The following is a 72,089-nucleotide window of genomic DNA, read 5'->3' as shown; positions in this document are numbered from 1 at the left end:
CTGGTCCAGATGGCATTCAGGCAATCCTGCTACAACGAGCGCTAAATCAGCTCGAAGTGCCGATCGGGAAAATACTGATCATCAGCCTAGCTTTAGGACACATACCTACTGCCTGGAGTATAGCAAAAGTGGTCTTCATTCCAAAAGCAGGAAAGAAAGACATCACTGATCCCAAGTCGTTCAGACCCATCAGCTTGACATCGTTTTTGCTAAAAACGTTGGAAAAGCTAGTGGATGTCAGCATTAGAAGCACTCTGCTTGTAGAGCATCCGCTCCAACGGATGCAGCATGCCTATAGGGTGGGCAGATCAACTGATACTGCCCTATATCACCTGAAAAGCCTTATTGAGGATTCACTTATTCATAAGTAAGTGGCGTTATGTGCTTTCTTAGACATACAGGGTGCATTCGACAATACCTCTCATGAGGCGGTCAACGCATCCCTGGCAAGAAGAGGACTAGATGCAACAACCAGCAGATGGATCAATTCACTACTGGCATCTAGGCGAGCCATGGCCACTATAGGAGGACAGTCGTCCACAGTATCTACCACAAGGGAGGGTTGCTCCCAAGGGGGTGTCCTCTCGCCTCTCTTGTGGAGTTTGCTGGTAGACGAGTTGCTGGACAGACTGACCCGCAGAGGTATACTTCGCCAAGGCTATGCTGACGATATTGTCATAAGAGCCAGAGGTAAATATGAGGAAACACTCTGCGATATCATTCAACTTGGCCTCAATATGACCAGCGAATGGTGCAAGTTGTAGGCCTGAGCCTAAATCCTAGCAAAACTGTTATTGTTCCATTCACAAATAGGTACAAGCTACAGAGAATAAAGGCAATAACCCCGTCAGAATGTCGCATCGAGGCCAGCAAAGAAGTTAAGTATCTTGGGATAACCCTCGACTCCAAACTTAGCTTCAAAACTCATGTCGACAACACAATTGATAAGTGCACAAGAGCACTTTTCACGTGTAGGAAAATTGCTGGAAAGTCGTGGGGAACCTCACCACGCATAATAAGTGGCTGTACCTCATGGTAGTCAGACCATACTAACCTATGGAGTAATAGCCTGGGTTGATAGAGCACGCCTTAGCACCACTTAGGTGAAACTTCATAAGCTGCTAAGAATGGCCTGCATATGCATGACAGGAGCAATGTGTACCTGTCCCACTGCAGCCCTAGAAGTACTAAAGCCACCCTTATAAGAATTGAGGGAGCAGGAAATGACTGCAACCTTACAAGAAAGGATGCTGAATGCCTAAAAAGGGATATCCCTTTGCTGATGCAACCAAGGGATGAGATGCCAGCTGAGCACAGGTTCGCTCAGAACTTCAGCACTCATCTCAGTAATAAAAACAGTTGGACAACCCTGGGGAAAGTACACCATATGAAACCACAAACAATAAAGTGGTATACAGACGGATCCCTCACCGACGAGGGAAGTGGGCTGGGGGTTGTAGGCCCCAGGTTAAAATTCCACGTATCAATGGGCAGATACATCAGCATTTTTCAAGCTGAAGTCTGTGCTATTGGACGCTGTGCGTAGTTTAATCTGCACAGGAACTATCGTGGCAAGGACAGTGCTATACTTTCTGATAGTCAAGCAGCCATGAAGGCGCTCAGCAAAGCTAAGATAACATCTAAGCTAGTAAATGAAGTGAGGACAGCCCTAGACAAACTAGGACCTGTCAACAAACTCACAATAAGGTGGGTGCCGGGACACAACAACATCCCGGGAAATGAGCTAGCGGACAACCTAGCCAGGAAAGGGGCAGAGAACCCTGTAATTGGGCCCGAACCATTCTGTGGTATTGGTCACCACAGAGTACTGGGCTTACTTAAGTCAACAGAGGAAGAAAAACGTCAGTCCAACCATACAAGTTTCAAGACCTTAATGACACACGGGAAAAACATCGTGCGCACTTTAAGTGGCCTTCTTAAGGGGCACTGCCGACTTCGCAGTCATTTGCATAAGATTGGCATTGCAGAGAGTGAACTCTGTCGCTTCCGCTGCATGGAGGAGGAGAGCTCTGCACATATTATATGTGACTGCATGGCGCTTTCCATCAGGAGGAACAGACTCCTGGGCATGTATGTAGTCCCACCCCAATAAAATTCTGGCATTTATACAGTGCATTGGACTTCAGGGAGATCTTTGAGTCATGAAGGGGTAGTACAACAGAAGGAAATACGTGCGAGCACAACCGCGCCCACAGGGGTACCCAGGATAATGTAAAACAAGTCCTCCAGTATTACTATTTTCCAAATATGTTTAAACTCGCCAACGATGTAATTATAAACTGCAACCCATGCATTAGCGACCCAAAAAAATAATTTTTTTTTTTCGCACGGGTCCCACAGCCACACCTCCCGCCCAACCGAACGAAAGGCGCTGCCGTGTATCGTACGGCTCGATTCGCGAGAAGATTGACGCGTTATAGAAAAGAGAACAGAGACGAGGAAATGAACATAATGTAAAATGACTAATAAATATTAGTGTTAGTAGGATCTAATGATGTACTAAAAAATTGAAAATTGATTGCTTTAAGAGCGGCACAGAGTCAAGATTACAGATAATAGGATAAAGTCTATTATAGTCAGAACATAATACTCTGTAAGGGTCTTGCAACTCATAGTTAGATCTATAATGATTTAAGATAAGTGGTATATAGTTTCTAGTGAATCTACTTGGAACCTAGAAGTTAAGTCGACTAATCAAGTCGGGACGCTCAACGTCACCACGAATAAGCTTACAAATAAAGACTGTTCCAAGCATAGTTCTACGGATAGCTAGGGATGGTAAATTAATTAATTAGTCTACTGGAATAATTAAGTAATATTCGGTTAGCATCCTAATTTAGACGCCGCAAGACAAAAAGTAAAAAGTTTTTTTGGACCGATTAAATGCGGTCCGAGTGGACTTGCAGTCCAGGTGATCCACACTCAAGAATAGGACGGACGAATGAAATAAGTAAGGTTTTAGTCATGTAAGGATCATCAAATTGCTTTGACCACCTTTTTATAAAACCAAGCACACCCTTGGCCTTATTGACAATAGTCGAAATATGGTCAGAAAATTTTAGTTTAGGGTCCAGAAGAACACCAAGATCATCAACCCGTGTTATTCTGTCCAAAGGGCACCCACTTAGAGTGTAAGTCGTGCGTATTGGGTTGAAACGACAAAAGGTCATAACTTTACACTTGGAGCCGTTTAAGTTTAATAAGTCTTAAAACTCCCCACAAATCTCGTGTGGGGGAGTGGCCTAGAAACAACCGCGATGCAAGGCGGCCAGGGCAAAGCGGAGAGACCGTGAATTAACGGTACCCCATTAGGTCTTGGATTCGAGCGGGTCAAGGGCACAGGGTCGAACGGTAACGGTGCGGACGTCGGACAGACACAAAGAAGACGCACCGTGAACTAACGGCAAAACTGTTGGACCTTGTACCCGAGCGGGCCGTGCACAAAAGGGAAAATAACGGGATCACTCAACACGCGAGGAGTACGTACGCGAGGATAGTCGAAGAGAGTACCGGCGCGAGTCACGCGGTCAGCGCGCAGTCGGAACAGGGTCTGAAGGCGGAGAAGTGGGAGACAGTTAGTGAGACAGCACGATCGCGTACGGAAGAAGACCGAGCGTCGGATTGTTAACGGAAGGAGCTCGAAAGTGAGAACGCACGGTCAAGTCAGAAGGAAAGAAACAGTGCAAGCATCGGGCGGCAAGAAGTCCGAAGGACACGGAAGGACGGTCACCACAAGCAAGTAGAGATCCTGGGAGTGGAGGAGAAGGATCTGGCGTATCGTAAGGATCAGTGGAGTCAGTGGCCAGCAAATGTGGTCCCAGGCCGAGCGTTGCCTCGCCCAAGGACGATACACCGTGCCCCATAACATCCTAGTCCCGGTCGGGCCGACTCGTCGTCCACGTCAAGGAGCAATCAATACCACGGAGGCAAGGCGTTGCCTCGTTACATCTTACATCACGGCACCACATTTGAAAGCTGTCTAGATCGCATTGTAAGTCCAAATGGCGCGAAATGACCTTGTGCTGGAGGCATAATTTAACATCGTCTGCGTACATAAGTACACGAGAATGTTTTATTACTAAGGGGAGGTCGTTAATGAATATGGTACATAGAAGCGGACCAAGGTGGCTCCATTGTGGGACACCGGATGCGTGTCGGAGAATACAAGACAGAGAATTTTTAAAGACGACTTTTTGCGTCCTGCCATTCAGATAGCTTGAAATCCAATTTAGAAGATCAACAGGGCCTAATAGATCAAGTTTCCTTACTAGAAGGTAATGATTAACAGAGTCAAATGCTTTAAAAAAGTCAGTGTAGATGACATCTGTTTGAAGATTATTTTTGAAACCCTGCATTACGAAAGAAGTTAGCTCCAAGAGGTTAGTGGTTGTTGATCTGCGTTTCATAAAACCGTGCTAACACGGTGATATGATTATTAATAATATTTATTAAACGTATGCAACATAATAAACATATTTATTAAACATATGCAAAGATGAAATGAATCAATTACTTATAAATTTAATCATCATGTTTGCAAAAGAAAAGTAATAATAATATACACCAGCGGATTTACATAAATTCTAGGATACTTATTAAGTAGTATCGCATATACTATTTTTTTTTTGTTAGTTTTTTTCTCCAAAATATTTTTTTCTTTTTCGCAGAGTAGGCAAACTGAGAGGGTGTGCGGGATAGTCTAATGAGTCTCAAACTGTATGCAGTTAGAGATGGTTGTGATGTTTACTTTTACTTATATTTCCGGTGCTCTTGAAGGTCTTTTAGCTCACAGTAATAGTTCCCGAATCTCCTTCTGGCTCTGGCTTGTATAAAGCTCGGCGCTAGCTTGGCACTGAAACCCTTAAGAAAATTGTTCGTAAGTTGTGGGTCCTTAGCTTTAGTTCTTAAAATGTTAAAAGAATCGTCGTTACGCTGCGATCGTGAATCGCAACAGTCTCTAAGGGCTATGTAGAAACTCGATCGAAGTGCGCAGCTAATTCTACTTAAATTTGCTTCCCCATTACGTTGACTAGGGTCCACTAATGATTTGATGGCTGCAATAACGGACCTTCTGGTGCTGATAAGTCGACTATTAGCGCCAAGGACGAAAGGTCTTCGGTATTAGTCCGCGATAAAGCATCCGGTACAATAAATTGGGTACCTTTTCGGTGCTGTATATATATACTTACGTAGTTATTAATTTATTAGTCGAATAAATGATCCGTCAATACCAAAAACAAGGATCAACGCTGAAACCTTCAAATTAAAACACGAACAATTTCGGTTAACGTCTTTATTCCAAGAATGTCAGCTTAAGACTACTGTACAGAGTTTTTACGGGCTCGAAGTGAATCGCGAGAAACGGGAATATCTAGTCAGTGTATTTGTGGGTGAACGAAAAAGAATATGAAAAAGAACGATATGTAAGCAAAAATGTGAATTGGTTGTTTATGTGTTTGTGCATGTGCAAGATTGTATGTACAATGGTTGTAAGCGTAATATGTGAAGCATATTATGCTACTTCCCTCCCCTTAAAAGGAAGCTTATGCTTGTAATGGGCTTGACGCATATAATCTTGGTAATGCAGTTGGGTTTGATACAAACTATACAAAACGTGAGGCTAATGTGTGATACGATAATAAAGCCTGTAATATTATTATGTGATATTAGTTTTACAATGTCCTTATGTTCTATTGGTTTTATTTTTATTAATTCGATGGGTGTGTACAATGGTGTTAGATTTAATTCGGGATTCAGCTGATTTTCGTTTAACGTTATTTTTCCTATTTTGATTTTACATTGTTTTATTGTTATTATTTTGTTGCCGTTAATTATTACATTTTTATTTATTTCTTGGCAATCTTGTTCTATAATAGTATTTTTTTTTTTTTTTTTTATATTCCAAGTAAGGATATTGTTTGGCTCTACATATTTAACTATTTGGTTAACTGTTGTAGGGATGAAATTGCATATTGGTTTTGTTCTTTTTATAATGTTCTTAATTCCTTCCTTATTTATTTCTTTACGATTTTGGTTATAGACTTTGCCATGTTTTTCAAAATAAGTATCTTTTTCGTTGTGATCGAGTTGATATTCGTTATTATCTGGGTAGGGTATTATGTTAATGGTGTGAACGGTTTTTTGTTTAATAGGGATGTGTGCTATGATAAGTATTTGATTGGTACTAATTAAATATTTAAACGCAGATCCTACTATGTTGATTAGTCCTCGTTTCTGCCTGTTTGTCTGGTGTAAAGTTATTCCGCTAAGTTCTCTTCGCATTTTATTGTATAAAAGGTCAATTTGGGGAATGTTAGTGTAGTTAGTTATTTTATTGTTGAAATAGTGAGTTAGGTTATCTATATCGGAAAGGTTTACGCGAAGACAATGATGTTCATATTCTGACGGGACTTGAATTGTTTTATCAGAAAATAAGAGGTATCCATGGTTAGTATCAATATTGTTTATTTGAAAACGTAAGGAGGAATATTATGATGAACCATGGGCCTGTGGAATGTAAAGTTTATTAATTTTTTTCTGTTTTTTAAATTGGGTCTTGTAGTAATGTGTTTCTCTATTTCTATTGGTGATTTTGTAATGGTCTTCGTCAGTTTGTTCGACGTTCTTTGTTAATTTAAAAGGGTTTTCTAATTTCCCTTTTTGCAACGGTCCCTTCCTATATCTAGTGTCGACGTTGTATTCTGTTCGGTCTTTGTTTATTTCGTTGATTTTAATTTCTTTGTTGTGTTGTGTATCTAAAATCGGTTGTCAAGCATAAATAAATATGTGGGCAGGAGTTTGTCCAGTAGTATCGTGTTTGGTTTTGTGGTTGTAAATGTAAAGGATCGTTTCTATTTTACTGAGGTTGGCTTCATTGTCATCGGAATTTTTTATAATACGGATTTTTTCATTTATCGTTTTGTGAAGCCTTTCTATATCTGCAACACCTGTTTTTGTAGTGTTAAGTTGTAATTCCACATTTTCAGTTTCGAGCCAACGTTTGAGGGCTAAGCTAGAAAATGCGCCATCTCTGTCTGCCTTTAGGATTTTTGGTTTTCCCAACTGATTGAATATGCGCATTAGAGCATTTTTACATTCTATCCAATCTTTTGTTTTTATCTGCTCGAGGGTGGCAAATTTAGAATAGATGTCGATACAGCTCAAATAGTGATTTCCTTCAGAGGAGTAGATATCTATTACAAATTTATCGCGGCAATGTTCGGGTTTCGGGGTGACTTTCATTGGCATTTTTGTATTTTGGTGTTCTGTTTTTGCTAAGTTACAAACTTGACACTCGTTAATTATATTTTGAATGAGGAGTTGGCTATTTGGGAAGTAGTATGTTTCGCTGAAAAGTTTTACAGTTTTCTGTATTCCGGGGTGTAAGAGTTTTTCATGTGTGTTTAGAATTAGTTCTTTAAAATTTGCGTACGTGGGAATGTTTTTTAGTAAGATGAGGCTTCGGAAAATTTTTGTATGTCTTGGATTCATTGTCTCTTTATATGCTTTTTGAATTACTTCAAAATCTGCATCGCTTTCGATGTAAAGAGCGCTAGTTTTTGAACAGAAATAATCGAGTAGATATCGTTTGGCTATTTCGGGAGTCATTTCTTTATAAGAAAGGTGTATAATTTGTTTTTTGAAGTAAGTTTCTATTTCTATACTATTGGAACCTTTAGTAAAGATGATTTGCCTTTTATATTGGTTAATAGCTTTTTCTGATAGTCCGATCAAATTGTTACTGTCCTCTTCGGCACTATGTTGTGTAGATTCACCAAAAAATGTTTGTTCTATCTTTATTCTAGAAAGTGCGTCTGCTACATAATTTTCTTTTCCTTTTATATATTTTATGTCGAAGTCATATTCCGAAAGTGTAATTTTCCATCTTGTTAATTTTGAATTGGGTTCTTTTAGTTTGTATAGCCAGCACAAGGGTTGATGGTCGGAAGCTACTTCGAAATGTCGTCCTAACAGATAGTGTCGGAAGGTTTTAGTGGCCCAGACTATTGCTAATAATTCTTTTTCTATGGCGCTATAATTGACTTCATGTTCATTTAATGTTCTGCTGATGTAGCTAACAGGGTGTCCGTCTTGTGATAGAACAGCTCCTAAAGCTACATTGCTGGCATCTGTTGTTAATGTAAATTTCCTCTCGAAATTCGGTATTTTTAGGATCGGGTCTTCAGAGATTAATAATTTTAACTTTTGGAATGCTTCTAAGTATTCTGAACTGTTTATATCTATTGTTGCTCCTTTCTTTAGGCACTTGGTCAGTGGTTTGGTAATGTCAGAAAAGTTAGGTATAAATTTCCTATAATACCCTGTGAGTCCTAGGAAGGCTTTAATTTCTTTAGTTTTTCTTGGTAATGGATACTTGACTATAGCTTTTATTTTATCCGGGTTTGGTTTAATCCCGTTTTTAGTGATAACATGTCCTAAGAAAGTTGTCTCTTGTTTTAAGAATTCGCATTTGTTTAATTGTACTTTTAAATTTGCCTGTGATAATTTTTCGAAAACAGCCTGTAAGGCTTGAAGATGTTCTTCTAATGATGTGGAGAAAACTATGATCTCGTCTAGGTATACTAGGCAACATTTATTTAAAAGCGGACGGAGTAAATTATTCATACATCGTTGAAATGTAGCGGGGGCATTTTTAAGCCCAAATGGCATTCGCGTGGACTCGTGTCCATATTTTGTAGAGAAGGCAGTTTTGGCTATTGACTGTGAGTCCATTTCTATTTGATGGAAGCCCTTTGCAATATCTATTGTTGTGAAATAATTTGACCTCCCTAGTTTTCCTAATATTTCATCTATGTTTGGTATGGGGTATCTGTCGTTTATTGTTATTTCGTTCAATTTCCTATAGTCTATTACGATACAAAGCTTCTGCTGTCCAGAAGCATCTAGCTTTTTAGGTACGACCCAAATGGGGCTACAGTACGGTGAATTACTTTCTCGGATAATACCCTGTTCTAGCATGTCTTGGATCTGTTTTTCTACCTCCTTTTTATATGTCTGTTGGAAACTATAAACTTTAGAGTAGACGGGGATATTGTGTGTGGTGTTGATAACATGTTTTTCTTGGTTTGTGAACGTGAGCGTGTCACCTTCGTGAAATTGAATGTCTTGGTATTTTATCAGTAGGTTAATTAATTTTTGTTTTTCTTCTACGTTAAGGTGTTCTAGTCGAAACAAGTTTTCCTGAAGTGTGGAGGTTTCTAAATAGGTGGGGTCTTGTGGAAATGAAGGGTCCATTTGGATATGATTCCGTTCTGTAATGTTATTACTGTCTTTTATCTTATATATTTTGTTAAATAGGGTAGCAGTTTTCTTTTTATAATCGATTATTGCTTTGGCTTCGGGCAACAATTTGCGTCCAATCATAATGATCCGAGAACTGGTGGATAAAGAAGTCTTGGGCAACAGGGAAGTAGTTATTAGGTGGTATATTTGTAAGTGTGTTAATAATTAGTGGGCCATTACTAGTGTGGATTAGCTGATTGGTTTCTTGTATTGGCGTTTGGAAAATATTTCGCGTGAGCATATTTATCGTAGATCCTGTATCGATTAGACATTTCAATTCAGTATTATTATGTTTTATCATTATATATTGGTTTGATCCGGGGCTACTAACCGAAAATTTTCTGCTTGTTCAAGGTCAACTGGTTCGTTGTCATTTGTTGTTGGTAATTCCTCTTCTGTTATCTCTGAATTGTCGTAGTTCTGTTCAGGTGGAAACTGAATTGATTCTTGAGTATAATTCAATTGGTAGGGATAAGGCTGAGGGTGAAAATATTCTGGATAGCAGGGATAATAGTAGTTATAATTATAAGGATTTTCGGGTTGATTAGACGTTACTTCCTGGTATCTTAGCTCTCCTGTGCTCATCTTAGACTGTCCACTGTCTGATGGTCTCGGTCTTTTTATTGGGTTATTGGTTTGTACGTTTCTGTTTTGAGGATATGTTGTGGAAATGTTAGTGTGGCTAGGTCCAAATCGGTTTTGGTCAAAAATATTTTGTCTGTTAAAAGCTGGGTTTGGTCTGGGTACTTGTGACATGGGTATGTTAGATTGTGGGTAAATGGGCCTATTTTGATATTGAGGAACCGTGTTTGGGTTAAACCTGGGCATATGAGAATGTGCTTGGTGATAGGGTTGATAGACGTTATTATAGAATGGTTGTAAGGGTACAAAGGGTCTAATTTGGTTATTCATTTGTCTATTTTGGGGGTTGGTTGTTATTTTGTTTGGAATTGAAATTGGCTTTATATTATCTTTACTTGAGGTTGGTGCCTCATAAAGACCTTTTTCTTGTAATATATTTATTAGCGATCTTAGGTTTGGAATATTACAGTTAACTATTCTGAGATAAATGTGGCTTGGAAGTTTTTGAATTAGATTTTCGATGCTGGTTTGTATTAATCTAGTATAGAGAATGGTTTCGTTAGTATTATTTTCCAGTTCTAATTTACTTATAAGTATCTGTCGTTTTCTTTCAGCTTCTGTGGTCTGTGGTCTGATACAGAGCCAAGATGAAGTCGACGCGACTGATGAAAGTGTACAAAGTGTTGGGATCTCCGTTGAAAACCTCGATTGCGTGTATTTGTCTTTCTACTTGAACCATGTTTGAGTCAGACAATTCTATTTGTGCTGGTGCTGCTACGGCCATCGTGGTTTGTTGGTTTGAATTTTTTTTGTTAGTGTCTTTATTTAGGTTTGTGATTTGGATAGAATTTGTGTTCTAACTAATGGTTTGTGTCTTTGCTTATTGCTTTTCGTATTCAGAGTAGGCACATAAAAGCACGGTGCTATCATAAAGAATGAGCCGATAAAACAAGGGGCTCGCTTACAGTTAGTTCTGAAAACAGAAATTGCTCACAAGCAACGGTGGGCGCGAAAGGGTTAATTTCCACTTATTTTCACTGTTATTATTATTGTTCGCTTATTTGTGGTTAAGTTTATTTGGTTTTCACTTAGTTTAACTGTTATTATTGTAGTTCACTTAGTTGTAGTTACGTTTTACTTAGTTTTTACTTAGTTTAACGGTTATTATTGTAGTTCACTTAATTGTAGTTACGTTTATTTAGTTTTCACTTAGTTTAACGGTTATTATTGTAGTTCACTTAGTTGTAGTTACGTTGTAGTTACGTCACTCTGTGGTTTCGGATATGTTGTTGGTTCTGAACTGACTGTACCTATTTACCGACGCGAGCTTTTGAAGTTGTAGTTCTTTAGCGGATGATACACAGAGAATTGAATATGTTTAATATCGCATCAATTAGTATCATTCTACCGACTGCGCCACTTACGTAGTTATTAATTTATTAGTCGAATAAATGATCCGTCAATAACAAAAACAAGGATCAACGCTGAAACCTTCAAATTAAAACACGAACAATTTCGGTTAACGTCTTTATTCCAAGAATGTCAGCTTAAGACTACTGTACAGAGTTTTTACGGGCTCGAAGTGAATCGCGAGAAACGGGAATATCTAGTCAGTGTATTTGTGGGTGAACGAAAAAGAATATGAAAAAGAACGATATGTAAGCAAAAATGTGAATTGGTTGTTTATGTGTTTGTGCATGTGCAAGATTGTATGTACAATGGTTGTAAGCGTAATATGTGAAGCATATTATGCTACTATAAAAGTTAACACAAGCCAACGTTCTAGAACAGTTGGCTCAGTGTGCGAAATATGATATAAAAACGTCAAAAGTGCTGACCCGGCATTGGGCCGGAAACATGTGCGCAGACGGCAATCACAGCATATTTGTGTGGCCGCTGCGATTCTTTTGTTAGCTTTAAGAATCATTTTATATTTTAGTTCGTTTTGAAGCCTCATTGAATAAAGAGCACAAGCTCATATGAGAACAACTCCGGCAATAGCCGTTATTCTTTTATTAAAATAAAACTGACTGAGTCCCTAGGCCAGCAGTTAAGAAGGGTAGTCCCCCTTCCATCATAATCTTCTTAATTAGCGCTCAACTAGTGGTAGAAACCACCACCCACCACCACCATCACCAACACCGCCCACACAGCGAGAAAATTTACGACAGCGGCGCGGGAAAAGTGAAGGGAATTAGTGATCAAACAAACACACATACACCAGAAAAAAATCATGTGAGTGGGAACCGTTGCTAAACGCATTTAAGTCTGTACAGAAACGTACATTTTTTTTAAATAAAAAGTATAAAATATAGTAATAAAATAAATAAAAGCAGGTACACTGAAACATGGTCTCGTGTCAATGGGAATAAAAACAAAATAATACAATTATTCTTCATAACAGCGCATACGTTCATTTGTTATTGTTGTATTTTGTTTCCGTTCGATGTAAGCGCGACATTCGACGCTGCAGTCTTTGTCTTTATTTTTTTTTTATTTGTTTGTCTTTGTTCAAATGCTACCCACACAGGCAACTTTTGCATACCTAAGTGAATTGGACTGCTCATGCAGCCCACATTCTCACGGTATAGGAATAGTAAACCGTACTCCACAGACTCAGAGTCTGATAACGAAAATTAAGCTTCCCCTCTAAGACGCGTAGCCGCGATTCCCCCTGAAATGGCGATAGACCCTGTAATACAGGCAGTTGTGGCCAATACTTTGGCGGACGAAGCTGCCAAAAATGAACTCACGCGAAATGAAATGCGTCAGAAAATTCAGGAGCTGGCCAACCAGTTGCCAACAACACATGTCGCGTCCACCTCAGCAGTGGCCCCCGTAATTAGAACATAGACATAACTAATAATTCCCCATGTAGCATGACTTCAGATGTCGTTAAATATTTGCCTGAATTCTCGGGATCACAGGAATCGTATGTTTCGTGGCAACAAGCGGCGATTGCTGCGTATCGCAAATTCAAAGATTTCAACGGCACCTCTCGTCATTACGAGGCAGTGACAATCAAAGACAAAGATCGCAAACCTGCTGCAAAAACGCAGGGTCGTCAACTTGACAGGTACGACCACCATGACCCACAACATTATAATACCAACAACCCATATTTTAATAGGCAGTATAAGGCACAGGTGCACGCCGACCCGCAAAGTGCAAAAAATTACAAAGGCAACGGCACACCAGAGCCTATGGAGGTCGATCCATCATTTTCTAAATTGCTGCAGCCGACCCAGGCAAATGCCTACCAGAACAAAAGACCAGCCACCTCTGAGCGCACAGGCGCTGTGAGGAAACAACAAAAAATTAACTTCATTATGCAGAATGCGGAAGAAAACACAGGAGCATATGCCTCCAAAGCGGCATCGAAAATAGACGAGGATGCCATTGCCGAGTATGATTCTGACTACGTCAATTTTTTAGGGGAAAATCCCTGTTACCCGTCATCGACCTTTTTCATTCTACCAGATCTTAAAACATTCGACGGGATAATCGGGGCCGATCTGTTAACACAGGCCGGTGCATCACTTTGCCTTGCTTCCGCCCAACTCAAGTGGGGTAAGGAAGTTGAGAAGATTTCATTCCATAAATGCACCGACGTCAACTTCACTAACGTGGAGTGCACAGATGCACCACCTTTGGTGAAGAAGGCATTTCTGGGGATGATAAGGAGCCGAAAAAACGCCTTCGCAGATCCCAACGAGGCCCTGCCATATAACACATCGGTAGTGGCCACGATAAGGACGGGTAGCGAAGAGCCCATTTACGCAAAATTATATCTATACCCAATGGCGGCAGCAGATTTCGTCAACAACGAAATCCAAGACCTGCTTAAAAATGGTATAATTCAGAAGTCGGTGTCTCCTTATAACAACCCAATATGGGTGTTTGATAAAAAAGGAACCGACGAGGCCGGCAATCAAAATAGACGATTGGTCCTAGACTTTCGTAAACTAAACGAAAGACCTAAAGTCCGGGTATCACCAGATCGTCTTAGCGGAAAATGACCGCGAAAAAACTTCCTTCTCCGTAAACGGAGGGAAGTACGAATTCAAGAGACTTACCTTTGTCTTGAGTAATTCTGCCAGCATCTTCCAGAGAGCCATTGATGACATTCTCAGACAGTAAATCGCCATATAAACGGAGGGAAGTACGAATTCAAGAGACTTCCCTTTGGCTTGAGTAATTCTGCCAGCATCTTCCAGAGAGCCATTGATGACATTCTCAGACAGTAAATCGAAAAGACTGTCTACGTCGACGATGTAATAATCTTCTCAGAAAATGAGAATGGATTGGGTTATAAAAACCATAAGCGATGCAAATATGAGGGTCTCAGTAAAAAAGTCAAGTTTTTTTAAAAAACGCGTTAACTTTCTCGGCTTTATAGTCACCAGCGATGGCACTACCACCGACCCAGAAAAGGTCAGGGCCATAAAAGAGTTCCCTGAACCAAAAACAGTATTTGAGGTTAGATCGTTCCTAGGTCTCGTGAGCTATTACAGACGCTTCATTAAGGACTTTGCAGCCATAGCAAGGCCTATTTCGGATATCTTAAAGGGCGAAAAGTGTAAGCAGACATAGATCGCGACACTTCCAAGTACAATTCGATGAGGCGCAAAAAAAATTCTTTCGAAAAACTGCGGAACATTTTGGCATCCGAAGATGTTATGCTCAGATACCCGGATTACAAGAAGCCATTCCATCTAACGACGGATGCTTCAGCCTACGGTATTGGCGCAGTTCTTTCACAAGAGAACCGTCCTATTACAATGATCTCGAGGACATTAAAGGATAGGGAAATGAACTACGCCACAAACGAAAGGGAATTATTAGCCATCGTTTGGGCGTTGGCCAAGCTGCGACACTATTTATATGCGGTGAAAGATATAACTATCTTCACCGATCATCAGCCATTGTCATTCTTGGTATCAGATTCTAACCCTAACGCGAAAATTAAAAGGTGGAAGGGTCGCCTCGAGGAAACGGGTGCGAAGGTAGTATATAAGCCGGGAAAAGAAAATTTAGTCGCTGAGGCCCTATCTAGGCAGAAAATTTATGCCATAGAAGAACAGGACGAGATTTCCCTCACTCACACCATAGAAACAACGGATAAGCCCCTAAACTGCTTCCAGAACCAACTAGTTCTAGAAGAGGCCCGCTTTCCGCTGAAACGCTCTTTCGTTCTCTTTAAAGACAAGAAACGACATTCGATCAACTTCACCGATAAGGAGTCATTACTCAATGACCTTGCGGATACAATAGTCCCCAGGGGCGTAAACGCCCTCCATTTCGGAGATTCCCGACTACAAAATTCTGGCACTGCAAAAACCGTGTTACAGACATTTTTGGGGTCGAGGAAAGAAGGGAAATCATATTAGCAGAACACAATAGGGCCCACCGGTCGGCCCAGGAAAATGTGAAACAAGTTCTCACAGAGTACTAATTCCCAAAAATGGCCAAACTGGCCAATGAAATTGTCCAAAACTGCAAAACATGCGCGAAAGCCAAATATGATAGGCATCCGAAGAAACAAGAGATTGGCGAGTCACCGTTTCCCTCTCATATAGGAGAAATGCTACACATAGACATTTTCTCGACGGATAAAAAATATTTTCTTACTTGCATTGACAAGTTTTCGAAATTGGCCGTCGTACAGCACGTGCCGTCAAGAACAATTGAGGATTTGAAACCGGCCTTGTTACAGGTCATGAATTTCTTCCCAAAAGCCAAAGTGATTTACTGCGACAACGAGCCATCGTTAAAATCGCACACGATCACTGCCATGCTAGACAACCATTTCGGCGTCAGCATCACCAATGCGCCACCCCTTCACAGTGTATCAAACGGCATGTGGAGCGTTTTCACAGCACTCTACTGGAGCTCGCCAGGTGCCTAAAAATTGACAAGGGGTTAAGTGATACCGTGGAAATAATCTTGGTAGCCACTGCCAGACATAACAAATCAATCCATTCGGTCACCGATAAGAGGCCAGTCGACGTAATACAAGAATATACGGACGACACACAAGAACGGATTGCTGACAAAATCAAGAGGGCCAAGGACGCGCTAAGGTCTAGGGAGAATGCTTCTCGACAAAACAAAGTCTTCGAAGTGGGCGAAAAGGTTTTGGTCAAAACTAACAGAAGGCTTGGCAATGAACTCAATCCCTTGTGTGAGGAAAAAGCCATACAAGCAGACCCGGGGACCACGATTCTCATTGAGGGGAGGGTGGTCCACAAGGACAACTTAAAATGACTCTCTCGCTTAATTTTAAATTTTTTATTATCACCAGCCATTTGGCAAACTTCCATTTAGTAGACATTAAGTCCGTTGCCAAAGGCGCGATGTTTTAGTTTTAGGATAAAAGTAATTGGTGATGGGATAAACCTCAGCGAACAAGAAAAAGCGACCAAAAAAATACATTTCCACAGGTGCAGAGTTTTCATCCTCCTTTCACTGGCATTGGTATCAGCGCACATCACTAACTACTCACAAACAAGGTGGGATATACCCATCATAGATGGAGAGATCTTGGTGTGTGAGGAGCTCGCGTATGTGACCCACTCGGCAAATCTTTCGGAATACATGCGCATAATAGAAGAAATAAGCAGCATGAACGAGATGTTTCCACAGTCTCATATGAGGAGATTGCTAGAAGTGGATACCTCGCACCTTCGAGATACGCTGGATTCGTTGAAAGTCCACCATAGAATCGCAAGGAGATTTAATTTTAGATTTAGATTAGCTCAATGCTAAAGGTAGTAGCTGGGACGCCGGATGCCGGCGATCTAGAAAGAATTAGATTCACAGAGTGGCAGTTGACACAATCAAACAATAGGCAAATCAGAATTAATTCTAGAATACAAAATCGAATTAACCAATTATCATGAACTGTAAATCAATTCCTCCAAACTCATTAAAATAACCAAATAGACACCGGCCATTTATACAAGACACTGCTGGCTAGGAATAGAATACTAATGATGGAGTTACAGAATTTAATTTTGGCTGTAACACTGGCGAAAAACAATATTGTCAGTCCAAGTATCCAAGTATGCAGACTTAAAATCAGTTTGGCTGAAAGAGCCCACATATACCCCCATAGGGGATCTTATGTCCGCATCGTCCGTTAAAATACTACAATCCTCTAACATAATACACTTTATTATTAAATTTCCCATACTGAAATTATCTTGTAAGAAGGTCACTATTTTCCCGGTCACTTGCAAAGGAGTTATGCTGCGGATAACTGACAACATGGTGGCAAAGTGTGGAGAAGAAGTCCATACAATCAAAAACTGCACCCCGACACCGTGGGCTACCTTTTGCCAACTATCAACGAAAGCTCATGCGCCAGAGAACTACACACAGGCGTCCTAGCGCATTGCGAGTCGCAACCAAGCGACCTACACCCGCTTACCCGCGTGGGTGAGGGAATCATCATCATCAATGACCGGCCAGCCAGTGTCACGGTGGACAACGGAACAGAAGTCTACCTACGTGGCACACATCTCATCACCTTCAACGATCGTGTCGTGATAAACGCCACCACCTTCATAAATCACGACAAGGCCGAAACAAGAGCTCCAGGGGTAGCGAGTTCATTGAATAGAGAGATATTCTGAGTCTCCCCTACCTTCACCAGCTGAGTGAACGTAACTTGGAGATCATCAAAGAGTTCGGGAGAGAAATTGATACTAACCATTCACATCGCATAATATTTATCGCAGCAGCGATTTGTTGTGCAATGATTTGTATCGGCATCACCTGTCTACGGTTCATCGGAGCGCGTAGATATGCAATCCAACTAAACGGGATGATTGCTGAGTTAGGACCAACCGAGGATGGCCGGAATCTTGAAAGGGGAGTAGTTAACACAAGCCAACGTACTAGAACAGTTGGCTCAGTGTGCGAAATATGATATAAAAACGTCAAAAGTGCTGACCCGGCATTGGGCCGGAAACTTGTGCGCAGACGGCAATCACAGCATATTTGTGTGGCCGCTGCGATTCTTTTGTTAGCTTTAAAAATCATTTTATATTTTAGTTCGTTTTGAAACCTCATTGAATAAAGAGCACAAGCTCATATGAGAACAACTCCGGCAATAGCCGTTATTCTTTTATTAAAATAAAACTGACTGAGTCCCTAGGCCAGCAGTTAAGAAGGGTAGTCCCCCTTCCATCATAATCTTCTTAATTTATCTATTAAATTGAAATCCCTGCAGCATGAGAGAGCAACGAGCGAGACGTGAACATAAATGAGTCTGGGTGATAAGCCATTTTTATCTGATCTGTAATAACTGTAAAGTCCTGACCCTCGGCATAAGCCATAAACTTCTTTACTTCCAAGACAGCGGCGAAGCATACCTTTTCAGTAACAGTAAAGTGATTGGTACTTCATCTCCTCTACTGTTTGTTTGCATTAATACAATCCCAACAGCTGTATGACTGGCGCCACAGTATATTGAAAAAGGCAATGAAAAATTTCGGAAGTGTAACACGGGAGCGGAACACATCTGAGTCCTTAAACAGTCGAATGCATCCTGAGCCTCCTCTGTTCATTCAAATTTGTGCTTGGACTTTAGGGTATCTGACAGCGGTGTAGAGATTGCTGCATAATGTTTTATGAACCTATGATACCATCCGGTCATTCCGAGGAACTTACGAACCTGCTTTACTGATCGTGGTATTGGAAAATCTTTCACTGCCGCGATTTTCTCGGGCTGAGTACTGATAGTTCCATTTCCGATCAAGTTTCCGAGATACTTAAGCTCTTGTTTTCAAAACTAGCTTTTTCTTTTAAGCGCGAGTTAGTTGGTCTGCAATAATGAATAGCACCTCGAGATGGCGTTCGAACGAGTCGGATATGACCAATATATCGTCTTAATATTTAAAAACTTAATTACGCAACTTTAGTGGTACTATCTTCTCCATTAAACGCGACATATTGCCAGGGGCGTTAGTTTATCCAATGGAAATGACCACGAACACACAAAGCGGACGACCAAGGACTGTAAATGCTGTTTTATCGCCTGAGTTTGTATGAAAAGGGATTTGCCAAGACTTGTAATGTATTCTGCTTTTGGTAATCGACTTAATACGCCATGGATCAACGGCATGGGTTGTGCATCTTTAAATGTAAGCATGTTTACTTTCCTACTATCGGTACACAACCTAACCTTTTCTGGTTTTCTGATCGAAACGACCGGACTGGACCAAGCAGGAACTGCTCGACTCTTGGATAACTCCAAGTGCGATATGTATGGTCGGTAAATTGTGGGGTTCTACTTAATCCATGAGTTTTGGGCTCGCAAGTATATAAATCTTAAATAAAAACCACGTGCGGAAGGTAAGATCGATCAAGGGAAAGTAAAAAAGAATAGATAGGAAAATGGTGGGGGAATTATATCTTTTCTTGATACCCTACATTGAGAGATGGTACTCTAGGGTAGCCGGGCAGTTTTACTCATTAGCTGTTGGTGCTCAGTTGTTGGCCGTCCTAACATGATTACCACGTTCCAAATTAAAGTGGGTTGGCGTTCCCAAAAATAGCTACCGGATAACGACTTAATTTTCTCTACAACGACAAACGAGGGCTGCATCAATTTATAAATATTAATACTATTAATAACAATGGAAAAATGAAAGGTATAAGTGAAAAAGGATAATTACAATTTGATTAGGTATCTATACAGCTGTTCATAAAAATAGCAGTGCTTGGGACTTGTGAGTTTAAGATAAAACATTTCTATGATTGACAGTTTTAATGGTCAAATTTTTTTATAATATCGTTAGGTATTTAATTTCAAACAATTCAACAAACGTTTCACTTTTATCTCTTCAATAGTTTCGAATATATAGATTAAAAAAACATAATAGATAGAAATTCTGGTGTTGGATAGCCTTTGTTAGCCAGCACAGCCTTACGCGACAACCACGTCCACCAGGTCCTGGCAACGTTTAAAGGGAATTTTTGACCATAACTTGCCAAATCTGAGCCTTAGACGTCAGGAAGTTCTGCGACACATATTGTTTAAAGTCCTCCCACAGGTTTTCAATCGGGTTTTAATCGGGAGATGGTGCTGGCCACCGCATTACCTCTTTTCTATTTTGTATATTTTGTACGTATATATGTAAAAAAAAATTATTTTTTTTTAAATGTATCCCTACAAATTTGTATAGTTAATATACGAATAATTTCATTACGTTAAGCGAGTTATAATTTATTAAACATATACAAAGATTAAATGAAATCAATTCATTATAACTTTAAGCATCATGTGTGGAAAAGAAAAGTAATAATATTAGACACCAGTGGATTTACAAAAATTGTACGAAACTTATTTACTAGTATAGCATATCATATAATTATTTTTATTAGCTAGTTATTTTTTCCAAAATAATTTTTCTTGTAATATTTTGTTCATTGTCATAATGAAATATTATTTTACAGTATAAGCAAAACTGAGAGGCTGTGCGGGATAGTCTTATGACTCTCAAACTGTATGCAGTTAGAGAAAGTTGCGGTATTTTCTATTTGTCTTATATTTAGTTCTTATTTTACATTGTTTTTAACTTTTCGTTCTGCACACTCTTCTCTCTATTTCTCCATTTTTTTTACTTTTCTTTTAATTAGTCACCTTCCATCAACACCTAATTTAAAATCACTTAAAATTTATTCATTTGATAAATAATGGTAAAATGGTAATGGGTGCAGCACTTATATTATTATCTTCACGTCCAAAAAATCTTTTGTGAGGGTGTGTGCTACTTTTATTGATTTAATTTCGTTTTTACAATTATAATTTCTTTCAGATTTTAGATCGGCATTAATATTTACATTCTCTTATATCTTTCTATTTTCTCTTGTTATTATAAGTATTAATATTTATAAATTATAGCAGCCCTCGCTTGTCGATTCGATTTGAAGTTAATTAAATTGTCTTATAGTGAAAAAAGAAACACTAAAGCTAGAGAATTGGGAGTCATGCATCGAAAAGGGGATGAGAAAATAAAGTAGTTGTCCGCTAGTTTTTGGATCGCCAACCCACCTTAATTTGGAACGTGGTGATCATGGTAGGGTGGGCAACTGATCTCCAACATCTGCTCAGTAAAACTACCAGGCTACCCTAGAGTACCATCCCTCAATGTAGGGTATAAAGAAAAGATATAATTCCCGCATCTATCCTTTTTATTTTCCTTTATCGATTTAACCTTCCGCACGTGTTTATTTTTAAGATTTATAAACTTTCGAGCGCTGAACTCAAGGATTATTTGGAACCCACCTTTTTACACACCATACATACAGCCGGAACTAGTAAGTGCGACTATCCTTAATTACACAGCCCAGCAGCTCGTGTGGCAAGATCGCGGAATTACCATTGCAGGTTGTATGCTACAACCGTGGTGGAATAACAACCTAAACTCTCTAAGAGATGAAAAAACGGAATTGTCAGATCAACATTTGATACCCGAAAGAATATCGGTAGTCGAGTACTCAGCGAGCCAGGTGACGCACCCACCGCGCATCAAGCAGCCGATAGTATTACCTAATCATTTTTTAACTAGCCATCAAATAAACCACTGATTTTATATTAAAGCTTGGCGTATTTAATAGTTGCGACAAGGATGGGATCAATTATAATGACTTAAATGGCCCAGCATACGTAATCACATGAAAAATAAGGACAGCGATAACGAAAGAAGAGCGCAAGTATACTGCATCGGACGCGAGTATAGGCGCTCATTATTCGAGACTAATGGACATCGTACTTAGAGCGTTTCAACTTGTTCCTGCTGGCAAATGAGGTCAAAAACAAAGAGCGAAAAAAAAACGGTTTTACTCACGCTGTCCGACGTACTGCTAAATGACCAACTAGAGTGAGTGAGCTGGAGTTTAGCGATATTGGAAAATTGGTGACAGATCATTTCGCAGATCATTTCCTTCGCTTATCATTATTACCGCATTCTACCATTTCCATATTTCAATTACATGGCTGCACTGCCCCCATTAGCACGGGACTGTAATTTTGGAGCTGCATTGGACAGAATATTGCGCCGTCGTTTCGTGTGTGGAATGCGAAATGAAAATCTACAAAGAAGTTTTCTGGCAGAGGAAACATTCACTCTACAGATGGTCTTGGATCGTACCATCGCCAGTGAGGCTGCAGGAGCAAGTGCTGCGCCGATGAGGAAATCAGACGAATCGGAGCACACCGAATGCGTACAAGTTATGTGAGGAATCTTAAAACTCCCCACAAATCTCGTGTAGGGGAGTGGCCCAGCAACAGCCGCGATGCAAGGCGGCCAAGGCAAAGCGAAGAGCCCGTGAATTAACGGTAACCCGTTAGGTCTTGGACTCGAGCGGGCCAAGGTCACAGGGGTCGAACGGTAACGGTGCGGATGTCGGACAGGCACAAAGAAGACGCACCGTGAACTAATGGTACCGATTCGAGTCTGGACCTTGGACTCGAGTTGACCAAGGGCACAGAGGTCGACCGGTAACGGTGCGTGCACAAAGAGGATGCACCGTGAACTAACGTTCTCGAAAGGGGAAATAACGGGATCCCCCATATAAAGGGACGGCGCAAGTGCAGCTCGGGCAGTCAGTCTCAACACGCGAGGAGTACGTACGCGTGGATAGTCGAGGAGAGTACCGGTATTCGAGCGGTCAGCGCGCAGTCGGAACGGGGTCTGAAGGCGGAGGAGAGGAGATAGTTAGTGAGACAGCGAGATCGCGTACGGAAGAAGGCGGAGCGTCGGAGTGTTAACGAAGAATGAAAGGAGCAGTGCAAGCATCGGGCGGCAAGAAGCCCGAAGGACGCGGAAGGACGATCACCACAAGCAAGTGGAGATCCTGGGAGTGGAGGAGAAGGATCTAGCGTGTCGTAAGGATCAGTGGAGTCAGTGGCCAGCAAAGGTGGTCCCAGGCCGAGCGTTGCCTCGCCCGTGGACGATACACCCTGCACCATAACATCCTAAATCCGTTCCGGCCGGCAGAAGGACCTTCAGAAGGGAAGGCAAGAACCTGACGTATTCGTGAGGGTCAGTGGTCGGTACAGGTAGTCCAAAGACGAGCGTTGCCTCGCCCAAGGAGGATACACCCTACCCCATAACATCCTAAACCCAAACCGACCGGCGGGTGGTCTTTCAGAGGAGGCGACAGCGACGTAGCGGGTTCGAGAACAACAGTGGAGTCAGTGGTCGGCAAAGGTGGTCCCAGGACGATCGTTGCCTCGCCTAAGGACGACACCGTGCCCCATTACATCCTAGTCCCGGCCGGGCCGACTCGTCGTCCACGTCGACACACACCACACACCGCAGGAGTAGTGAGATCTCCGAAGAAATAATATATGAAACAGTAGAATAAACGGCTATATTAAGAACCCATTGCTCTTCTTTGCTTGGGCAATCATACAAATCATAAATTTGGTGGGACAAATGCACAAACTCTCTGAGCTAGCCGCTTCAATCCGTAGCAAGCGAAATAAGAAAATCAGTTCGTTACAGTAATCCAACCCGTAAATGTAGCACTCTGCCATAGTTAATAAACAAATTTCAATCTCCATCTCAGCAGCATTGCCTTTGCCCTTGTTTTTGTCGCCAACACTTGGCCACCCGTTGTCGCCAAGACTTCGCCGCCATCCGATAAATAACCAACTTAAAGTAAACACAACTTCCACTTAGAGACCAAGCCAGGATCAACTTATTGCTCTTCAATCAAACTGCATCAATCAGCAAATTTCAATTTCACAATACAGAGAAAGACATCACCAGAAAGCTTTTATCCTAAACATAATTGAAAGTTAAAAAAGCTCGAAACAAAGCTTCTGGTCGAGGTTGATTGCGCCGGTTGTGGCGGTCGACATTTAAGGAAACAGTGCCCAAATCTTAAAGCTGTTTGCTACTCATGCGGGATAAAAGGCCATATACAACGCGTCTCTCGCTGTGCAGAATAGCCAAGGGACAACGTAAATACGTTTCATTCTACAGGCGCAGGCCAAAGGATTAAGCCGCGCAGATCGTCTCCTAGGGAATCCGCAATTCATAATATACTGCCGTTGACAACCCAAAAGAGGTCCATATCCATCATTATCAACGGCAGCACCTGTGTATTCGAAAGTGAAGGCATCAACTTTTTACTATATAAGTTCAGACCTTAATAGATGCGAATTGCAGTTAAACGATTTCCAGAAGAATCCAATTCCAGTGAAGGGAGTCATCGATGTTTCTGGTTATTGTCATAGGTTTAGGCTCTCGCTATTCGAATCGAGGGAACATTCTCCATAGCGAGCAATACAGATATTCAGTCAGTTCTTGATGAGTTCCAAGAACTTTTTAGCTCATAATTGGGAAAACTTACTGGACCACCAGTTTCGTTATATGTAGACGCAACCATCAGACACCACGCCTATTGCCGTTTGCCATCAAGGTGTAAACAAAGTATTCTAGAATCAGTTCAATATTCGGAATGGGCAACACCAATTGTACCAGTTATCAAAGAATGGTTCTGTCCTCATTTGCGGGGATTACAAATCAACCCTGAACAAAGCCATATTGCCACCAAATTACGAAGTTGTTTCCGATAATGGCAAGGCGTTCACATCGGAATTCAAATTTTTCTGATTCTGAATCTGATTAGATATTCGCTCTGCTCCTTTTTCCCGTCTACAAACGGGCAAGCCGAACGAATGGTCCAGAGCACCAAAAACTTTCTTAAAAAGTTTGACCGTAATGCAGACATCAACCTGAACTAGGCCAGATACTTGTACCATCAGCATATTACGCCGCATGCGACCACCAACCATTAACCCTCTGAACTACTGCTGAAACGAGAACTTAAACCCTATTTTGACAAGATTCAACCCACCGAAATAGCATACGTCATTATGTTATTTACAAAGCAAAGACGATGCTAATGACAATATTTATATTGCAGGCACCCCAGTGTGGATCAGAAACTATGCTACAGGTCCCAAGTGGATCAAAAGATGGGTCGCGACATAAACCGGAGTAGACGACGTCTTGAAATATACGAGCCATCGGGGTGTTAATGAGTGTTGTGTATGTTCAAAGTAGCGCACACAACTTATCAGAACTCACATACACAGCATCCTTAACCCTTTCACAAACACAAGCACTCCCAACAAATTAAAAATAACAGAGCTTTCCTGTAAAAACTTATCCGAAACAGACACAAACTTTTCCCAAACCTTTATACAACAAAAGCAAACTTCACTTAACAATATTCAAAATCACACATACATCATCAGTAAAAGAGCGGACATATCTAGAATTTTCAGCAAAACTAAACACACTAAAAGGTAACAAACCTGGACTGGACAGATTTAACTATGCTATAATAAAAAAAAGGACATTCCCCAAGCCTACAAAAAAAGCCTAATAATACCAATTGCAAAATCAGACGCAGACAAATCCATGCTAAACTCATACCGGCCTACCTCACTGAACTCATGCTTATCAAAAATTCAGGATAAAATAATAGCTAAGAGACTGTGGTGGTTTGTGTTAAACGACAAACAAATTCATAACAGTCAAACTGGTTTCAAGAAAGGGAAATCGGCCTCAGACAATCTACTGAATAAACAACCTATTATCTCGAGCTATCTCTAGAAGAAACCATACATCTATACTATCACTAGATTTTGCAAAATCGTTCGACTGTATAGGGATACACTCTATCCTAAACCAACTTGTAGCTTGGAAAACTAGACCCAAAATAATAAACTACACTAAAAAATATTTGACTAATAGAAAAGACGAGAGAATGCTATAGTCGAGATCCCCCACTATCAGATACCCGTTACTCAGTGTGAAGTTTTTGCAATTTTTTTTTTTTGTGTTATCTTTTGCAAATCGATAGAAATTGCAAGACTAATATAAATCTAAAAAAATATCAACACGTGGCAACATGGGTCAACCCTTTAGCTTTTATAGTTCCTGCGATTTCGACGTTCATACGGACAGACGGACAAGGCTAGATCGACTCGGCTATTGATCCTGATCAAGAACATATATACTTTATATGGTCGGAAACGCTTCCTTCTTCCTGTTACATACTTTTCAACGAATCTAGTATACCCTCTTACTCTACGAGTAACGGGTATCCGTGCGAACCTCACGTCTCTGCAACTATAATCTCTCTAAAATTGACACAACACTCACGACCCTGAAATTTTTTCATAGACCTATATTTATACAGATGAATCTCAAACAAACGAAATTACTTACGAAACTGAACTTATCTAACGGCACATCCTAGCCGACGTCTCATCAGTCTTCACAGCAAAGCTTCTAACCAAAATAAAAGAGGAAAATTCTGCATAGGATAAAAAATTGTCGATCTCACGAAGAGACCAAATATAAATCACACATCTCAGACTCGGACACACTCAAATAATACACAAGCACTACCTCGTCCAAACCCAACAGACAACATACCCGTTCTGCAACGACAACCTATCACTAGAACACCTGTTGTCCATTTGTATCCATCTTAGGAACCATAGAAGCAACATTTTTAATAATACCATCCCAAAAGAGCTCCTTTCAAATCCCACACCATCAAACATATTAAATATCCTTAAATACATTAAAGTCAAAAATCCGTACCACCATATATAATGTAACTTTACCAAGATTACTCTATCCATCTCTATCCATGAAAACAAGGAAACACCAAATATTATATATATACATAGCTCTAATTAATTATCTAGCTCTTAATTTAAATTAAAGGTTAGCTTATAATAAAATTTAAAAAAAATTTGTATGTACAAGTGTGTATGTAAAATAGATAGCGCCTTAGAATGAAGTCGTGGGTTGAACGGTGTTCTTAAATTCAAACAGATTTTAGCCCTCTTCTCCGTTTTCCATCTCTCCGTCGCATGCACTGCCCAAAAACGAGCGAGCGATCAGCTTGTCGCCGCTGTCCCGCACATTGCACTATGGTCCAGAATTCGTTTTTTATTTTTTACATAAAGTCTAAATTTCTATGTCAATATATCGTCCTTTAGCAATTATTTTCTAATAGAAAATTGATCATATAAATAAAGCCCAAAATTGATCGAAAGCTTGACTAAATCTTTTTATGAGCATTTAAAGGTGTTAAACAGCTGATTGAGAGAAGGTAATTCCTACCAAATTATTAGCTTACTTGTGCACCTGATACGATTGTTGAGTACCCTAGTGTGTGAGCAGCGGGGGGGTTTTGTACCGGCGACTGAAGCTATTATGTTAGCTTAGGGCGACCAGAGACATGCTCTTAAGGAAAGTAGTCATAGGAAGGGTAGGGCAATCCGCAAAACACAATTACACCAATGTTTCGCTAGCAACAAATGCCTTTCCTCTTCTAGAACTATCTTTTTCCGAATATATTAATTTCCTTCCTCCGATTTTGTATTCTAGCAAGCACACTCAATCCTCTAAAATATTCATTAATCTTTCTATCACCCCCAAACGGCAACGAGCTCGAGACAGATTCTAAAGCGTGCACCAGCCAGTACAGGTTCCCGTGTCTTCCATCAATTTATTTCGTTACACATAAAGCGCACAGCAAACCAAAATAACAGACATACTTCTTATTATAAACATGTGAAAATTTGGTAGGTATTTTTTGTAAAAAACAACAAACATAAAAATTGAGCATAACCGAATAAGTAAATCGGTTTAAAAAATTTTAGAATATTCATACCCCAATATGGGTCTAATAGATTCTAAGAAAGTGGACTCCCGATCTAAAAATAGTGAATACCTTATGAGGTATAATTATTATATATTATTATTATTATATATTTCCTTAGAAATACAAGAAAAACAATTAGTTTCCAAAAACGAAAAATAGAAAACGATTTAAGAAGATTTATAAATATTTATGTTAAAATAGGAAAAAAAATTATTTAAGTGTTGAAATTGTAACTGAAAAAATAAAAAAGAAGAGAGAAAGGTATAGTCAAGTTCAACGACTCTCAGATAGCCGTTACTCCGCTAGTCGGAATGAGAACACGACATTTCATCACGTTTCAGGGTTATCGTTAGATATTGGGGAATAAAATGAGAAAAAATTTAAAAATTCTTCAAAAGTGTTGGCGTGACTGTTTTGGCCATTTTGTAGGTCAGTGTGTTTTTGGTATATCTATAGAAATTGGCAAGAGAAACAATAAAAAGAAGAATAAGAAAATATTTTTAAAATTATTTTTAAAACTTTACAATAACTGTCGATATTGTATGTATGATGTATATCATCATGTATGTATATAATTTAATTTTAATGTGCGTGTTTAATCCCAGAGAGGTCCAAAGGGTGGGATCGGTGCAGCCTCCTGGTGCGTTGACTGGAGTCCAGCAGGTTTTGTACCAGGTTGTTTGGGTGGTCTTGAAGCCTCTGCATGTACTGCCTGCTGCTTTTCTTAATCTCATCCTTCACCCAGGGGAAGCTGAGGACCTCGTGGATAGTGGCATTATCGTGGAAAGGGTGAGCGTTGGTGACGGTGCGGAGCGTTTTGTTTTCGAAGGTCTGGATAATGTTGATGTTACATTTCGATGCAGTGCCCCACAGTTGAATGCCATACGTCCAGATTGGCCTTATGATCGCTTTGTAGATGAGGAGCTTAGTGGAAGTCGGTAGCTTAGATCGTCTGCCCATCAGCCAGTAGAATTCACGGACTCGGTTCTCCGCCTGTTTCCGCTTCTTTAGCAGGTGTGGTCTCCATGTAAGTCTCCTGTCCAGTGTAAAGCCAAGATAATTTGGATTGGCTACCTCTGGGATTGGGGACCCGTTGAGACTGACTGGAGGGCAAGTGCCGCGCCGAGTAGCGAAGGTGGTGGCGGTTGACTTGTCGCTGTTTACCGATATATTCCATCTCTTGTGCCACGTGTTCAGTAGATCTAGTTGCTCCTGCATAGTCTGGGAGGCCTCTGCTGGGGTATCTGCTGTTGTTAGGAACGCAGTATCATCGGCGTAAGTGGCTGCCATAATGTACTGCCTCGGTATCACCGGCAGGTCGGCCGTATACGCATTGTAGAGGAGCGGACCGAGAACGCTTCCTTGGGGAACTCCTGCACGGGCTTCATTGACGCCTGAGCGCGCTTCTCCACACCTGACGGCGAACCTTCTGCCCTCCAAGAACGACTTCAAGAACTTGAAATATGGCTGGGGCAGGCCGTTTTTGAGCTTCAGGAGGAGACCGGGGTGCCAAACACAATCAAAGGCTTGCTTAATGTCCAGCATTACTGCTTGGCAGTATTTCTTATTCTCAAAGGCGTCCAGGATATATTGCGCTACTCGGTGGCCTTGCTCTGGTGTCCCGCGGCGGCGCCTAAAGCCAAACTGGTGATCAGGGATCAGACCAGCCTCCTCAATCACCGGCAATACTCTGCACAAAAATACTCTTTCGAGTATCTTGGAGAGTACTGGCAGTAAGCTGATCGGGCGGTAGGAGGCGAGATTGGCTTCATGTTTACCAGGCTTCAGGATCATAACTACTTCGGCGCGTTTCCATGATGAAGGGAAGTGCCCCAATTGCAAGCACTTATTTATTATGGTCGTGATTAGTGACTTGCTAATAGGGGGTAGGAGCTTTATAGCAATGGCATTGATGGCATCATCGCCTGGAGCCTTGTGTTTACCCATTGCCGCTATTAAATTGCTGATCTCCTCTTCCGTGGCTTGGGGTATCGACTCGGAGTCAGAGAGAGGTTCTGTCAGGAGCCTGGGTGTTTCGGCTGCTTCATTTGGGGAACATCCATTGGCTGGTGAGAAGACTTCCTCTAAGTGCTCGGCGAATGCGTTGGCTCTTTCGGTCTCGGTTCTGCACCATGAGTTGTCTTGTCTTCTGATGGGCGGGATCCTCTTCAGTGGCCTCTTGATGTGCTTGGTAACATTCCACAGGTTGTGGTGGGGATCACCCGGTGCGAGATTACCAACAAAGCTGTCGAGGGCCTCCTTCCTCAGCCTAACCAGAGTTTCCTTCAGCTCCTTGGTGGCTCTGTTGAGAACTGTTTTGTCTCTAGGGTTCCTGGAGAGGAACCAAACCCGTCGGAGACGCCTTTTCTCTGAGCTCATTAACCCGCGGATTCCAAAAGTGGAATCTCTACTGCTGTCCCTCGGGTGGTTAGAGAACCTTGGAGCAGCGTGAGCTGCTGCCTCCTGAATTTGCGGTGAGGTGAGGTTCGCAACGGCCGCATCGATAAGTTCAGGGGTATCCAATGGTGGGTTAGTGACTGTCGTGTTGTTCAGCCAGTGGTGGTATTTGCTGATGTCGAACGTTTTGAAGATTAACTTTTTACCCGCGGATCTCATTATGGCTGAGCCGTAGACCGAAACGGCAATGGCACTATGGTCCGAGGGAAGGTCTTCCACCTCTCTGGTCTGGATTCTTGCCGGGTCCAGGCCGCCAGAGATCGCAAAGTCCAAGATGTCTGGAGTTTTTGCAGGGTCAGTGGGCCAGTATGTTGGCGTTCCAGTTTCGTGGCAATTGAGGTTGCGGGAGATAACCTGCCTGCACAGCGCGCGTCCTTTTGGATTGCATACTCTGGAACCCCACCAAGTGTGCTTGGCGTTAAAGTCTCCTCCTATGACGAATTTTGGGCCGAGGCTGTCCAAAAGCGAAGAGAAGCAATCGTCCGTGGCTCTACATCTGGGTGGGCAGTAGGCAGCGGCTAAGGTAATGTCTCCGTGGGTGGTGCTTACCGATATTCGGGCGCATTGCACCCAATCCTCTTGAATGGGTGGTTGGGTGTCGAATTTGATGCTGCTGCAAATAAGGATGGCGGCGCCGCCGCGTGCTGAACCATTTGGGTGGATGGCTGACACGAGGTCATACCCCCTTAAGGTGAAGTAGGACCTGTCTGAAAAATGGGTTTCGGATATGAGGAGAATATCTGCTTGGTTGGTCTTGCAATAAAGCTCGACCGCGGGCCTGTTGTTGATCAGGCCGTTTGCGTTCCAGATGGTGATGTCTAGTGCTGTTTGCATAGGGACTTGCAGACGGTTGCCATCATCTGATTCATTTGACTCATTACCTTCTCCATCATCTGATTCGTTTGACTCATCGCCTTCTCCATAATTTTTTCAAACATGGCTTCCATTCTGCCCATTATTGTTTCCATCAGGTTGTCAATATTGGCATGTATTTGAGGGATGGCATGGACTCATCAGTTGCCTGCTTGGCTGCGTTGGCAAAACTAACGTTAGAAGTAACCTTGCTGCTGCTCACAGTGTACTGGGCGCGTGGAGCTGAAGCCAGCTTTGAAGCGAGCATGCTTTTGACCTTCTTATATGTGGGGCAACCTTTATATGAGACTGCATGTGGTCCTTCGCAGTGCAAGCAATGGGCCGGCTTATTATTATTTTTACACTCAACAGTTGGGTGGCCGTCTCCGCACTTGACGCACCTGTGTTCTAGGTGGCAGTACCGTTGGGTATGTCAAAATCCCTGACAGCGATAGCAATGCGGCACGTCATTAAACTTTATCGGTGGCTCGATTGTCACCACTGATCTGCAGAGTCGCGTAACTTAATAGGCCTCCTTGTTGTTCTTGGCCGGCTCGAGATTGGCGAAAAATATGTTAAGAGGCTTTTTGGTACTTCTTTGGGTGGGGTTGTAGAAGTCTCTGACCTTGTGTCCGTGACGGTTTAGCCCATCCCGAATTTACTCTGGGTCCGTTGAGTAGTGAAGACCTTTGATGACTACTCTATAGGCACGTTCGTCTCGGGGCTGGAAGGTTTGAAACCTTTTTGGGTACAGTTGGTCGGTGTACCAACCACTGCACGTGGCTGCTGCTGTGTTAAATTGCTAAAATGCGGGCTCAATATGAACAACACAGATAACACGCGGCCCGCAGGCACGTCTGCACTCGTTGAGTGTTCGATCGCGACGATATGCTAAGGTGAACACAAAATTAACTTCGTAAAAGAGTAAAGTACAATATGCTAAAGTTAACACAAAATTTACTTCACAAAAATATTGACAATTTTGCAAAAGTGAGGGCGTGTATTCGCCCTACGACGAATAACCCTACAGACATGGAAATTAAAATTGTTACTATTTAATTATTTAAAAAAATAGTTTTTATTTTTTAGTTTTCAATATTTATTCGGTGATAGACTTTTTCAAGACATTTATTACTAGCTTATCTTTGGATTGAAGCTGTTCATGATTCGTCTTTATTCAAACTGATTCAGACTTATCTTCTAATTCTTAATCTCGATCCAATCGACCTCGGCCAGAAGCTTTTGATTCGGGCCTTTTGAACTTTCAGTTTTTTTTTAGGATAAAAGCTTTATACTGAAGTTATACACAGCATTGTGAAATTGAAATTTGCTGACTGATGCAGTTTGATTGAAGCGCAATAAGTTAATCATGGCTTGGTCTCCAAGTGGAGGTTGTGTTTACTTTATTTTTGGTTATTTATCGGGTGGCTCAGTGTTGGCCACAAAAACAAGGGTAAAGGCAGCCTAAGTGTTGGTGACAATTACAAGGGTAATTAGACGTACTTCTTTTCAGTCGGCCCAAAAAATGTATTCCCTCTTCGTCCTAAAGAAGTTTAAGGCGCTTCACATTAATCAATCTGCTCCCTATGCGGATATTACTATAACTAGAGGACCAACTTTTGAAAACCCAAAAACTTAATGAGTTAAATGTAAATCTGTATTAATTAATAGTAATAATTAATTCTAAACATAAGAACATGTTCAAACAAATGCTTTTTTATTTTTATTTCGGTATACTTCGTATTGCGTTAACTGTTTTAAATAATATGGCTCGATTTCAGAGGATTCCAAAGTGCCTGCACAAATCTGATGACGCAATACTAACCATTCAATATACTAAGCTATTGTGAGTGCGATCGCGAAATTTCATCATTTTTCTGGGATATCGACAGATAGGGAAATAAAATGAGAAAAAAATTAAAAATTGCTCATAAGTCTGTCCGTGACCGGTTTGGCGGCTTTAGGGAGTTAGATTGAACGTGGTAAAAAGTTTTTTGACAAACCGATAGAAATTTACAAGCCTAATAAAAATATTTAAAAATATCAACTTATTTTTCAAAAGTGTGGGCGTGGCAGTTTTGAGCGGTTTGTTAGAGTGGGCGTGGCGGCATGTGTTAAAAAACTTGCGCTGCGTCTATGTCTCTAGAATCTGTATGCTGAATATAGCTTCTATAGATCCTAAAATATCGACGTTCATACGGACAGATGCTCATTGCCAGATCGACTCATCTATTGATTCTGATCAAGAATATAAGTTATTAACTGAAAAGAGCACTTGATGTATTTGATTCAGCAACTTAGTGATTTTACATAAACAATTCCCTAGCAACAATGTTGACGCATCCAAAATGAGTTCAGCGCTCCGCTCTGAAAACATTGCCGCATTGCGGTGCATGGAATGCTGAGTCGGCGTGCCGCCCCTGATTTTAAGGCGTGATGCATTGTAGCTAGGGTAGACTTATGCTTTAAAATATTTGTGTACTTCAGTTCTGTGCAAGATCCAAAAGCTTATGCTTCGGGAATCAAACATTGCTCTAAATAAAACCTTGCTTATCATTGATATAATTACTGAGCTACAAGGCGTGCAATTGGGGAGTAAAGTAACTCCCCAACGCACAGTGGTTCCGCTAGTATGGAGCGGAGGCCATAAATACTTCCAGTATGAAGATTTTATTTCAGGCATGATTCCCATTCTTTCGCGAAATTCTTTCTGTATTTTTTGCTTTCTTTTCATTACTTTTATTTTGTGGTCAGAACCGCTAACCTGCCACATTTTTATTTCGGACTTATAGGAAAGATGTAAAAAATACTCGAAAAATCGAATTTTTGGATGAAGTGGAGATAAACCAAATTCAAAATATTCAGTTTTTACGTCTTTACTCATACATTTTGCCAAGTTATTCATTTCTGTGGGACTTGCTCCACATAAGTAACATTTCATGGACGAAGATTCACTTAAGGCGTTGCATATTTTCCCATCCACCATGGTTGTAAGCTATGATCAACATTTATCTTTTTATCATTTATATATACTTCTGTTGGGTTTAAAAGGTTTATTTTTTCCTTAAAATATTTTTCCTCTTCGATTGAAAGTTTTGTTGTCTCTTTTTTAAATTGATCTGTTGTTTTTCCAAATTATTTGTTGGTTATCTTTAAAATAAACTTTTATCCTGTAAATCATTATTGGAAAACTTTTGATTATATTCGCTATGACCGGTACTTTCATCAAATCCCCACTTTCCAATTAATAAAAGATTTTTAACATAATCATCAGTGAGTGTTTCGACTACCTCAGCTTGAAGCTCCAATATACTTGACGCTGTGTTATTTAATAAACTCTGTAACTCCACCTCAGCGTGAGATTCATCAACGAAAATATTTTCAGGGTATCTCATTTTCTTTGAATGTAGTACACTTTGATAACTTGGAAATAAATCAAAGCCTATTTTGGCGTTTACAAAGTTTCTTATCAAAAGATATTGGCTTTTAGACAAGCTTGCCTCAATTAATAGTGAAATTATTTTAATCGGAACTGCTGGCAATAATTTTCTTTTTTCAAATTCATTGAGTAAAGCAGATACAGCGATCTCATCTATTTTGGCCAGTTCAGCTAAACGGCGTCGCTTTGATCTTGATGATGACATCGAGAAATCTACTTTTGGACGGCCACGATGATCACTTTCCATAATTTTCTCAGATATATTATGGTTGCATTTTAATAAAATTGTTTTCTTTTGATTCAGCCATTCACATTGGTACTTAAGGAAGGAAGCTTTTTTCCGATTGTAGCGAGTCCAAAAATAAACAATTTGTTTACAAATTTTTTCCACACATTCAGTTAATTCAGTTACTATAGGCATGTGCCGCTATTTTCAATATTACATTTCACAGTATTGATGACTTCTTGTAATTTTTCTCCGTGGGTACCTTCTTTGTGCACCATAAATCAAAAATATATAGGTGTGAAAACACACAGAGCTCCGAATCGTCTTCCATAGGCAAAAATAAATTTAAAATGACATAACGACACAAACGCGAAACACAAAAATAAAGACACAAACGGACTTCACTGGGCAAACTTAACCCAAAAATAACAAATGGGCGTTTAGTAGATTCAATATTACAAGCACTTCCGCAAGTTTCCGCAGCTGAACTCAACACTTTTATTATCTTAAAACTATGCTTAATTTAATATACAAGAAGTCTAGCTCTGCATGTTTGAGTAACACAACTAAAAGTTTAAGTAAACATGAAAATACGCACAAAAAAAGACAATAAAAAGGCCATTTGAAGATAATAATTTTACATAACCTAGTTAACTGATTAGTTAATTAATAATTTTTGTATACAAAGTAAATAACTTCTACTTTAAAATCCATTTTAAATTATTTAAATCGAAGGTCCTCACTGAAAGTATGATGCCTTTGAAGTTTGCGTTTGGAATGCAGAAATTGGAGACAATTTGGTTACTTTATGCGTAAATATTTTTAGATGGATTTTTTTTATTTTTGGACTCTGACGGAACCACATTGCACTGTGTATTTCTTTGGACAGTGCACTATGGTCCGGAATTCGTTTTTTTTGGCATAAAGTCTAAATTTGTATGTCAATATATCGTCCTTTAGCAATTATTTTCTAATAGAAAATTGATCATATAAATAAAACCCCAAAACAAAATTGACCGGAAGCTTCACCAAATCGTTTTATAAGCTTTTAAAGGTGTGTTAAACAGCTGATGAGAATGCAATTCCCGCCAAATTATTTGCTTACTTTTTGACGTGGTACGATCGTTAATACGCATCCATAAATTATAGTAAAATATTGAAAATAAATGCCAAGGTATGATGTTTTTAACGTATGTAGGTAATATATGTGTAGTTGTACTGTTTTTGTGTTGTCTAACGTCCAATTTTTGTGTATTTTAACAAAAAATTCTAACGTGTCCCCTGTGTTTCGTGGAGTATAACTAATTTTCTGACAATTTCTGACAAAAGTTAAAAACGTCAGTTTGTACCTTTAACTATTGTCTTTGACGGTAAAGTAATATCTTTTGCCCATTTTTGCTCGTTTTCTTAAAAATTTAATTTTATATATGCAAGTTCGAGTTTAGACATAGCGACCTCCTGGACATTTGGAGGCGTAACAATAAGCAAATAAGTTATGTTTCAGATTACGTTTATTCCGCAATCAACAAGAATAATCTGGAATCAAAAAAGACAGAAGAGGTTGACAAAAAAAATAGTAAATTTTAAATTATTTATTGAAAGAAAACTGCCCTAGTGTAACAGACAACTAGACCGATTTATTTCCAAACATACCAAGTGGATGGCGTCTAAGATAATAATTCTTGTTAGTGATTTTGAAAACTCCAAGACACCCCAGCAAATTGGACGTTGAAACTTATCTTACCAAAATGCAGGAGAAAGATGAAAAAGGAAACTGAAAATGCGAGTGAAGCCCGGAATAAACTTTACAAAAGGGACCGACTATCACATGCAAGGAAAAATAGTCGGATCAATAGGATGAGTGATATTTTCCACAGAGCGATTGATTCCTCGGACCCACTATTATCAACAATTTGTTTAAAAGAAAGAGAGAGAAAGAATAGGAAAAACCACTTCCGAAGGCAGTAATAAGTCCTTTGGAAATACAGTCTAATTTTAAACCTTATCCATGAGACAAAATATTGGATTCACATTCTGATTCTGATTCAAGTTCAGATTCGGAAATTTATAATGTAGAACTAGAAGAAGAGGGCGATTATTTTTAAAATAACAATATATACACCTTAAAAAAAAAAAAAAAAGAAAAAAAATTACGTTGACTCCTGAGTCATACCAGTAGTTAATATGGGAGGCAAGAGAGGACGTGGTTGCACAGACTGCCAAATTTTCTGTGCAAACTATTTGTGATTTAACAACAAAATGTAAAAAGTTTAAAGTCTGTAGCTGAATTTTTCGACTTTATGTCAAAAAAATCGAATTCTGGACCACAGTGCATTGGGACAAGCAGCAAACTGAACATGCAGACGGTTCCGAAACTCCATGAAAACTTCATGTATGCCCTCCGGGAAGAATGTCGTCCACGTATATCTCGTTCATCAACACTTCCTCCGCCTTAGGAAATGGACGCCGATTTTTCATTGCCTACCACAGCGCTATATGCCAATATGGACGCAATCCGATCGACGCCTTTGAATCTTCTGAAAAAAGAACTCGCACCAGAGGTCGTCGTCTGTTTTTGTAGGACGGTCTGGAGCCGACTCACAAACACTTCAGCAATACCTCAGTGTCCAAAAGCAATCGATGACAGCGCCACTCGGTGGACTCCCTCACTCCTCCCGCACGTTCAGAGAGAATCAATCCGATGTGCGTACTCTGCTAAGGGCTCGCCGGGCAAACCGATCCTAGTGTCGGGCAACATGATTTGCGCCAACATGTCCACTCCTAAAATAATATCGATTAACTTCGACCGCGCGTAGCAGAATCTGCTAATGAGAGCCCTCTAATAAAAAGCTAAGGCAGGCAGGGAATTAACGATTTAAGAACATATGCTGAATCAACCACTAAAGAGAAATATGGGTTAATAATACTATAGATTTTAAAATTTATTGGCTGCATCCGGGACACACCCCAAAAATAAATGATCGGCTGGCAGACCTATTCAACTACAGGGATTGAACGACGGCTGCGCGGCTCAAGGATTGTTTGTGTGCCAATACTGGAAACTTGGCAGCTCTTTATGTTGGTTCAGCGTGACAGCGTATGCTATTTGCTCAGGCAATTAATACATAATTTTTCCCTGTTCACTACATCCTTTCTCTTGTAGCAGTCCAAGGCCAGAAAGGTTGCGCAACGAGCGCTTGAGCGCTCCTGTGCATTATGCAATCGACCTTGTTTGCTCGGGTCGGTAGAGCCTGGGCAAAATTTCAAATAAGAGGCGTACGACGGTTGTCAATCTTATCCATTAGGACCAGTCGATACTTCAAAAATGATTCTAAATCCTTACAAGTAGAAACGGTGGCACCATCCTTGATGGTGCTACCAAGCGTTGTGGGTCTTCTTGGGCAACTTCGATGCTCCAAGGCTTGAAAGCGGCGTAATGCAGCCAGGCAAACACCTTTTAATCATAAGTCCCCAAGTCACGGCGTAATTTGTCTCATCGCGCCCTAATGGCAACGACTCTTTGAGAAAGTCCGAACATTTCAAATTACTCAGATTGTTGTTGTTGTGCATGAGGCTTGTGAAGGCGTCATAGAACCCTGGAAAGTCCACACATTGACATAAAAACTTGGGAGCTGACATATGTGGCATGTTTAATCGCTCTAATCGCACGCTCCTCTAATTCCGACTGAAAATTTTTCGCAGCATTGTTCGATCCCGCGAACCCTTCTAGATTGACGATTACGGAATCCGTCTTCTGAAAAGCCTTCCACAAGCTCCAATTCAATTAATCGGCTTGGTAGCGATTTGCCAAAGTCGGAGCCTCCGAATGAAATTTCATGCTGTTGTAAAAAAAAACCAAGATTAGCGCAACTCACACCCCCAAATAATCATGTAAAGGGAAAATTCGGAAAATTCTTAAGAAAGGTTGAAAAAAACGAAGTCAATCCAAGGAATTCTTTAAAAAGATTCGAAAATCTTCATCATTTTCATTTTCCTTACTAATATTAATATTATTATTAATTAATTAATATTTATATTTTTGTAAGATGTATGCAAGTAAAAAAATACAAGTTTTTCAAAAAAGTTACCTGTAGCTTCTTTATTTTTAAATAAAACCGGCATAGAAATGTTTTTTTTTGATATGTCATAAAGGCATTTCCATTTCGAGCTATACTTCTAAGATTATATACTATTCCATCGGTAAGGTACAATCCAACCTTATATGTACTAAAGAATGGTTTCTGAAAGTAGTGTTGTCTCAGTAATTAAGATGCTGAATTTCATAACTTAACTAACACTCACTATGCAAATATATTCTTTTATGTCGGGTAACTGGAAATGTTCGATTCGGAGCTTTTGAAGATGGAATATGATCATTGGGGTTACCTCATCAACTTCCTCGTTAATGTTCGTCCATCGGATATATTTTTCGTCCAAGACCGGTGTGGTGTTATCGTTGCGGGAGCTAAAGTTTGAATCAAAATATAAAATCGTTTTTAATGTACGCATAATAAGTACATATACATATACATATATTTATATACTTTTAATAAATATAGTTAATAAGTACGTGGGAACGTGACGATGGGGTGAGGGCTTAAGCAAAGAATGTTTAAATTATGGGACGGACTTATGGATATGTCACTCCCCCAACCTTTGAATTTGGCCTGTCCTCAGGTCGTTAAATTTGGATATAGCATAATATTATTTCCTAGTTGAATATTTTCATTGACATTAGTTTCTAGGTGCGGATGTTCTTCTTTTTGTTTACAATATTTAACAATAAATTTCTTAGGTATATTTTTAAGCTTATATGCCAAATACAGAGTCAAACTAATTATCATGATGACAAAAGTTGTAATTAGAAAAAATTTTAAAAAGTGTTTTACATGCGATTTTTATCATTTCTCTTGTTTGTAAGTGATTTATTGGTTCTAAACGTGTAACATTGTTGGTGATATAAGTCGTTTGTGTAAAATCTGTTAGATTATTAGAAATTAGGAACTCATCTATTTGCGTGGTACAATTTTTAATTTAATGATGTTGTTTCCTGATATTAATATTTTGTTGTTTGTACAATCTTGGTTGACAATTGTTTCAGGAATATTCCATGTTAAAAGTATATTTGGTTCTATGTAATTTATTTGGAAATTTTTATGGGTTTTAGTGTATTTGCATTGAGTTTGCTCTTGTTTTATAAGTCCAACAATACATTTGTCGAATATTACATTATCTGTATCTTTATGAAATACTTAGTTATTGAATATATAAAATTTATCGAATATTTTCTCGGTATGTTCATCTGGGTACGGAACTATTTGAAATATCGGAACTTTAGTGACCTCGCTAGGAACGTGGGAAATAATCAAAATTGGTGTTTGTCTTGAGCCAAGTTGATGTTATTATCTTAAGCATTTTCTCCGAATTTACGTTTTTCAAATAATCGTGTTTTAGTAATTTTGTGTTAAAGATTCCTAGTTTAGTTAATTGCATACCTAACTCTATATCTTCTATGTACTCTGTAAACTGCTGTAGGTTGAATATCAGTATCGAAACCTTGAGCTTATTTAATTAATCCTATATATAATCTATACCGCTGTTGATTAAGTCGATAATCATATTTAGATCATGGGTTTTCACGGAGTCTTCCGACATGTTATTTATTTTTTCTTCTAGCTCTTCCCTGTCGTCTTCGTCTAATGTACCAAATAAGTATTATCAGATACACCATTTTTGCTGGTTGTTACAGAAATTTTTAAGCCTTCGGATCTTAACCAATTTCAAATAAATATCAATACAAGATACGAAGATCTGGTTTCCCGTGAGATAAAAATCTATCACGTATTTTTCCCTTGTGTTAAATATTTCTGGTGTTGTTTCATATGTCAATTTTGTGTCTCGATGTTCTGTTTTTGCAAGATTACAGATTTCACATTCATTAATAATATTTTGAATTAGCTTTTGACTATCAGGGTAATAGTATTTTTCTTTTAACCAATTAAAGTTAGTATATCAATTACTTCGTGATTTTTTTAGTGTTGTGAAATTGTTAGGGCTTATGATTTCGGTAAATACCCTCTGGAATATCAGAAAATCTTCATCAATAGGGAAGTAAATTGCCCTTTTCTTGGTGCACACATATTCCTTATTGAGGGTTTTGGCGAGTTCAAGTGTCATTTCTTTATAGATTATTTTAATCTGGAGTTTTTGAAAGAAGTGGCTTACACTTGTGTCACTGTCGCCTTTTTCTATCTCTATGTGTCTAGAGAAGAAATTGATTGGTCTCTCCGTTATGGATATATGTATAATTTAAATTATCTTCATAAGCACTATGTATAGTTGCGTCTGCGCTGTTTGCGACATCGCCAACCATAACTTCTTCTATCTTTGTGCGGGAAAGAGCATCCGAGACATAATTTTCTTTGCCTGGAAAATATTTTATTTTATAATCAAATTCATTAAGTTTGATTTTTCACCTATGTAATTTCATGTTCGGCTCTTTGATATTATTGAGACATACTAATGGCTTGTGATCCCTCAATATTTCAAATGGCCTGACGAATAGGTATGACCTGAAATATTTTGTCGCCCAAACTATAGCTAACAATTCATTTTTAATAGTAGCATAGTTGATTTCGTGTTCGTTCAGCGTTCTGCTGGCATAACAAACGGGCTTATGGTTCTGTGATAACACTGCACCAATAGCTACATTACTTGCGTCAGTTGTTAGAGAAAAGGGCTTTGAAAAATCAGGGTAGATTAATATCGGGTCTGATGTTATCAAAACCTTTAGTCTTTCAAATGATTCGATGTAGTCTTTGCATTCATATCTATTACAGCACCTTTCTTTAGTTTGAGGGTCATGGGTTTAACTATTTTTGCAAAGTTAGGAATGAACTTTCGATAGAATCCACATAATCCCAAAAATGATTTTATTTGTTTAGGTGTCTTAGGTAATGGAAAGTTTGTGATCGCTTTGGTTTTGACAATGTGTCCTAGGAATTCAGTTTCTTTCTTAATGAATTCACATTTATCTAGCTGCAATTTCAAATTGGCTTCTCTCAGTTTTTCAAAGACTTTCTTTAGAGATAAAATGTGTGTTCCAATGAAGTGGAATAAACAATAATATAGTCATGTATACCCTTACATACCCTCTTATTAGATTAAGTTATGTTAGAATACACATGGCGCTAAGCTTTTTGTCTGAGCTTAGCTTTATTTTTAGTTAGTAGATAAGAAGACCTCGATCTGTACACATCATTGAATAAACCCTCAATTTGTTAAGCGAAACCTTTCGTTTTGTTTTAACCCCTCTTTAATCGACAAAGAAGTCGATGGGTGCTTAACTGAGGAGTTCAACCTTCAACCTACAGACGACAACGAAGTCGTTTCTGGAGGCAACGATCTTTTGGACACAACGGTCTCTGCTCGGAAGGCCCTATCAACCTTCCACATAACTGGCGACGAGGATCAACACAGAAAAAATAAGGAAACCAGCCATACGTCAAGAAATTCAATCGGAACCACAGTAAGCTGTTCTTATGTAATTTAAGTCCGGAAATCTTCAATACGTTAACCAATGCACGTGGCCGAGTATAAAGAGGAACATAAAACATAACTGGAAAGCTTTGGAACACCTGCATGTACGGAGTGACGAAACCCAACCTGGAGAAGAAGAACTTAAGCTGATAAAATTTTTTTTCTTCGACAAAGCTCTTTATACTAGCTAAGATAAGAAACTAAAAGCTAACTATTAATACTTGCGAACCTCGAGAGAAAACAAAGAAATCTAAAATGAACGAAAATAGCTTAGCCGCATTTAACTCAACAATGAACTGCATCAAGTTAATACAAAATTTTGATGGTACTGATACAAATCAATTGCCAGATTTAATTACACAAATAGAAAATATCCTTCCTTCTTTTGATGTTTTCGACACGAATACAAAAAATATTTTGTTTGGCTTTATAAAAAATAAATTTGTGGGATTATGCAGGCCAGTGATTCATAGGCATGGAAATATGACAGAGTGGGAAAGTTTTAAACGTGTAATTCTGAAAAATTTCGGGGAAAAAGAAACAAGCGATGTCTTAATGGATATGTTAAAATTGTGTCGAGTGGAATCAACTATAGAAGAATATTATAACAAAATTAATGAAATTTCGAATAGGGTACACAACCGGATACTGATCCATGACGACAAAACATACACCACATTAGAAGTGAACCGAATTGCACTCCGCGTTTTTAGAGACAACTTGCCTGAACCTACAAAAACGTTAATATTCGCGAGAAACCCAAATTCCGTAGAGGATGCCTATAAAATCATTGAAGATGCTCGGCATCAAAGCTACACATTATACGGACCAATTCGAAGAAATAATAGGTACAATAAACCCAACTTCAGAACCAATTTCAGTAATGATAATAGAAATGTAAACGAACCAGTCGTTACAGAAAGAAGCCTTGATGAAGCCAATAGGTTTCAACAAAATAATGTTGAACAACAAGAAAATTCAAGAACTGAAGGTACGCCTAGGGTAAATAATAGAAGGCAGGGATATCAATATCAATCGAATAATAGCTCAACTTCTAATTCTGCTCGAGTCTCAACAAATAGTCGAAATGTGCAAAGCTCTGAGCAAAGCAGGCGTAGTTTCGAGCCAATGGATATTAATCAATCAAGTGTAAATTTTCAGATAGAGGATCAAGACGAATACCATATATAGAAGTTCAAGGTAAAAAGAGGCCATTATTATTTATTATTGACACTGGAGCAGAATTCAGTGTAATAAATGATAATTTGTGTCACCCGAAGTGGAAAACAGACATTGACATAGAAGTAAAAGCAATGGGAAACAAAATTAAAATAGGAAAATTATGCAGGTTTCCATGTTTTCAAGAATTTGAAGCTGAAGGTTATATTTGTGAATTTCTAGAGTATAATTTTCACAACTATTTCGATGGGCTAATTGGCTGTAACATACTTAATGACTTGCATGCAGTCATCGATTACTCAAACAAAAAGATTCAACTCAATAATGTTTATTTAGATCTTTTAGTTCAGGAAAACCACTTGGATCTTGGCATACATAACTTAATTCCAATGAACTTAATTTGTCCACAGGCCAGATCCTCAATAAATGAGCTTATACAAAAATTCGAACATATTTTTTACAAAGAAGGCCAAGACCTAAGTTTCACAAGTGAAATCAAACACAGGATTATTACAAAGAATGATCTTCCCATTTATTCGAAAACATACAAATACCCAGAAATTCACAAAGACGAAGTTAACCGGCAAATAGCAGAAATGTTAGATCAAGGAATTATAAGACACTCTAAAAGCCCATATAATAGTCCTTTGTGGGTTGTTCAGAAAAAAATGGACCAGTCCAATAAGCAAAAGTGGCGGCTCGTCGTAGACTACCGTAAACTTAATAAGGAAACCATTGAAGATCGATTCCCGATCCCAAATATAGACGAGATTTTCGACAAATTGGGCGACTGTAAAATTTTTTCAACTTTAGACCTTGCAAAAGGTTTCTATCAGATAGAAATGGACAACAAAGATGTGCACAAAACAGCCTTTTCAACAACCAGTGGCCATTACGAGTTCCTTCGTATGCCTTTCGGACTACGGAACGCACCTTCAACATTTCAAAGGCTAATGAATAATATCCTTAGCCCCTATACCGGACAATTTTGCATTGTTTACATGGATGACATCCTTATATTTTCTAAGAATATAGGGGAACACGTCAATCATTTAAGCTGTATCTTCAGCTGTCTATCTAAGGCAAATTTAAAACTCCAATCAGACAAATGCGAGTTTGCCAGAGAGGAGATTGAATTTCTCGGACATACCATTAATTCAGAAGGTCTAAAGCCAAGTCAGAAGAAAATTGACGCAATTTGTAAGATAAATTTACCGACAAACCAGAAACAAATTAAAAGTTTTCTAGGCATCACAGGTTATTTGAGGCGCTACATAAAAGACTACTCCAAAATTGCCCAGCCCTTAATAAAATACTTAAAGAAAAATTCTAAAATAAACACACATGATCAAGAATACGTAGAAGCTTTTCAAAAACTAAAAATCCTAATAACAAGCGATCCGATAGTCGTTTACCCAGATTTTAACAAACAATTCACGATAGTTACAGACGCAAGTAACTATGCATTAGGCGCCGTGCTCATGCAAGATAATAAAGTAATTTCTTATGCTAGTCGTTCTCTTAAAAATCATGAACTTAATTACAGTACAATAGAAAAAGAGCTTCTTGCAATCTATTGGTCAACAAAATTCTTTAAATATTATATTTATGGAAGAAAGTTTATAATTAAAACCGACCATAGACCCCTAGTTTGGCTTAATAATCTAAAGGAACCCAACCTAAAGTTACAACGTTGGAAAGTGCAATTAAACGAGTTTGATTTTGACATAACATTTATAAAAGGTAAAGAAAACGCTTTAGCAGACGGACTTAGCAGAATTGTCAAAGCATCAATAGAAGAGTATGATAAAAATGCCCAAACAAATATAGAAATTAATAACTTAGATATATTTATGCTAGAGAACACTAACACATTACCGGAAGTTACGCCTAAGACAAAAATTATAAATGAAGATTTCTCGAAAGATCTAATTCATATATTTGCCAACGATATTGACGATTTGGAAACTATTCACAGTGCGGACTCAGACGATCTTAATTTTATTAGTATTACAACTAATTGTCTAAACGTTTTTAAAATCCAAATACAAATAATAGAAGCGGAAAGCGATTTAAGTACCTTCAAAATTTTGCATAACAAGAAAATACGACATATCTTTAAATCAAGCGGAAATCAGGAAAATATGCTTAAGTTCATGCAAGAGAAACTGCCAGAAAAAGGCTTAGTTGTAATATTTTGTGAAAATTTAAGTTTATTTGTAAAATTTCAAGAAATTTATAGGCAGTATTTTTCAAGTAATAAAAATTTAAGAATTCTAAAGTCAGGTACATTGTTAGAAGACATAAATGATAAAGAAAAACTCCTGAAGATTATCGAAAACGAACACATAAAGAATAATCACAGAGGCATTAACGAAATTTTTATATCTATAAGAGAAAAATACTATTATCCAAAAATGCAAAAGTTTATTCAAAATTATATTAACAATTGTAAAATTTGTAATTTAGCCAAATATGATAGACAACCTATAAAATATAATTTTAATATTACAGAAACGCCAGATAAAATAAACGATATAATTCACATAGACATCTGGTATCCTAAAAGAAACATTATGTACGTTACATCAATTGACAAAATGTCTAAATATGCCACTGCTCAACATATTAAAGACAGATCTTGGATTTCTTTGCTTAACGCAATCAAATTAAGAATTCAATACTTAGGAAAGCCGAAAAAGATTGTAACTGATAACGAATTCGATATTGTCGTAATTAAGCAATTTCTCCTCGAAAATAACATAGATATACACTTTACAACTCCTTATAAGAAAACTGGAAACTCTGATGTGGAAAGATTGCACTTAACCCTAAATGAACATATGCGATTGTATAATGCTGATCCAAACAATTTTGACACTATTCAAGAAAATTTTTATAAAGCAATTGTTTGCTATAATAACACAATTCATTCAACCACAAATATTAGACCGATAGATTTATTTAATAATATACTTTGTCACGAAGACATCTCTAAACTATCCGAAAAGCTAGTAAGAAACAAACAAACTTTAAATGCAAAACAGGATAACATAAACGAGTCAAACTTCTCAAATATATTTGTAAAAAATAATGAAGTAGGAAAATCAATTCCAAAATATAAAGAAATAAGTAATTACACTCAATACGGTAACTACTTGATTAATAATAAAGACAATAAACGAAAAATCTATAAGGATCAGGTGAAACGGAAATATAAATATCAAAATGAAGATTGTGAAACCTAACATTTCTGTACTCCTATTATTTACATATGTATTACTTAATGAAATAATTTCAACCACATACTTGAAACTTACGCTGGGGGAGTCATGTATACCCTTACATACCCTCTTATTAGATTAAGTTATGTTAGAATACACATGGCGCTAAGCTTTTTGTCTGAGCTTAGCTTTATTTTTAGTTAGTAGATAAGAAGACCTCGATCTGTACACATCATTGAATAAACCCTCAATTTGTTAAGCGAAACCTTTCGTTTTGTTTTAACCCCTCTTTAATCGACAAAGAAGTCGATGGGTGCTTAACTGAGGAGTTCAACCTTCAACCTACAGACGACAATGAAGTCGTTTCTGGAGGCAACGATCTTTTGGACACAACGGTCTCTGCTCGGAAGGCCCTATCAACCTTCCACATAACTATATCGTCTAAATAAACTAAACAATCTTTGTAGATCAAATCTTCCAGAAGATTATTCATACATCTCTGAAAAGTAGCTGGAGCATTTTTTAAATTAAAGGGCATACGATTATATTCATAGTGCCCATGCTTAGTAGAAAAAGCAGTTTTTGCAATAGAATTTTCATCCATCTGTATTTGGTGAAAACCTTTACCTAGATCTATTGTTGTAATGTATTGGCATCTACCCAATTTGTCCAATATTTCGTCCATTCGGGGAATGGAAAATTTGTCATTAACAGTTATCTCATTTAGATTCCTGTAATCGACTACCAACCTGAATTTTTGTTTCCCAGAGGTGCCTGCCTTCTTGGGGACCACCCATATAGGAGAACAACAATAAGGGGATTTCGATTTGCGAATGATCTCTTGTTCTGTCATTACTTTGATTTCTTTGTTGACTTCTTGGTCAACGCTTTGGGGGTACTTGTAGGGTTTACGGTATACTGGGTCTTCATGTAGTCTGGATGACATGCTTAATAGTACTTGTAAAGGTCAAATTTTCGCCCTCTTTGTACTGAATGTCTCTATATTCGTATATAACCTTCTTTAGACATTCATCTTCCTCTACATTTAGGTGTTCGTTACATTCGCGTAGCTCATTGTTGATCGCGAAGTTGACTATATCGTTGTCAACGGACATGGGATCGAGATGTGTTACATCATTGTCCACTGTCTTTGACTGTAAATATTAGTTGAGGTCGATGGTTGGAAATTAAGTGGATTATTAAGCGGGTTGTTTTGTTGGGCTTGTCTTAAATCCCTTCCACATGTGTAATAATTCCCTCTTTGATTATTCGGTATGAAACGAAGTGAATAATGGTTTTGATTTATCATAACTTGATTCGAATTTTGGGGTGGTTGTGTATTATTATTCTGATTCATGCCAGGATAATAATTACTGTAATTGTGATTTCTATTGCTGTAATATCTTTGATTATTACTTTGATAATAATTTCCCCTGTTCCTGTTCCCTTCTGATCTATTCGAACGGTAATTTTCTGGACTGGCATCATAAAGGCCTGGTTGGTTGATGCTTGTTTTTGTTTATAAATAGTGTCGATATCTTTACGTGCCAATGACATATAAATTCTATCCGTCAGTTTTCGATCTATTACAGATTTAACAGTTTTATTTAACATTTCCGTATAATTCGATTTATCGACAGGGTCGCTTTCTAATTCTAACTTATCAAACATAATCCAGTATTGTGATTCTAGGCCGCCACGCGAGTAGGTATCACAAGAGGATCAACGCGCCACCAACGGTGGTACGCGCCATAGTTGTGACACACTACTGGAAGTGCAACTACACTCTCCACGCGAGGGCGGCTGCAAACTGGCTCTTAGTTAGGTCATGTCTGAGTGAGTGCTGGCTAATCGTAGTTGGGCTGGAGCTGGTAACTCTCGAAAATTTCCACACCTCCGGTGACCACACGGGTCATTCGACCCGTGCCGAAAGTCTGCTAGGCTGGGGGCCCGTGTAATAACTAGCCCAGTCGATAACGGAGAGTCCGGACAAGAGATGTCCACCCGGTCTAGTTAGCCTTACCCGGGTACTGCGGATTTTGGCCCGGGCGGACCTTTTATTTCTCTGCAACTCGTGGGTACTATGAGCACTAGACCAAATAATTTTAAAATTCTGCAGGCCTTGACTGCGGGAAATGTCGCAAGACATTACGAGGACCGTCTCCTTGACGGAGAGCGGCCTACTTCGGTGGTAACACCAAAAAAATGATCCTAAACGGAGTGTGCCAACGGCACAAGCAGTTGCGGGAGGGAAGAATCGGGCAGCCACACCGAGTCACTCGGATGTGGTCCAAGCCGGCCAAGCGGGACGGGCTAAAAACCCATTACCGCAACTTGGTCAGCCTGGGGCCCGGGATGACCCTAACCGCAAAGGGCTGAGCGGAGCCAGAACGATGTGGTATCTTCGTTACCTTCAGCAGGGCAAGTCACCCGCAGAAGCTTTGTCTCTGGCCAAGACACCGCAGCCGTTAGAGCAACGGCCCAACTCTGCTTCGAAGCGGGCAAACTCCACCCTGACGCCTCCGACGGATATGCTTAAGAGGCAGAAGGTGGAGAAGAACAGGCCACTGACTGCTCCCTTCGATGGCCCAAGTACCGCAAGGGCTGCAAAGGCAACTGAAGTACGCAAGCCATCATATGCGGCCGTAACTGGGGCCATTAAGGTTGCGGTCGTACCAGAGGGGTACCTCAAAGTCATCCTCAGCAGTGAGAACCTCTCACAGCTCGAGGACGCACTACTGGAGGAAACAGTCCTCTCCGGTTGGGATTCTCCAATTAAGCTTGGAGGAATCCACTTCAGGGTGGGTCACCGGATAGTGGACTGCCGCAATGCAACCACTGCTGAGTGGCTGCAATCAGCAGTCCCCAGCCTCAGTAAGTGGAGCGGTGTCTCCCTGGAGGTAAAGATGGGCGACGACTTGCCATCGTCACACAACATCACCATCTTCTGCCCCAGGACAGGAGACAAAACAACAAAGTGGATTATGGATTTGATAAAGGAACAGAATGACACTAAGAACTGGCGTCTCATATCAAGAAAGAATGAGGGTGGTGGCTCGCTCCTCAGCCTTGGCCAAGATTATCTCTAGTGATCACAACCTGAGCTTCAGGTTTGGAGACATCTCAGTTTCTGGTTTAAAGAAGGCCAGAGCGATCAAAGCCGGCACGAGACAGGTCGAGACTCCTCGAAATCTACCAGTCTCCGCGGAGTAGGAGAAGTCCAATAAGATCTCCGATTCTAGCGAGGATCTGGCGGATGATGAGGATCTTGATGCGACCATCATCGAGATGGGGGATCAGACCCCGATATCCTCTCAGGAGATAGGCATGGAATTAGACCTACTGAGTAAGGAAGAAGCGATACCGGCGGATGGTGATCTGGGTATCTCCAGATCAGAAACGCCGACGAAAGAGCCGATCATTTAATGGTCGGGAGTACAGGGATAGCTCAGGTAAACATCCATCGCGCCAAGGCGGCCTCGGCTGTGCTGGCAAGGATGTTCACCAAACAACATCGTGGGCTAGCCCTGGTACAGGAACCCTGGTATAACCAAGGAATAAAAGGACTGTACGTGAAGAACGCTAAGGTAATTTGGCATCAACGGGCCTCTAGCCCTAGAGCCTGTTTCCTGGCATGTAGAAGTATTAATTATTATATACTTACAGAATTCCTCACGCGGGACTGTGTACCGACCGTGGTAAAAGATGTGGAAGCACCCAAGAAGACTGTGTTGGCATCGGCATTCTTTGCCGGTGACGAGGCGTGCCCACCGCCCGAAATCACTGCACTGGCTGAACACTGAAAGAGGACACACTCACCCATCATCATCGGATGTGATGCAAATGCACATCACGTGATATGGGGCAGCAGCGACGTGAATCAAAGAGGTGAGTCACTCTTAGAATTTATCTTGAATAACAATCTTAGGAGTCAGATCACAGAATTATCCGTTTTAACATAGGGCTAAATCTAGAATGTAGCGAGCGTAGGCGCAATCCCAGGAATACGAACTGGGAAGGGTTCAATGCCTCCTTACTGCGGAATCCAGCTACTAGGGTAACTCGGAAACTCCGTACCACTCTAGAACTGGAGGCCTCCGCAGAAGATATTAACTCGTGTCTTACTAACGCGTTTAGAGAAAACTACTCCCTTGGCCGAGCAAAGAGGGAAAAAGAAGCTCCATTGTGGAACGACCAATTGGAGAAGTTACGGAAAGCGACCAGGCGTCTCTTTAACAAAGCAAAAAGAGAAGGGAACTGGGATGCCTACCGGAATGAACTGACCATGTATAACCATGAGATCAGGAAAGCCAAACGAAGGAACTATAGAACCTTCTGTGAGGCAATAGTAAACACGTGTGAAGGCGCAAGACTTCACAGAGCAATCACCAAAGGAGTGCCAGAATCAAATCAGACACTACGTACGGAGGATAACTCCTATACTATAGGAAGTAAGGAGAAACTTGAGCTACTACTTGCAAGTCACTTTCCGGGAAGCACGCTTCAAACGGATGGGAATACCCCGGTAACGGCTCAAAGTAGACCGTGTGCTACTGATTGGGCCAAAGCAAAATCAATAATAACAACGGAGGAATTAAGATGGGCAATTGGTACATTCCAGCCCTAAAAATCTCCTGGTCCAGATGGCATTCAGCCAATCCTGCTACAACGAGCGCTAAATCAGCTCGCAGTGCCGATCAGGAAAATACTGATCAGCAGCCTAGCTTTAGGACACATACCTACTGCCTGGAGTATAGCAAAAGTTGTCTTCACTCCAAAAGCTGGAAAGAAAGGCATCACTCATCCGACATCATTTTTGCTAAAAACGTTGGAAAAGCTAGTGGATGTCAGCATTAGAAGCACTCTGCTTGTATATCACCTGAAAAGCCTTATTGAGGATTCAGTTACTCATACGGAAGTGGCGTTATGTTCCTTCTTAGACATACAGGGTGCATGCGACAGTACCTACCTGAGGCGGTTAACGCATCCCTGGCAAGAAGAGAACTAGATGCAACAACCAGTAGATGGATCAAATCACTACTGTCACCTAGGCGAGACATGGGCACTATAGAAGGACAGTCGTCCACAGTATCTACCACAAGGTGTTGCCCCTAAGGGGGTGAGGTATACTTTGCCAACGCTATGCTGACCATATTGTCATTATAGCCAGAGGTAAATATGGGGAAACAATCTGCGATATCGATATTCAACTGGGCCTCAATATAACCAGCGAATGGTGCAAGGAAGTAGGCCTGAGCCTAAGTCCTAGCAAAACTGTTATTGTTCCATTCACAAATAGGTACAAGCTACAGAGAATAAAGGCAATAACCCCGTCAGAATTTCGCATCGAGGCCAGCAAAGAAGTTAAGTATCTTGGGATAACCCTCGACTCCAAACTTAGCTTCAAAACTCATGTCGATAACACAATTGATAAGTGCACAAGAGCACTTTTCACGTGTAGGAAAATTGCTGGAAAGTCGTGGGGAACCTCACCACGCATAATAAGTGGCTGTACCTCATGGTAGTCAGACCATACTAACCTATGGAGTAATAGCCTGGGTTGATAGAGCACGCCTTAGCACCACTAAGGTGAAACTTCATAAGCTGCAAAGAATGGCCTGCAAATGCATGACATGAGCAATGCGTACCTGTCCCACTGTAGCCCTAGAAGTACTAATGGAGGTAACGCCGCTTCATAGCGCCATTGAAATGAAACGGAGAGCCACCCTAAAAGGATTTGAGGGAGCAGGAAATGACTGCAACCTTACAAGAAAGGATGCTGAATGCCTAAAAAGGGATATCCCTTTGCTGATGCAACCAAGGGATGAGATGCCAGCTGAGCACAGGTTCGCTCAGAACTTCAGCACTCATCTCAGTAATAAAAACAATTGGACAACCCTGGGGAAAGTACACCCTATGAAACCACAAACAATAAAGTGGTATACAGACGGATCCCTCACCGACGAGGGAAGTGGGCTGGGGGTTGTAGGCCCCAGGTTAAAATACCACGAATCAATGGGCAGATACATCAGCATTTTTCAAGCTGAAGTCTGTGCTATTGGACGCTGTGCGTAGTTTAATCTGCAAAGGAACTATCGTGGCAAGGACAGTGCTATACTTTCTGATAGTCAAGCAGCCATGAAGGCGCTCAGCAAAGCTAAGATAACATCTAAGCTAGTAAATGAAGTGAGGACAGCCCTAGACAAACTAGGACCTGTCAACAAACTCACAATAAGGTGGGTGCCGGGACACAACAACATCCCGGGAAATGAGCTAGTGGACAACCTAGCCAGGAAAGGGGCAGAGAACCCTGTAATTGGGCCCGAACCATTCTGTGGTATTGGTCACCACAGAGTACTGGGCTTACTTAAGTCAACAGAGGAAGAAAAACGTCAGTCCAACCATACAAGTTTCAAGACCTTAATGACACACGGGAAAAACACCGTGCGCACTTTAAGTGGCCTTCTTAAGGGGCACTGCCGACTTCGCAGTCATTTGCATAAGATTGGCATTGCAGAGAGTGAACTCTGTCGCTTCCGCTGTATGGAGGAGGAGAGCTCTGCACATATTATATGTGACTGCATGGCGCTTTCCATCAGGAGGAACAGACTCCTGGGCATGTATGTAGTCCCACCCCAATAAAATTCTGGCATTTATACAGTGCATTGGACTTCAGGGAGATCTTTGAGTCATGAAGGGGTAGTACAATAGAAACCCACTTAATAATAATAATTGTGATTCTAGCTTCTCTATAAACTTACAGATGCTTCCTGGGTATGATGTGTCTTCAAGTTGTCTTATGATTGGTACATATATAGGGTCTGTGGCCCTTGAATGCCATCGCCAGTGCTTTCTTCGTACCCAGCCATGTGTTTGCTCTTTTCCGAGAAACCTCCAATGCTGAATCCACTAGTAACCGTTTCACTGCTCCATATATATCGTGTCTGGCATCTTGTGTTGGGTATAAATCGAGTACGCTGTTCTACTTGGTGAACGAATCTAGACAGACTGCCAGGTGTGCCATCATAGTAATTTAGTTCTTTAATTTGGTTTAATAGTTGGTTTAGGTGGGTTTCCGAAAGTTGTGGACCCGCTATGGTGTATTTTGTTTTCTGGGTATACGGAGTTTTATTAAGGTTTTAAGTTTTGTTTTAAGTTTTAAGTTTTAAATTTTAAGTTTTAAGTTTTAAGTTTTAAGTTTTAAGTTTTAAGTTTTAAGTTTTAAGTTTTTTTTAAGTTTTAAGTTTTTTTTAAGTTTTAAGTTTTAAGTTTTAAGTTTTAAGTTTTAAGTTTTAAGTTTTAAGTTTTAAGTTTTAAGTTTTAAGTTTTAAGTTTTAAGTTTTAAGTTTTAAGTTTTAATTTAAGTTTTAAGTTTTAAGTTTTAAGTTTTAAGTTTTAAGTTTTTTTTAAGTTTTAAGTTTTAAGTTTTAAGTTTTAAGTTTTAAGTTTTAGTTTTAAGTTTTAAGTTTTAAGTTTTAAGTTTTAAGTTTTTTTTAAGTTTTAAGTTTTAAGTTTTAAGTTTTAAGTTTTAAGTTTTAAGTTTTAAGTTTTAAGTTTTAAGTTTTAAGTTTTAAGTTTTAATTTTGAAGTTTAAGTTTAAGTTTTTTAAGTTTCGGAATTAAAAGTTTTTAATTAACTTTGCTTCCGACCGCATGGGAGTTTCTTTTCAATGCTATTTTCACATAGATTCTTTTGCGGATCTCGAAAAATGTTTTTTTTAGAATTACTATTTTAATTCGCTGATCTTGGATAGCTAGTTATGTAGCGCATCTTTCAGTTGATCAGTATCGTACTAAAAGAAATCTTTATTTTATTGGATCCTACCGACTGCGCCAATTAAATGTTTACAATTCTTATATGTGAAACAATATACGTTTTATTTCACTAAGTGATTACAATATTTGTATTTTTGAAGAAAACCGACCGATTACAATTAGGACTCAAACTGAACTCACTTAATAATTCCAATTTGATTGACGTTCGAGCCTCGGTATCGAGCTTTTCTGATATGGACTTTAGACTTTAGGGTTCTGATCAAGTGAAGAGATAGAGCTTTGGAATTGCTGACTTCAATTGTCTTAGAATTTCTCTTGGATTCAAGTGCATTCGCTCTTGGATACAAGTGCTCTTAGATTCTTATAGTTTTGCTTATTGAAATCTAATACTTTCGTTTACGGTATTGCGAGTCCGAGCTTTGAACTTGGGGCGAGGGCTTAAGCAAAGAATGTTTAAATTAGGGGACGGATGTCTAGTCTACCAGTGGGTGACTTATCTGGAGTTGGGATATTTCCACTCAACCCTGTTTTGAGGATCATAAGACAATCTTATTCTTATCTAGTACCTGTTAGGTACAACCGCAGTAGTGTAGGGTGTATTTGGGTGTACATGTTGTATGTGTATTCTGCCAAATTTTTCCAAATTCTTTGGCAACGGCAAAGCCATTCATGTAAACAAATCCCAAAGCCTAACCTAAGCAGTTTTGCCTGCTGTCTCTGAGGCTTCTCCTCAACTTAAGAATCCAATAGCAATGCTATCCCAAAATTCACTAATATATTTCTTAAGCACAGCGGCTTCTCCTCAATTTCACTTACATTCAATTTTCAATCTTTAGCTGAGCACCAAACAATAAAGAAGAGAAATCGGTGTCGATACTTTAATCGTCTTTTTATTTAGAAAAACTTTGATTTTAACGTTGGACTAAGTTTGTATACGAAACAGTTGATTAAATAGATTCACTGCAATTCGTCGTATCATTTTATTTGTAACTATATATATATATATATATATATACATATGTAGGGTAACATATCCATCCTACACCCACAACTCCCCAACCACACACACTATTGTAAACAATCACACACACACATTAATGTCTAAGTACGAAATGTAATCAAAGATCGAGAGCCCTTCGATTAAGCTTAGCTGCCCACATTAAGCTTAGCCCACAACTCCCCAACCACACACACTATTGTAAACAATCACACACACACATTAATGTCTAAGTACGAAATGTAATCAAAGATCGAGAGCCCTTCGATTAAGCTTAGCTGTCATTTACTAGACTCTGTGGCGAGCCAACGTCCACGTCCCCTAAACATTCGATCAGTTAGCGAGCCAACTGAAATAACAAAAACTTTCGCCCACACAATCGTCTCAGGATTCTCCAATTACTCCTAATTCTTCGGGAGCTCCTCTCTTAACGAGAGAGCGTCTCACCTCTCTTTTCGGGACAATAGACGTTGATAACATTATTCTCTTTAACTTCGCTCTTAAGCTATCCCAATCTGCCTATATAAACCCAAACATGTAGTTCAGTTCTGAGTACGTTATAAATCGCGATAACTTTGCTAAGCCCACTTCAACTTCAAAGTCTATTATCCAACCTAGTCTAATCCAAAGGATCTAGTTCTTCGTTTATTGGAATTAATAAAAACGTTTAATAATACATAAAAAACATATAAAAAACGGTGTCTTCTTTTCATGAACTTTCGGTCTGAATTCGTAAATGGCGCAGTCGGTAGGATAAATAGGAAATATTGTGCGAGTTGTTTACAAATATCAATCTAGTGACAAAAGATTCTTGTACGACCAAGCGTATCTTTTACGATTGAGCCACGAGAATCGGAGCTAAAGTGAACATAATATCATAATACAATTAACTCCTTTTATCCGCAAAAGAACTACGTATTATCGGTGGTTGACACGCAATAGTCAAACCTACTGCATACGGTTAATAAAAGAGTAAAAACAAAAATAAAAATAAAATCATCAACCATGGCAACCGAGCAAGTCAAACTGTTATCGGAATGAAGCCTTAAGCCAAATCAGGCAAATACTAAAATTCAACGGTAATACCCAGGAACTCAGTGACTTTATCCGAAGGATCGAGTTCATACTTCAGCTCTATCCATCAACGGAAACCAGGCAAAGGCATGTATTCTTCAGCCAATTGAGATGCAACTTGCAGGAGATGCTCAACGAGTATCCCAGTTATCCGGAGCAACAACCTGGCCAACCCTAATGAATGCGCTCATCAGCGAAAATAAAACCCAAACACCATGTGAAGAACTACTCCGTCGTCTTTACAACACACCCTTCAGCGGAAGTATCCGTAAGTGCGTCGAAGAATTAGAAATAGAATCATTCACGATATCGAATAAACATATGCTAGAAAATGATATCAATAATACCGTATTATACGCAAATGCATTAAATAATGTAATGTGCATCAAAGATGTATTCATGAGAAAATTGCCCGATAGGTTATTTATGACTCTTGCTAGATTTGACATTACGACAGTATCTAAACTAAAACAAATAGCACAACAAGAAGGTGTATAAGAAATAAATTTCATTGACAGAACAAGACCCCAAGATAATTCCAATACTAACACAATCCAACCCCAAACCTTTAAGAATAAGGAAACTATCAAAATTTGTGAACAATGCTATGCATAATACAATTAAGTCAAATCCAAGCACTACTACGAGACCCTGCGAACCAAATCCAAAGTTTGCAAGAGAAATCACACAAAAATTAAATACAGGTAGAGTCCAGAGTCTATTAAATTTTCAACAAAGAAGTAATAGTGCCCCAGACCCTCCCGTCAAACGACAGAGAGAAAGTGATATTGCCCAATACAGAATGGATACAGGATGCGAAAATTTTCTTCAACCAGCCTCGGAATCAGAAAGCGATTCAGGGGAGGAGGAAACGCATTCTTTAAAATTACAATGAATAATATTACTCTCAAATGTTTAGTAGACACTGGTTCGTCAATTAATATTATGAAACAAAATTTCTTTAATTTCCAAATCAAACCTTCTAAAGTAAAAGTCCACACTATTAATGACATTATAACGTTGAACCAAAGCGTTTTATTGCAGTCAAGCAAACTTTGTCCTATTGAAGAAACATTCTATATTCACAACTTTTCAGAAAAATATGACTTACTATTAGGCAGAAACTTTTTAGAAACAACTAAAACTCAAATTAATTATTCAACACAAACAGTCACTATAAATGGCTACACATTTAAAATGTGGTACGACCACATCCAAACAGATGAGTCCAAGGCTAACAATGAGTGCCCCAGGTCATCTTACCCAGAGGAAACCCCGTGATATTCAGTACAAAGAAGGTGAAACTGTGGCCTTCACAAACATGCCATTCATACAAAACACGAAGACCCTATCTGTAAAAAACCATATAAATATCCCCAAGCGTTTGATCAAGAAGTCAACACGCAAATCAAAGAAATGATAGAACAAAACATAATTAGGAAATCTAAATCCCCCTATTGTTCTCCCATTTGGATTGTGCCAAAGAAAAGTGATGCTTCTGGCAAACCAAAATTTCGATTAGTCATAGACTATCGAAGTCTCAATGAAATAACTATTGACGACAAATTCCCTATTCCAGTAATATACGAAATATTAGACAAGCTTGGACGCTCTCAATACTTCACAACCATTGATTTAGCTAAATGTTTCCATCAAATTCAAATGGACCAGCAATCAATATCCAAAACAGCATTTTCAACAAAACATGTACATTATAAATATACTCGTATGACTTTTGGTATAAAAAATTCACCACCAACATTTCAACGCTGCATGGGCAATCTTCTAGAAGACTTAATTTAATTTGTTTAGTTTATTTAGATGATATTATCATTTATTCCACTTCATTGGAAAAACACAATCTAAAATTGCAAGTTGATAAATGTGAATTTCTGAATAAAGAAACAGAATTTCTCGGTCACATTATCACAACAGACGCTATAAAACCAAACCCTAACAAAATAAATGCAATTATTAATTTTCCTATTCCTAAAACCACATTCCTGGGACTCTGCGGATTCTACCGTAAGTTCATTCCCAATTTTGCAAAAATAGCAAAACCTATGACGTCCAAATTAAAAAAGGAGCAGTAATTAACACAAAAAATAATGATTACTTGTCTGCCTTCGAGAAACTAAAAGTACTCATCAAGTCCGATCCAATCCTAATATACCCCAACTTCGAAAAGAAATTATCGCTGACAACAGACGCAAGTAATATAGCCATAGGTGCTGTATTATCCCAAAAGCATAAACCCACCTGCTATGCAAGCAGAACTTTAAACGAACACGAACTTAACTATTCGGCAATAGAAAAAGAACTATTAGCTATAGTATGGGAAACAAAATATTTCAGGTCCTACCTATTCGGTAGAAAGTTCGACAGATTAAGCGATCATAGGCCACTTGTACGGCTAAGTAACATAAAAGATCCCAATATGAAATTACAGAGATGGAAGATAAAACTTAACGAATACGATTATAATATTCAATATCTACCCGGTAAAGAAAATCATGTAGCTGACGCTCTATCTAGAGTTGAAATTCAGGAAAACTTCCTAGGAGAAGATGACCCAGCTTCCCTTCCCACAGCAGCTACTGTGCATTGTGCACAAGAAGACAACCAAAATGACATTTCAATAACAGAAAGACCTCTTCATTATTACAACAGACAATTCGAATTCATAAAAGACAATTTTGACGACATCCAAATAATAAAATATTTCCATAAAACCAGAATTAAAATCAGTTATAAAGAAATGACTGATACCCTTGCTAAAGATATCATTAAAGAATACATTTGCACTAAGAAAAGTGTTATTTACTTTCCTGATGAGATCGACTTTCAAATATTTCAAAATGCGTATATTCAAATCATAAGTCCCGACAGTTTCACTAAAACTATGAAAACTAGTAGTAAACTAATAGACATTCAAACATACGCCCAATTTAAGGAAATCATTCTCAAAACGCATAAAGAATTAATACATTCTGGTATAGAAAAACTCACACTTCAGTTCAAAGAACTTTACTATTACCCTGATTATCAAAAACTTATCCATAACATCTTAAACGAATGGGAAATCTGTAACATCGCTAAAACTGAACATAGAAATACAAAATTAACCCTTGAAACAACCCCAGAAACCTTTAGTCCCAGAGAAAAGTATGTCATGGACACCATTTTTACTTAGTAAACAATAAACAATTCCTATCATGTATTGACATTTATTCTAAATACGCCTTCCTGATACAGGTAAACAGTAGAGATTGGCTTGAAACTAAAAGAGCTATTTTACGCATATTCAACGATATGGGTAAACCCATAGAAATAAAAGCCGACAAGGACTCCGCCTTCATGTGCATTGCACTTAAACTTAAAACCGTTAATGAAAAATTGAGAATAATAATAAAAATAATAAAATTAATAATAATAAAATTTAAAAAAATACTGTACATTGACAATCACAAAACAAAACACAACACAACTGGTCGAACCCCATCAGATATCTTCATTTTTGCAGGAACCCCTGCCTATAACACTCAAAAAATTAAGTAAGCAAAATTGACAAACTCAATGAAAATAGGCACGACTTTAACATAGACACAAACTTCAAAGAATCCCCTCTAGTTAGATCAAAAACGACTAACCCATTCAAAAAGACAGGAAATGTAAGACAAATAGATGATAAACATTTCGAAGAAACAAATAAAGGTAGAAATATAACACACTATAAGTCTAAGTTTAAAAAGAAAAAGAAAATTAATAAAAGTAAATATAATAACGATAATTCCAGGCTTACTCCCGAGCATGATACTCATGTTATGCCTCCTATCGACAATTAACACACAATACCTAGAAGTAACCCCTATCCAGGCCAAAAAACGGTTACCTAATCTTTCAATCCGGATCAATAGATTTACCGATAAACCACGAATATTATTATTTATCTATTAACTTAACTAAAACAGAAAATACTTATGAAGAACTTATTAAACAAACTCAACATTTTAATAACTCACCACAAATACAGTATCTAGTAGAAAAACTTAAAGAGAAATGAACGGTATACGAATCGTGAAACGTAGTAAACGCGGTCTTGTTAACTTTATGGGAACAATTTACAAATACTTATTCGGTACTTTAGATAAAGAACAAACACTAAAAATAATGTACAAATAAGCGAACTTAACCACGTAATAGAAGTCATTAACCAAGGAATCGAATTGACTAATCATTTAAATAATAACTTTAAAGGAGAAAAAATGGTACATTTAATAATTTTCAACTTACAACAATTCACTGAATACATTGAAGACATAGAGCTTGCTTTGCAACTGACACGCTTAGGTATCTTTAATCCAAAATTTTTAAAACACGACTCATTAATCCACGTCAATTCTGAAAAACTTCTTAATATTAAAACTTCAGCTTGGCTTAAATCTGATACGAACGAAATTCTGATAATATCCCACATTCCAAGAGAAATAACCAAAACACCCGTTTTTAAAATAATACCCTACCCAGACGGAAAAAGTTACATACTAACCGAAGCAATACATGACTAATATTTTTCACACAATAATCAAACATACACAGCAAGTTCTCAAAGCTTAGTTGTAAATAAATGTATAACTGGTATACTAAACCAGGTCCCAACACAATGTGTTGGGTCCCAACACAATGTGTTGGGTCCCAACACAACAAAAATGTACATGCAGTAAAACACATTCTGATTTTGAAATAAAATATGTAGAACCTAATGTAATCACAACTTGGAACCTTCCCAAGACTGTCCTAAACCAAAACTGTATCAATAGAGAAACTATAATAGAAGGCAATAATATGAAAAAAGCATTTCATTGTTCTGTCAAATTAGAAGAAATATTAATTACGAACACAATGTTAAACTATACTCAAACTATCTATGTAAACAATAATTTAACAAAACTCGAACCACTCGAATACATTCAGACAAAGGAAATAATCGAGCAACTCAATCAGACGAATAATATCTTTCAATAAAAAAAAACCCTCCAATACCCCTGTATTGTACAATAATCTAAACGCCCCTGGACAGGCTTTTTTCTTAAGGATGGGGAAGTAACATATCTACACCCACAACTTCCCAACCACAACCACACACACTATTGTAAACAATCACTCACACACATTAATGTCAAAGATCGAGAGATCTCGATTATGCCTAGCTGTCATTTACGCACAGCAAAGTGCAAAAGTCCGAAGTCCAAAGACTAGACTCTGTGGCGAGCCAACGTCCACGTCCCCTACACATTCGATCACTTGGCGAGCCAACTGAAATAACAAAAACTTCCGCCCACACAATCGTCTCAGGATTCTCAAATTACTCCTATTTTTCGGAAGCTCCTCTCTTAACGGGAGAATAGACACCTCTCTTTTCGGGAGAATAGACGGTGATAACATTATTCTCTTAAACTTCGCTCTTAAGCTACCCCAATCTGACTATATAAACCCAAACAGGTCCCCATTCAGTAGTTCAGTTCTGAGTATGTTATCAATCGCGATAACACTGCTAAGCCCACTTTAACTTCGAAGTCCATTATCCAACCTAGTGATAATCCAAAGGCTCTAGTTCTTCCTCTATTGGAATTAAAAAAAAAAACGTTTAAAAATACATATAAAAACCCTACTGTGTTCTTTTTTTTTAAACTCTCGGTCTGAATTCGTAAATATAGTAACATATTTGGGTGGTCCAAGCCGAACACTTTAATTATTTCAAACAACTATACCATAATGTATCCCAGCTGCGCAGCATCCGTTTCTGATAAAGACTTCTTTGGCAGCGGCACTTAGTCGTTCTTGTTAATATCCTAAATCCTGACCTAAGCAGATTTGACTGATCAAATATTTCTCCGATATTTTTTTCTTTCTTAGCGTTGTCCATAGTCAACTTTGGGGGCTCAACCGCCGAATTAAGGTGTAACTGTGTAAATAATTCGCCTTAGTTTAAAATTGCAACAGAAACTAAAAAATTTATGCGTATGTTTGGCTTCGAAGAAAACGGTCAAATGCCAAGTGCTTCAAGTTCAGAAGAATCTGCAAGAAGAAGAGGTACGAAAGAAGCAGAAGAAAATTACGGTGAAACACCAAAAACGTCGCGACAAATAAAGACACGAAGACAATAATAAAATTTACAAAAAAAAAAAAAGACAACCACAAGGGAAAGAAGAAGAAGCAGTGATGGAAAATTAGGTACAGTTACAACAAATAATTCAACTGCTGAGTTTGAAAATTCAAGCTGATGAAGTGGCACACAATACTCCAAAAGTCTCAATGGAGGGCTTCGTTAAAGTTGTGGCAGATTTTGACGGCGAGTCGGTGCCTGTCGAGAATTGGATTGAGAATTTCGAGTTGAATGCTGCTGCGTATTGGCTAAACGAGAGGCAAAAATATACGCAAGCGCGATCAAAAATGACAAAGCCGGCACAGTTGTTCTTGGAATCGGAGCTGGTAGGCTCGTATGAAGAATTGAAAACAGCGCTTTTAACTGAGTTCAAACGAAAATTGGGAAGTGCAGAAGTAAACGAGAAACTGGCAAATAAGAAAAAATGGCAAACTGAGAGTTTCTATGAATACGTCCTGCAGATGAAGAAAATTGCCGCGCTGGGCCAAGTTGAAACCAACTCTGCAATACGTTATGTTGTGAATGGCCTGAGCTACAAAGCGAATACAAATTTATAATGCATACCTGTAATACATATGACAAACTTAAAGAGCGGTATTATAATTTGGAATTAGTAGATGAAAGCAAGACAAAAAAGCAGTTTTACAACAGTAGTCAGCAACAGCATTATAACAACAGTAAAAAGACGGCTCGTTGCTTCAATTGTAGATCATCTAAACACATGAAGAAAGATTCGATGTTGAAACGAAGTGCTTTAAGTGTGGTGCTGTGGTTCATATATCAACAAGTTGCCCGCAGTCAGTGAAATTGGAGCAATTGGTAAGGGATTCCAACCGGCTGAAAAACATTATACTAAATGGTATTGAAGTTGCGTGCCTGGTTGACACGGGTGCTGATGTTACGGTTGTGGAGCACTCTGTGTACATGAGGCTAAAAGATGTTGTGCTAAGTCCATGTCGTTCTTTGTTGCGCGGACTGGGCAAGGCGAGCACGGTGCCGCTGGGATATTTCACTGAAGCTGTTAAAATAGACGATATGGAGACTGTTCAAAACTTCATCGTGGTAGCGGATTAAAAAATGGGAAGATGATGCTCTCCTTGGATACGATTTTCTATCAAAGTTTCAATTTACACTGCAGTGTGGTCCAGAATTCGATTTTTTTGGCATAAAGTCGAAAAATTCAGCTACAGACTTTAAACTTTATAAATTTTGTTGTTAAATCACAAATAGTTTGCACAAATTTTGAGTCTGTGCGACCACGCCCTCTCTTGCCTCCCATATTAACTACTGGTATGACTCAGGGTCAACGAAATTTCATTTTTTTTTTTAAATAAAAGTGTGTATATTGTTGTTTTAAAAATAATCGCCCTCTTCTTCTAGTTCTACATTATAAATTTCCGAATCTGAACTTGAATCAGAATCAGAATGTGAATCCAATATTTTGTCTCATGGATAAGGTTTAAAATTAGACTGTATTTCCAAAGGACTTATTACTGCCTTCGGAAGTGGTTTTTCCTATTCTTTCTCTCTCTTTCTTTTAAACAAATTGTTGATAATAGTGGGTCCGAGGAATCAATCGCTCTGTGGAAAATATCACTCATCCTATTGATCCGACTATTTTTCCTTGCATGTGATAGTCGGTCCCTTTTGTAAAGTTTATTCCGGGCTTCACTCGCATTTTCAGTTTCCTTTTTCATCTTTCTCCTGCATTTTGGTAAGATAAGTTTCAACGTCCAATTTGCTGGGGTGTCTTGGAGTTTTCAAAATCACTAACAAGAATTATTATCTTAGACGCCATCCACTTGGTATGTTTGGAAATAAATCGGTCTAGTTGTCTGTTACACTAGGGCAGTTTTCTTTCAATAAATAATTTAAAATTTACTATTTTTTTTGTCAACCTCTTCTGTCTTTTTTGATTCCAGATTATTCTTGTTGATTGCGGAATAAACGTAATCTGAAACATAACTTATTTGCTTATTGTTACGCCTCCAAATGTCCAGGAGGTCGCTATGTCTAAACTCGAACTTGCATATATAAAATTAAATTTTTAAGAAAACGAGCAAAAATGGGCAAAAGATATTACTTTACCGTCAAAGACAATAGTTAAAGGTACAAACTGACGTTTTTAACTTTTGTCAGAAATTGTCAGAAAATTAGTTATACTCCACGAAACACAGGGGACACGTTAGAATTTTTTGTTAAAATACACAAAAATTGGACGTTAGACAACACAAAAACAGTACAACTACACATATATTACCTACATACGTTAAAAACATCATACCTTGGCATTTATTTTCAATATTTTACTATAATTTATGGATGCGTATTAACGATCGTACCACGTCAAAAAGTAAGCAAATAATTTGGCGGGAATTGCATTCTCATCAGCTGTTTAACACACCTTTAAAAGCTTATAAAACGATTTGGTGAAGCTTCCGGTCAATTTTGTTTTGGGGTTTTATTTATATGATCAATTTTCTATTAGAAAATAATTGCTAAAGGACGATATATTGACATACAAATTTAGACTTTATGCCAAAAAAAAACGAATTCCGGACCATAGTGCACTGTCCAAAGAAATACACAGTGCAATGTGGTTCCGTCAGAGTCCAAAAATAAAAAAAATCCATCTAAATATATTTACGCATAAAGTAACCAAATTGTCTCCAATTTCTGCATTCCAAACGCAAACTTCAAAGGCATCATACTTTCAGTGAGGACCTTCGATTTAAATAATTTAAAATGGATTTTAAAGTAGAAGTTATTTACTTTGTATACAAAAATTATTAATTAACTAATCAGTTAACTAGGTTATGTAAAATTATTATCTTCAAATGGCCTTTTTATTGTCTTTTTTTGTGCGTATTTTCATGTTTACTTAAACTTTTAGTTGTGTTACTCAAACATGCAGAGCTAGACTTTTTTTTTGATTTATGGTGCACAAAGAAGGTACCCACGGAGAAAAATTACAAGAAGTCATCAATACTGTGAAATGTAATATTGAAAATAGCGGCACATGCCTATAGTAACTGAATTAACTGAATGTGTGGAAAAAATTTGTAAACAAATTGTTTATTTTTGGACTCGCTACAATCGGAAAAAAGCTTCCTTCCTTAAGTACCAATGTGAATGGCTGAATCAAAAGAAAACAATTTTATTAAAATGCAACCATAATATATCTGAGAAAATTATGGAAAGTGATCATCGTGGCCGTCCAAAAGTAGATTTCTCGATGTCTGAACTGGCCAAAATAGATGAGATCGCTGTATCTGCTTTACTCAATGAATTTGAAAAAAGAAAATTATTGCCAGCAGTTCCGATTAAAATAATTTCACTATTAATTGAGGCAAGCTTGTCTAAAAGCCAATATCTTTTGATAAGAAACTTTGTAAACACCAAAATAGGCTTTGATTTATTTCCAAGTTATCAAAGTGTACTACATTCAAAGAAAATGAGATACCCTGAAAATATTTTCGTTGATGAATCTCACGCTGAGGTGGAGTTACAGAGTTTATTAAATAACACAGCGTCAAGTATATTGGAGCTTCAAGCTGAGGTAGTCGAAACACTCACTGATGATTATGTTAAAAATCTTTTATTAATTGGAAAGTGGGGATTTGATGAAAGTACCGGTCATAGCGAATATAATCAAAAGTTTTCCAATAATGATTTACAGGATAAAAGTTTATTTTAAAGATAACCAACAAATAATTTGGAAAAACAACAGATCAATTTAAAAAAGAGACAACAAAACTTTCAATCGAAGAGGAAAAATATTTTAAGGAAAAAATAAACCTTTTAAACCCAACAGAAGTATATATAAATGATAAAAAGATAAATGTTGATCATAGCTTACAACCATGGTGGATGGGAAAATATGCAACGCCTTAAGTGAATCTTCGTCCATGAAATGTTACTTATGTGGAGCAAGTCCCACAGAAATGAATAACTTGGCAAAATGTATGAGTAAAGACGTAAAAACTGAATATTTTGAATTTGGTTTATCTCCACTTCATCCAAAAATTCGATTTTTCGAGTATTTTTTACATCTTTCCTATAAGTCCGAAATAAAAATGTGGCAGGTTAGCGGTTCTGACCACAAAATAAAAGTAATGAAAAGAAAGCAAAAAATACAGAAAGAATTTCGCGAAAGAATGGGAATCATGCCTGAAATAAAATCTTCATACTGGAAGTATTTATGGCCTCCGCTCCATACTAGCGGAACCACTGTGCGTTGGGGAGTTACTTTACTCTCCAATTGCACGCCTTGTAGCTCAGTAATTATATCAATGATTTTTTTTTAAACTTATTGCGTTATTTATTGGATCTTCTCTTTTTGTGAGACTAACAATAATTATTCAAATCTTATTATATAACTTATATTAATTACAGTATGAAGTAATTGTATTAGTTAGAGACGGCCCTAGGATTTCTTTGCTGGGCTGGAGAATCTTTGCGCTTCAGTCGGCTCTGACTGTAGACTCGCGTAAGCGACTTCGCGAGAGGATTTTCGTGTGCGGCGAGTTTTGCTTGATGTTTACTTTTTTTCAACTGAATTTCCTCATTGACAAGGTTTATGTGGAGGTCTCTATGGATGCTTTCGCTGCGTAGGTACCATGGTGCCCCAGTGATAGTTCGCAGAATCGTGGACTGAGCTCGCTGTATGATTTCAATTTTGGTTTTTGAAGCGTTTCCCCATAGTTCACAGCCGTATGTCCAGATGGGTTTCAGCACGGTATTGTAGAGGAGTACTTTGTATTCCAGACTAAGGGGAGAGTTGTAGTTAATAAGCCAGTGAAGATTGGCTGCTTTAAGCTTCATATGAGTCCTCTTAGATTCTATATGTCGCCGCCAGGTGAGGCGTCTATCTAGGTGAACGCCGAGATATGTTACAACGTCTGCTTGTGGGATAAGTGTATTGTTCAGGGTACAGGGTGGGCAGGTTTGTCTGTTCAGTGTGAAGGTTACATGTCTGCTTTTGGTCTCGTTTATCTTAATGCGCCAGTCCGCAAACCATCTTTCCACTACTTTAAGATGGCAGGCAAGTTGCTCTGTTGCCTTTGCTGGGCATCTAGATCGGCTAAGTATTGCGGTATCGTCAGCAAACGTAGAGGTTGTGAGCTGATAGTTTGTAGGCATGTCTGCTGTGAATAGGGTGTAAAGAACGGGGCCCAGTACACTACCTTGGGGGACTCCAGCATTGATAACGCGGTCGTGTGAAGTTGAACTGTTACACCTGGTTGAGAACACTCTTTTGAAGAGATAAGATTCGAACACTTTGTGCGTGTTCTGGGGAAGCAGTTTTGTTATCTTGTACATTAGTCCTTCCAGCCAGACTCGGTCAAATGCTTGTGCAACATCTAAGAATATAGCTGAACAGTATTCCCGGTGCTCAAAAGCGGTACGAATTTCGTTTGTAATGCGATTGACCTGTTCGATCGTTCCGTGATTTTTGCGAAAGCCAAACTGATGCGATGGTATTGTATTTCGCCTTCTTAAGTAGGGAGTTAGTTGATTTAAAAATGCCTTTTCAAACAGTTTCGAGAGACACGTTAGGAGACTGATTGGTCTGTAGGATGAGGGTTGCGTTTTGTCTTTGCCTGGCTTGGGAATCATTACTATAACCGCCTTTTTCCACCTTTGGGGATAGTATCCAAGTTTCGTAATAGCGTTGAAGAGATGGCATAAGGTCAGAACCGCAGGTGGGAGTTCTATGATCATTTTTGGTGCCACCAAGTCATGTCCAGGTGATTTTTTGGGATTAAGATCTTTTATGATAGATGCTATCTCACTTTGGCTGAATGTAACTGGATTTATAGGGGGCAAGCTTTTAGTTACTACAGGGAGTACAAATGAGTTGCTAGCAGGATTTGGTTGGAATACTTTCTGAAGGTGATCGGCGAACGCATTAGCTCTATCTTCGTCGCTGCGTATCCAGCTTCCAGAGGGACCTCGCAATGGAACGACTGTTTCTGCCGGTGGCTGTATGCTTTTGTGTGCTTTCCACAAAGGGTTCCTTTTACTGGTGGGCGATAGTTGTTTGATATATAGATGCTGAGCGTTGGCTTCCTCAAGCTTAAGTGCCCTGGTTAGTTTACGTGTTGCTATTTTTAGATGTTCTTTAGCCGTTGGGGATCTATGATTCTGCCATTCTCTTCTTAGTCTTCGTTTTTCAATTACTAGCTGTTCGATTTCACGATTTGTCTTGCTATGATTTGTCATTTTGTGTGTGTCTGGAAGTGTAGAGGCCTTGGCTGCAGCAACAAGTGTTTCCTCTATCGATTTGACCAGGCGATCAACATCCTCGTCGGTGAATACTGTTTGAGTTGGTTCCATGTGAGTACAAACATATTTCGCGTACCTTGCCCAGTTGGTCCTGTTGCCTGTCAGCCTGTAGGGCCGCTCAGTTATATGTGGTCGGTGCCAGAGAGTAAGTAGAACTGGAGAGTGATCAGATGATAGTTCTGCAAGTGACTCGGCCGTAATATTATTTCTTGGAATCTTTCTTGTTATTGCGAAGTCAATGAGATCCGGTAGCTTATTTGGATCTGCTGGCCAGTATGTAGGCCTACCCGGAGTCACATGATCGAGCTTGTTTCGCGGCTTAATGAGCGCGTTGTAAAGTTGTTTGCCCTTTGGGGTCAGAAGACGTGATCCCCAGTGCGTATGCTTGGCATTGTAGTCACCGGCCGCTATGAATCGCTCACCGAGTGAGTTGAAAAATTCCGTGAATTGGTCCTCAGAAACTACAAAACGAGGTGGGCAGTAGACTGCGGCCAGAGTGACGGGGCCGCTGCTGGATTGCATGCTTATGGAAGTGGATTGCAGGTAGTCCATTTCAGTTCTGTTATAAAGGTGGTGTTTGATGCGACCTCTGATAAGTATACCAGTGCCCCCATGGGCTTTGCCGTCCGGATGGTTTGTGGCGTAGAATAAGTATCCTGGGATATGGAAGTTGTGCTTGTCTGTTAGATGTGTCTCGGAGAGGAGCATGACGTCAATATTTTTTTCGAATAAGAACTGGGCAAGTTCGTTTTTATGCCGTGAAACGCCATTCGCGTTCCACATAGATATTTGAAGTGGAGACATTATATTGATTTGAATGACAGAAGATGCTGTATCAGCATATTTTGGTTTCGCATAAGATCTTGCATTGTGGTTTGCATGAATGTCATAAACTCTTTTAGGGTTTGCTGGAGTGACATCATCATCGTTTCAATGCCAGTTGATATATGCTGCGTTTGTTCGTTCGAGGTAGTTATTTTCTGTTCTTCCCGAGTAGAAGTCAAATTTTGTGTTATCGGATTCACGGATTTAATTCCCGATTTTAAGGCACTAGCGATGGAAATGCTAGGACTGGTACGATGTGTAGCCACAGCCACGCCAGTTCGCTGTGTGACTTTCACCGCAGTTGCTGCACATTTTAACAGAGATGTCTTCCTTGTTCTTATGGCAGTTCGCTGTGCTATGAGCTTCACTACAGACTACGCAAATAGATTTCAGCGTACAGTACGCCTTAGTGTGGCCATATTCTTGGCAGTTAGTGCACTGCACTGGGCGATTGCGCTTGTGTGGCTCTTCCACTGTGATACGCCGATGCAGTAGGAGCTGTAACTTGTAGATTGGATGAACTTCATTTTTTTTCAGGGTCTGGCGCTCCAACTCGATTTTGAACATTGGTTGTGGTTCCTTATTTTTGTTTAATATGTTCATGACCATTTTCGCACTAAAGTTCTTTTCCTTGAGCGCTTCTACGATTTCAGTGGTCGAAACAGTTGCCTCAATCCCTTTGAGAACAACCTGTAGGCCCCTTGCGCTTTTTAGTTGGTACGTATAAAAGTTTTTTCCTGCTTCATCCAAGAATTTGGTTAGTAGACGATGGCTATCCTCGGTTTCAGTTTGAACCTTTGTTTCATTTATGTTCCCTTTTCTTAAGGGTATTACGTAAAATGAGTTTTCTCCTATAAGTGTGGCTATTTTGTTCACTAGTGCACTTGAGCTTTTTTCGCGAATGTATATTGGAGGAGGCTTGACCTTCTTAGGTGACTTTGCCGGTTGTATACTTTCATCAGTAGAATTTGCCAGCAGCTCAAATCTGTTGGTGTTTTCTGGCGTTTTGTTAGTGAGCATGTTAGCATTGTCGCGTAAAATTTTTGGTTTGTTTTCTGTTTGTTGGCTTTTGTAATTTTGAGAGCTAAGTTTTCTTTTTATTGTTATGTAGCGATCCATTCCAGTCTGTATGGTGGACCCGGCATTCTTGTTTACATTTTGGCTTGCTGGTAGCGCAGCAGAACCCTTAAGTTGTGTTTTTGTAAACTTGGTAAACTTGTCGGGTTAGGGGTGATTGACCGCTCGCTGTTTGCAGAAGTCGCGGAGACGTAAGAGAAGTACGCGTTGTTTCGTTGCAATGAGAGCCGGCGGTCGTCTTGCTCGCGTTGTCGCTGAACTCGAGTGTCGTTTTGGCTCATAGTGTAAAACTACTTGCTTATACTATTTCAAACACAGAATATGTATTCGAGCGATGGTGCATCGCACAGAGCGTCTCTTTCGCTTTCGATTTATTTGTTTGTATTATGTTTATATATTCACTTCACTAAAAACAACCGATTTTATGCGGAGCTCGATGAAAACACGTCTTCACACGTCAGCGACCATACGATATATCAATGATAAGCAAGGTTTTATTTAGAGCAATGTTTTATTCCCGAAGCATAAGCTTTTGGATCTTGCACAGAACTGATGTACACAAATATTTTAAAGCATAAGTCTACCCTAGCTACAATGCATCACGCCTTAAAATCAGGGGCGGCACGCCGACTCAGCATTCCATGCACCGCAATGCGGCAATGTTTTCAGAGCGGAGCGCTGAACTCATTTTGGATGCGTCAACATTGTTGCTAGGGAATTGTTTATGTAAAATCACTAAGTTGCTGAATCAAATACATCAAGTGCTCTTTTCAGTTAATAACTTATATTCTTGATCAGAATCAATAGATGAGTCGATCTGGCAATGAGCATCTGTCCGTATGAACGTCGATATTTTAGGATCTATAAAAGCTATATTCAGCATACAGATTCTAGAGACATAGACGCAGCGCAAGTTTTTTAACACATGCCGCCACGCCCACTCTAACAAACCGCTCAAAACTGCCACGCCCACACTTTTGAAAAATAAGTTGATATTTTTAAATATTTTTATTAGGCTTGTAAATTTCTATCGGTTTGTCAAAAAACTTTTTACCACGTTCAATCTAACTCCCTAAAGCCGCCAAACCGGTCACGGACAGACTTATGAGCAATTTTTAATTTTTTTCTCATTTTATTTCCCTATCTGTCGATATCCCAGAAAAATGATGAAATTTCGCGATCGCACTCACAATAGCTTAGTATATTGAATGGTTAGTATTGCGTCATCAGATTTGTGCAGGCACTTTGGAATCCTCTGAAATCGAGCCATATTATTTAAAACAGTTAACGCAATACGAAGTATACCGAAATAAAAATAAAAAAGCATTTGTTTGAACATGTTCTTATGTT

The 72,089-nt window shown here is 39.0% G+C and overlaps 2 protein-coding genes across 5 annotated transcripts; one reads left to right on the top strand and one right to left on the bottom strand.

Annotated features, from left to right (window-relative positions):
• Positions 1 to 37,668: 37,668 nt before the first annotated feature.
• LOC27208669 lies at positions 37,669 to 39,912 on the bottom strand. 4 transcript variants are annotated; one of them, XR_005544898.2, is made up of 4 exons: positions 39,250 to 39,406; positions 38,898 to 39,060; positions 38,684 to 38,836; positions 37,669 to 38,434 (listed from the first exon to the last, which is right to left on the bottom strand). XR_005544898.2 is itself a non-coding variant. In XM_044923859.1 (4 exons), the coding sequence occupies exons 1-4, from the start codon at positions 39,895 to 39,897 to the stop codon at positions 38,255 to 38,257; spliced, it is 570 nt and encodes a 189-aa protein (XP_044779794.1). In that variant the 5' UTR covers positions 39,898 to 39,912; the 3' UTR covers positions 37,669 to 38,254. The 4 variants fall into 4 exon arrangements, 1 of the variants encoding a protein (XP_044779794.1); XR_005544899.2 differs by having other exon boundaries at positions 39,140 to 39,393; XR_005544900.2 differs by having other exon boundaries at positions 39,166 to 39,393.
• Positions 39,913 to 50,396: 10,484 nt separating this feature from the next.
• Positions 50,397 to 56,561, top strand: LOC123327447. Its single transcript, XM_044923868.1, has 3 exons — positions 50,397 to 50,425; positions 50,519 to 51,062; positions 56,400 to 56,561. The coding sequence occupies exons 1-3, from the start codon at positions 50,397 to 50,399 to the stop codon at positions 56,559 to 56,561; spliced, it is 735 nt and encodes a 244-aa protein (XP_044779803.1).
• The last annotated feature ends 15,528 nt before the right edge of the window (positions 56,562 to 72,089 follow it).

Source organism: Drosophila simulans, unplaced genomic scaffold, assembly GCF_016746395.2.
Source record: "Drosophila simulans strain w501 unplaced genomic scaffold, Prin_Dsim_3.1 Segkk87_quiver_pilon, whole genome shotgun sequence".
In the NCBI taxonomy this organism is placed as follows: domain Eukaryota; kingdom Metazoa; phylum Arthropoda; class Insecta; order Diptera; family Drosophilidae; genus Drosophila; species Drosophila simulans.
Note: the sequence above shows the minus strand (reverse complement) of the source record. Positions and strands in the feature narration are given on the sequence as shown.

Coding starts and splice junctions, on each gene's coding strand:
- LOC27208669 (XM_044923859.1), bottom strand. CDS start 39,897: ATGAACATACCGAGAAAATATTCGATAAATTTTATATATTCAATAACT. Junction 39,061..39,823: donor TTCATAAAGATACAGATAAT/GTAATATTCGAC, acceptor TTCAAACTTTAG/CTCCCGCAACGATAACACCA. Junction 38,837..38,897: donor TAAAAGAATATATTTGCATA/GTGAGTGTTAGT, acceptor CACTACTTTCAG/AAACCATTCTTTAGTACATA.
- LOC123327447 (XM_044923868.1), top strand. CDS start 50,397: ATGGGGCAGCAGCGACGTGAATCAAAGAG. Junction 50,426..50,518: donor CAGCGACGTGAATCAAAGAG/GTGAGTCACTCT, acceptor TCTAGAATGTAG/CGAGCGTAGGCGCAATCCCA. Junction 51,063..56,399: donor AAACGGATGGGAATACCCCG/GTAACGGCTCAA, acceptor GGTAATACCCAG/GAACTCAGTGACTTTATCCG.